The sequence below is a fragment of the Azolla caroliniana genome, unplaced genomic scaffold, assembly GCF_043228905.1.
Source record: "Azolla caroliniana isolate FFs.n. ecotype wild unplaced genomic scaffold, voAzoCaro1.0.p SCAF_16, whole genome shotgun sequence".
Lineage (NCBI taxonomy): Eukaryota > Viridiplantae > Streptophyta > Polypodiopsida > Salviniales > Salviniaceae > Azolla > Azolla caroliniana.
The window spans coordinates 18,080,950-18,153,038 of NW_028230451.1; the positions used below are offsets into that span (position 1 = coordinate 18,080,950).

At 44.7% G+C, this 72,089-nt stretch overlaps 1 protein-coding gene and 5 non-coding genes across 6 annotated transcripts; 5 read left to right on the forward strand and 1 right to left on the reverse strand.

The window, feature by feature from the left end:
* Positions 1–7,682: 7,682 nt before the first annotated feature.
* Positions 7,683–8,108, reverse strand: LOC147854131 (uncharacterized). Its single transcript, XM_087331978.1, has 2 exons — positions 7,959–8,108; positions 7,683–7,877 (listed from the first exon to the last, which is right to left on the reverse strand). Exons 1-2 carry the CDS (start codon positions 8,072–8,074, stop codon positions 7,730–7,732), a joined length of 264 nt encoding a protein of 87 aa, XP_087188104.1. The 5' UTR covers positions 8,075–8,108; the 3' UTR covers positions 7,683–7,729.
* An 18,555-nt stretch (positions 8,109–26,663) lies between these two features.
* On the forward strand, positions 26,664–26,736 carry TRNAK-UUU (transfer RNA lysine (anticodon UUU)). The gene has a single exon. It is a non-coding gene; the product is annotated as a tRNA-Lys (tRNA).
* A 10,190-nt stretch (positions 26,737–36,926) lies between these two features.
* TRNAK-UUU (transfer RNA lysine (anticodon UUU)) lies at positions 36,927–36,998 on the forward strand. Its single transcript has one exon. It is a non-coding gene; the product is annotated as a tRNA-Lys (tRNA).
* Positions 36,999–37,227: 229 nt separating this feature from the next.
* On the forward strand, positions 37,228–37,299 carry TRNAK-UUU (transfer RNA lysine (anticodon UUU)). Its single transcript has one exon. It is a non-coding gene; the product is annotated as a tRNA-Lys (tRNA).
* Positions 37,300–37,528: 229 nt separating this feature from the next.
* On the forward strand, positions 37,529–37,601 carry TRNAK-UUU (transfer RNA lysine (anticodon UUU)). Its single transcript has one exon. It is a non-coding gene; the product is annotated as a tRNA-Lys (tRNA).
* A 24,822-nt stretch (positions 37,602–62,423) lies between these two features.
* Positions 62,424–62,496, forward strand: TRNAK-UUU (transfer RNA lysine (anticodon UUU)). Its single transcript has one exon. It is a non-coding gene; the product is annotated as a tRNA-Lys (tRNA).
* The last annotated feature ends 9,593 nt before the right edge of the window (positions 62,497–72,089 follow it).

Here is a 72,089-nt window from a genome sequence, read left to right on the forward strand (position 1 = left end):
CTGATTCGGATCGGTATCTGGAAACAACCAGCCGGATTGGGGAGACGGATTAGAGAGCCGGATTCAAGCGGGAATCGGAAGCCTAGTAGTAGCCTAGACTACTAGGTAATCATTGTCTCGTAGTTAGTGTCAGTCGCACGTAGGAATATTGAAGTACCTGTTAGTACTTCGGTCAGTCCTTTATGGACTTGTATAAATAGTGTTGTTAAGCATGTTGTATGTATAGAGTTATAAAGTATTTTCATTTTTTGAATCTACGCTTACGTTTTGCTCTCTCTGTCTCTCCCACGTATACTCTTTGTATACTAAGCTTCTCCATTAAACCTTCATCTTATTCTTTGTTGCTATCCGGCTGAGCCGGTTCTATCTAATGCTTCCGCACGTTTACATTCACATGGTATTAGAGCGCGAAGGTTGAGAACCTCTACAACCGACACTTGCTTCCGTAGACAAACCCTAGAACCCGGTAACAACAGAAAGAGAGAAGATATGGACAGAGGGATGGTGAGTTCACTTCCAACAGAGAAGCTCGACCGGAGCAACTACACGTCCTGGTCATACAAGATGCACCAGTACCCGTTGGGGTATGGATATTGGAACTTCGTGGAAGGAACGAACGAGGTAGCGCTGGAGCCGGCACACAATGATGACCTGGTATGGGAGCAAGGAGCGAGCCGAGTATTGTACTGCCTCGCTTCCTATGTGCACTATCAGATGCTTGGCTACCTCAAGGATGCAAAGATGCCGAAGGAGGCTTGGGGAAATCTGAGGAAGATTTTCGGCGCGAGTACCATAGCCTATAAGTTGCAGCTCCGGCAAGAGCTGAACAACATTTGGTAAAGAGACATGTCGGTTATGGATTACACCACCAAGATAAAGGAGATTTGCGATGCACTCAAGTCCATCAACGTGATGGTGGACGAAGACGAGATGATACAAATCTGCTTCAGTGGTCTAGCGTAAAGGTACGGGCCAATCCGGACAATGATCGCACCCGGGAGAAACCGTCGTCTTTCTTCGACTTGCAATCGATGCCGATGGTCGAAGAAAACCACGTGAGTGGGTCAAGGACCACTCAATCGGACGGCCGGATGCTGTACACGGAGACAGATCGACCCCATGGACGTGGTGGACGAGGTGGGTTGGCACGCAATGGAGGCGGCCGGCAAGAGCAGGACCGGAGGCACAGAGGTGGTGCCGACAACAGTTCTGGACCTCCACAAGCAGGGAGAATCAAAGCGGCGCCGGGAACCGGGAAGGAAAGGCCGACACGGAATGCTAGTACTATGGCAAAAAGGGCCATAGGGAAAGTGAGTGCTGGAAGAAGCGCGCCTATTCGGACAAATCCGGATCCGGCAAAACCGATCGGGAGAACCGGCAAAGATCGCACTACGTGGAAGGATCAGAAGGATCCAGAACCGAGAAAACTAGTAAAGGGCCAACCTTCGTGATGAAGCACAAGGCTAACTCAATGAAGAAGACTACTTCCAAATTGGAGGAAGTATGGTACGTTGATTCCGGAGCGTTCAACCACATGACGAGCCATGAAGGGTGGTTCTCTTTTTTGGAAAAGCTAGAACAACCAGGGATTGTTGAAACTAGAGACGACACCCCTCATCCGATTGTGCATGTCGGAGAAGTCCCTTATCGTTGACCAGGGGATGTAGGTGTGGTTTACGCATCTAGGGTGCTTCATCGAGGAAGAAGGCCGGATAATTGCGCAAGGGCGCAGAGAAGGGAGGATTTTCATCCTCAACACCAATGATGTTGGCACCGCCATGTTTGCCAAATGGCAGAAGATTGTGTCAGACATCGACCTGTGGCACAAGCGGATCGGCTATGTCAACTACCGGAGGCTTCAGGACCTGCAATTGAAACAAGTTGTCTTTGGTTTGCCGAAATTTAGTGGCCGGAAGGCTGAATTTTGTGAAGCCTGCAAACTCGGGAAGCAACACCGGCTTCCATTACCCACCAAATGAAACCCGAGCCGTAACAAGCTTGATCTAATACATTCAGATGTATGGGGACTAGCATAGAACGTTAGTCTTGGCAGGAGTCGATACTTCGTCTCCTTCATCGACGACTACAACTGACACACGTGGATCTACCTCATCGAATGGAAGAGCGAAGTCTTCAAATGTTTCTGGAACTTGCAAAGCTTAGTTGAATGGGAAATGGAGAGGAAGCTCAAGAGCTTGTGGTTGGATGGCGGAGAAGAATACTTTTCCGGCCAATTCAACAGTTATCTGCATCAGAACAGAATTCGGAGAGAATTCAGCTCCAGATACACGCCTAAGCAAAACGGTGTGGCCAAAAGGAAGAACCGGTCGAATCTCGACATGGCAAGGGCAATGTTGGAGGAGAAGAGCATGCACCAATTCTACTTGGCTGGGGCGGTCTGGACGGCCGTCTACATCCAAAACCGGATCGGAGACAAGGTGTCATCACATGAGCTATATTTCGGGCGGAAGCGGAATTTGAGACACCTTTGGATATTCGGTACCATAGCATATGTGCATGTACCAGATGAGAAGCGGAAGAAGCTAGATCCGAAGTCGGAGAAATGCATCCTAGTCAGCTACTCGCATGAGCAGTGTTGGCATAAAAGGCCGACTCCTTCCAAATTGTATCCGTCCTAGTGTGAACTCGTTAATAAGTTAGGGCTTAGTATATAAGTGAATACCTAACATTGTAATGAGTGATGATGAGCAGACTATTGTATCTCTGAGAAAGAACGAAGTAATAAGAAGCTTTCCATTAAAGCTCCATCAGTGTAAGTCTCCATGCCTATTCTATTTTTTGTATGTGTTGTTTGCTGTCCAGTACCGACTACAGATCCATACACGTTTCCGCACCTAGCACTCATAACCACAACTGGTATCAGAGTCGAATCTTTGCTGTTCGGCGGCAACAGAAAACAGAAGAAGCTGAAAGAAAAGACTAGGTTAGAAATCTCACAAACAGAATATGGCTTCAACATCCGGAATAGGAGTTGAAAACAAAAAATTCGACAGCAAAAACTTTGCCTTGTGGAAGGAGATGATACAGGATGTGTTGATCATTCGAAGACAGGTCGAAGCCATTCGGCACAACAAAATTGTAGTTGGAACAAGGACTGTATCAACGAACGAAATCACACGCTCCACGATCCGAATGCATCTGGTCGAAAACGTCTATTTTAGCATGGCAAAAGAAACGACAACGTTCTCCTTGTGGGAGAAGCTACAAGCCGTCTATGAGAAGAAGTGAAGTTAAAATCGTTGTTGGCCACAACCGGTTGTACGTGTGCGGAATAATAGTCGATCTAATGGAAAGGAAAAACAGAATACAAAAATTGAGAATGACACAGATTTTAATGTGGAAACCCGAACTAGGAAAAAACCACGTGGAGTCCACACACTCCGAACAGAACACTATGAGAGAAAGGAATACAATCAGAGATCTCAGAGGCAACGACCTCGAGATCCTGCTTCACCAACAGGCGGCTATGGAGCTCACACGCTTCCACTCACGCTCGTTCACTCTCACAGTTACAGAGGCAACAACCTCGTCAACAGTAACTTTACAACAACGCACATATATAACATGATTGCCCTAAGTACTTATATACCTTTCGACTATTTACAAGTTTAGCCTTCCGTGTTGGCTATCTCCACGATTTCCGGATTTGTTCATCAACACGGTTCTTCTCACTTCCCATCCGGAGGGACCTATTTCCTAACAAACTCCCCCTTCACTCCGGCATGGGATGTCTTACTAGTCTAATCCGCTTCCGACATGCATCCAGCTTGTCGAGTATCAGTACTTTGGTCAGCATATCTGACCCGTTCTCGACCGTGTGGATCTTCGTCAGTGCGAACTCTCGATCTTCTACTTGCTCCCGGATCCAGTGATACCTACGTTGTCGTGCCTTTCGGCTCCGGATCGTTTGCGTGAGTCGGGTGGGAACCGCCGAGGTTTTGGACTAGGAGAAAGAAAAATACAAATAAGACTAGGAAAGAACAGGTATAAAGAGTTATAAGATAAGAATCTCGTGAATCCCACGAGTTTAGTATATTTAGTCAATATTTAGGTAGTAAGAGAGAATTATATTTAGCAAATTCGTGAATCCCACGAATATTTTAGATTGATTGATCATTATAGAAAAATAATCAACAAAAACTACAATGTGCTCCCCATCCTTATATAGTGATGGGAGAGACTAAGCATAGCTACATGCTTTTTTCTAATATGTTCATGCACACTAAATGTGCATGTGATGCTTTTCTAATCCTTGCTTTTATTTGCTAAATATAGTGCTCATGCACGCTAGATGTGCATGAGTCACTTTTTAGTTGCTTGCGTTTTTCTATAAAATATTCACGCACTCTAAATATACATGATTTACCTTTTAATAAAGGTAGGCGCAAATAAAGCACTTATAGTTATTAACACTAAAGATAAGGTATCATAATGGTAAAGTTGAGGTTTGGCTACGTGGAGGTACAAGGTTCGAATCTTGCCCTATGCACGTGATAAATATCTTGATTATTTTTATTTTATTTATTTATATGTAATTAAATCGGTTATATTATTTTTACTTTTTCACGTAGTGTACGAAATACACTACGACAACGTTGGATGTGCTTCATCCTGGAATGGTACGTTGCGTTCTTAGCAAGGTGGATGGCACTTTGACTGTCGCAATAGAGTCGGTATTCATCTTGCTGGATACCGAGCTCTCCGATGAAGTCCTTCATCCATAATATTTCCTTCCCATCCAGAGGGACCTGTTTCCTAACAAGAAGTCCTCATCTTCGAAACTTATCTTGATCAATCAATTGTTCAACATGAAGATGGCAATCTCCCACATCAACACCTTCAGTCGAGTGTTGTCAGAGCTCTTGTCATAAGGGATCAACTTCGAAGAAGAAGTGAAAGCCCTTGCCCTCCTATCCCCGGGGGCTCCACTATATATAAAGAGGTTATATCACATGCGTTCACGACACCTTTTATAAACCCCTTATACGTATGTTTTTTACTATTTTAGATACCCTTCTATAAAAACACAATTAATAAAAATAACCCTTAGTGCCAATATATATTTTGACAACAACTCATTTTAAATGCCCTTACATAGAAGACACATGTATGTTTTATACATGTGTGTATGTATGTATTATATTGTATTGCATATGTTGTATATATTTTATGCATGTATGTATGTGTTATGTGTGTGTTTATATGTATGTATTGCATTGCATGTATGTATTGTATACCATGTTTATTTATGCATGTATTATATTGTATGTGTGGTATATCTTAGTTGTATGACATGTGTGTATGTATCTATGTGTTATGTGTGTATGTGTGTAGGGGCTCGTGTCTATTTGCACCTAAATCATAGATATTCTTTTACTAATAAAGACTCAAGAGTTCATTATTTGGTTTGATGCTATTCTATCTTTAAACTTCATGAAATTTCATCATGAATACCCCATCACTACAAGAAGTTCCTTCAAATGCTCAGTAACTTCTCACATCACAATATTATTTAACGAGGAAGAGATTAATATATGATTGATTCAATATGTGAAGCTTATCAAACATATATGTGCTACATGGGTCAAGCCACATTTGACATACATATCAATCACACTATTGGCAATACAACATCTCTTTCTAATACACCTTTTTCTTAGATTATATAGTTTGCAACAAACAAACACATGCAAAACCAACTTGCTATAATAATGAAATACCTACGATTCAAATAATGTTTCAAACAAACAATGATTCATTAGATGAGAGGAAAGTAATATATTACAACTCATGCAATGATTTATTTATCAATCTCCTTCCTTTACAACAAGTAGAAATGAGGACCTTGCATTCTCCTAATGATGTAGCACCAAGAAAGATGAATACAATGTTAGGTGATAATAAAAATCCACAGACACACGGTCAATGAAGATTAAAGTGGGTGGGATTCAATGAATAAACACCCCCTTGGCTTCAGAAATGTTCCTAATAAATGTCAACCTCCAAATCCAAAAAGTCATGAAAGGAATGAAGACCATCCATACTTATAGAACAAAAGGCAATCATAGGAAGAAATGCATGCTTTGACCTCCCTTGATAGCTAGCCTCAAAACAAACTCATGGTATGAGAGCCTTGATGGTGCATTCTTTGCATAACTGAACACCAAAATAAAAACTAGTTAGATGTGAAGCCTAGTCTCAAGTATTGAAAGCTCCATATCCTTAAATACAAATATATCATATAGAAAAGCAATTAAGCACAATGAGTCTTTGATGAAGATATCCAATTAACTCAACATCTCCATCACCACGCATAGTACATGAATATTTGTTGTTGAGCTCTCTTATAAATAGCCCATTATTTTTCTTCCATTTAAGATAATGAAAAGAAAACAAATATTTGAAGAAAAAACTTCAAACAAATGGGACAAAACTCTCATATTAGTTAAAAACAAGTTTTAAGAGAAAAAATTTGGAATAAGCAAAATATCATCTCCCTCTATACTTTCCTTTCCAACCATTTCATTCTTATTTTTGCATACTTCTCTAATAGAAAGAAAGACGTAGATCATAAGCAAAACCCTTAGTCATAATAGTAAATTTTGTCGGCTTTTTGTTTCACTTTGACAATAACCATCATCTAAGGTCTTCTAGTAATGTTTGTTTCTACCTTTGCAAAGGTCGAGGTGGATAGCCATCATCTAAGGTTGAAAAACATTGGGATTAGGTTTTCTTGAAGTAAACAAATTTTTCATCATTTTGTTTCAATTTCAAGAATAGAAAGGAAACACAATGAATACATTTTCCTAAACTATTATACATTCCTTGACCAATATGCACAACCAAGCTTGGTTTCTACTAAGCTCCTAAGAAAGAATGGTGTTCAATCTTTTCTCATGACTTTATTTGCATGAAAAAGGACAAAATGTGCCACAATGAGTAAAGAACAAGGCTCAACATCCACCAAGGTCACAAGAAGAATACATACCGGGACAATGCAACGACGAGCAAGTCTTATTGTTGCAACAATACCCTTCACAACTTGCCTCACAATGTAGTATTACTCGAATCGAACTTGGTATGGTCCTTCCTAGAGAAAGCACCGACATCATGAGCTCCCCATGAGGCTTCTCAAGACCAAAAGAACTCTTCTTGATTGTGAAATGACAATAGAAAATACACAAATTAACATGGAAAAAAAGAACATGCGATGGAATGCTACCAATGCATGTGTGCAGGCATTCATAAATGCATACAAATAGACACATACAAACACAACCATGCATATGAAAATACACATGCACACATATCAATATGGTAAAAAATTGATATGGTACTAAACCAATAACCCTCGAAAAGTGGTTTGGATCCTAATGGCCACAAATTCTCACCTTCTTGTAGCTCATCCTACACATCCTTGCTTGCGAAAGGAGGCCACTTCGAAGAGGTCGATCACGCTCATGGGTCCTCTCTTGCTCTCTTTGCTTTCTTTTCTTCTCTCTCTCTCTCAAACCAAAGCAACTCACTTACTATTGACAACTCCAAAATGTAAACATACATACATCCATGTCATGAAGAAAAACCCCTTACAAATAAATTCCCAATAGCTACTTTTTCTAAGCAACTAGAATCAATAAAGTGAAAAAGGCCGATAAAAAATGCAAACAAAAAGACACTACTTCTACTCGGATAGTTGAATTAATTAATTTTAATCAAACAATGAGAATCCCATATCATCATCGATTTCTTCTTCTTTCTCTTTTACTTCTTCTTTCTCTTCTACAATAGGAGCACCACCATTACCCCCTCCCCCACCCGCAACCGATGTTATTGCTCCACTAGACACAAAGTCGCGCCTCCTCCACCACCAATGATTACCTGGAAGACCAATCCAAGAGAGAGAGAGAGAGAGAGAGAGCTTCATAAGCAAGTGCTAAAGATTGAAGGAAGAATCAGCGGATCCCTCAAGGCAACCTCCATCCTCAGAAGCAAGGTGTTGCTTAGCACTCCAAGAGGCGCCACTGCTTCTGCCCATGAAGGTGAAGAAGGCCATAGATACAAGTAAACCTTGTCTCTCTCTATCTCGTTCCTCCTGTGAGAAAAAGGAAGAGATTCAGTAGTTAACAAAGATGAATCTCTCTCTCTCTCTCTCCCCCCTTTCTTCTTTTTCCTCCCATTTTTGCTAACAACACATATCTATCTAATCTCCCCCCCTTTTCTTCCCCCATTTTTTCAAACAATTAGTGTTTTAAAAATAGTGTGTGTATGTTGTATATATGTGCATGTGTTGTGTGTATGTATGTAGGTACATATTGTATAATTTTATTGTATATACAATATTGTATTGTATATATTGTATGTATGGCATGTGAGTGTATTACACATTATATTGTATGTATTGTGTGTATGGCATGTGAGTATGTAGGGTATGTGTTATGTGCTTATTTGTATGTTCTATGTATGTGCATATGTATTGCATGCATATATTGTATGTTCTATGTATTGCATATGTATTGTATGTTCTATGTATGTGCATTGTATTGCATGTGTGTATGTATGTATATGTTTTATACTTGTGCTTAAGTATGTATTGTATGTATTATATGTATAGCATGTATGTGTATGTTCTATATATCTACATCTGTATTGTATTGCATGCATATATATGTGTTGTGTGTATGTATTGATGCGTATATGCATGTTTATGTATGTATATGTTGCGTGTCTGTATTGATACGTATATGTATGTATGTACATGTTGTATTGCATTGTATCATTTTGTTTTTGCATTATTGTATATATGCATTGTATGTATGTCATGTGTGCATGTGTATGTATGACATACATATTGTATTGTGTTGTATGTATGGCATGTGACTATGTATATATATGTATGTGTTGTGTGTATGTATCAATGTATATATGCATGTATGTACATGTTGTATTGCATTTTATTGTGTTGTATCATTTTGTATTAATTGCATTATTGTATATGTGCATTGTATGTATGGCATGTGTGCATGTGTATGTATGTACATATTGTATTGTGTTGCATGTGTTGTATGTATGGCATGTGTGCATGTGTATGTATGCACATATTGTATTGTGTTGCATGTGTTGTATGTATGGCATGTGTGCATGTGTATGTATGTACATATTGTACTATGTTGCATGTGTTGTATGTATGGCATGTGACTATGTATAATGTATCTATGTGCTATGTGTGTGTATGTTCTATATAGGTGCATATGTATGTATTGTATGTATGGCATGTGTCCATGCACGTATGTGTTATATGTGTGTATCACATCTGTGTACGTATGTATGTGCTATATGTGTGTGTGTCTTCTATATTTCTACGTATGTATGTATGTATTATGTACATTGTATATATATCATGTGGCTATGTATGTATGTGTTATGTGTGTGTGTGCGTATTTTCTATTGATGTACATATCTATGTATTGTATTGCATGCATATATCCAATGTATGTGTAAGCATACATATATCTAATATGTGTTTATATGAAAGTATTGTAACTTGTATGACCTTGTATGATCTATATATATAGTGATATGTGGAATATGTATGTATGTACCTGTATGCATATATGCATGTGTCAATGCACATGATTTAATGTGTCTGGATGTGTGTTTATAATATGTGCATAATATGTATGTATATATCTAATGTATGTATGTGTATGCATATATGTACTATTATAGTGTGTATGACCATGTGTGTGTCTATGTTCGTGTATGTGGTGATATGTATGTACATATGTAATGCATGTATGTTTGTAAAATTTGTATATGTAACATTGTAGGCATATGTACGTACATATGTGTAGCAATCTATGAATGAAGATATGTATGTACATGTATGAATGTATGTATGTGTATATATGTAATGTATTATTTTTGGGATATTTTCATGTCTAGAATGTGTATGGATCGTATATGGATTTATGTTTTCAATATTACGTAATATGCAATCATATATCTGATGTGTGTGTATGTAAGTATGTATATATGTGTCAATCTATGAATGAATATATGTATGGACATGTATGAATGTACATATGTGTATATATGTAATGTATTTATGTATGTATATTTTTGGGATATTTTCATGTCTAGTATGTGTATAGATAGTATATGGATTTATGTTTTCAATATGTACGTAATATGCAGTCATATATCCGATGTGTGTGTATGTATGTACGTATATATGTGTAGCAATCTATGAATGAATATAATAATGTACGTATGTGTATATATGTAATGTATTTATGTATGTATATTTTTGGGATATTTTCATGTCTAGTATGTGTATGGATCATATATGGATTTATATTTTCAATATGTACGTAATATGCAATCATATATCCGATGTGTGTGTGTGTGTGTGTGTATGTATGTATATATGTAAGTATTGTAGGTTGTATGGTTCCATATAACCTATATATATATATTGCGATATGTGGAATATGTATGTACATATGTAATATATATATATATATATATATATGTATATGTATATGTATATGTATATATGTAATGCAGTCAATGTATGTATGTGTATGTCAATTTGTATATTGTGTAATAATATGAATGGATTATATGATATGTAATATGTCATTTTTATGCATGTATGCATTTACATATTTGTATTTATGTATGTGTATGTACATATCTACATATGATAATATATATTCATGTTTAGTCAGTATGCATGTATAAATGGGTGTAATGTATGTATATACATATTTATGGATGTAATGTTTAAATGTAGGTACATATATGCATGTATATGTATGTATGTATGCATGCCACTCCAAATTTGACTATTGTTGGCACAATATATTCTTTATTATCTCATTGAAATATCTAATATTTCATGGGCTTATGTAATTTTTTTCTATAGCATAATTGATAATACCCTTATGTAAATATATTTTTTATGCATTTGTTAATACCCTTATATATATACATTCTGTATCTCAATGGTTAATTTAAACCCCTTTTGATGAACTCACGTGCTATCATACAAGTTTTCATAGTGAAGCCCCCGGGCTCCTATCGAGCTTGCCCATCACTCGACCGAGTCTTTCGATCGACAGAGTCGAATGAAAGAACAAGCCGACAGAACCGGTTGTGCTACAGCCGCTCGAAAACAAGGGGTGACCGACAACGGTCAAAGTCAAGAACGGGCCGAACAAGTGAGTACTGCACACACTGCAGGAAAGCTGGCTACAATGTTTCCAACAGCTGGTCAATAAAAAGAAAAGAGAGTGGTCGGCGATCTGAGCGGAATCGGGGATGTTCCGACTCGGACCACTCTCCAGTCGGCAACCAGATCAATGTTGCCGACACCCGATCCGGAGAAATCCTCTCCCTAGAGGATTCGATGATCGGAGAAGTCCTCTACAGTGCACAAGTTGCACACACGTGGCTACTAGACTCTGGTGCCACATTTCACGTGACCCCCAATGTTGAATGGTTCTCGAACTATTCTGCTGACGCTAGCGGCACAATCCGACTGGGAAATGGGCAGGAGTGCAAGATAGCCAGAACTGGGGAGGTTCCCATAAGATTGCCAAATGACAACACAATAACCCTACACCGAGTTCGGCACGTACCTGATCTAAAGAGGAGTCTGGTCTCCATCGGCATGTTAGCCAAAGACAGGTATCGAACGACTCTACACGAGTCGACGTGGGTGATCAGCCGGGGAAACCTCAAAATCGGTAGTGGGCATAAGTATAATAATCTATACCCATTGATGGCGATCAAACTTGAAGGGGTCGTGAACGTAGCCGAGAAAACTGACCCGAACTTATGACATGGCCGACTTGGCCACATGTCTCAAGCCGGACTTGATCGGCTGATGTCGGTCGGCTACATTCCGAAACTCCAGGCAAAGATGGACTTCTGCGAGCACTGTTGATATGGGAAACAGACCCGATGTTCACACTCTCTCCATTACGAGATGGTACGACAACCCCTAGAGCTCGTGCACAAAGACATATGTGGGCCCATGCCAAAGTGATCACTAGGAGGCTCCCGGTACTTCATCACATTCGTAGATGAATGTACACGAAAAGTTTGGGCATACTCTATCAAGTCCAAAGATGAAGCGCTCGAGGTCTTCATTCGATGGATATCTGAAGTGGAGAACCGGTCGGGACACAGAGTGAAGACACTCCGATCCGACAACGAAGGTGAGTACACCTCCAGAGCCTTCAAACAGTACCTGTCTGAAAAAGGGATCCAACATCAAAAGACCATTCCTTACACACCTATGCAGAATGGGGTGGCTGAACGGATCAATCGAACGATCTAGGAGAGGGTGACGACAATGCTCCAGCAAGCCGGATTGAAGCTGGAATTCTGGGCCGAGGCATTGCAGATGGCAGTGTACCTGATAAATCTAGCGCCGTCAAGAGCAATTAGGCTCGAAGTACCACAGGCACTATGGTTAGACAAATAGCCGACCTACAATAGGCTTCTTATATTCGGATGCGAAGCCTAAGCATTCATCCCCAGGGAGAAAAGGACGAAGTTGGCACCCCATATAACAAAGTGCATATTTCTCGGTTATGGAACCGATGGGGACTTCGGCTACTGGCTATAGGACCCTGAGAACCGGAAATTGATCTGGAGCAATGACGTAGTCTTCAATGAAGACTCTATCTTCTCTCAGCGGAACCAACAGAAAACAATTGGTAAGAAGGTATCCTTCAAAGATGACAACATTGTCATAGAAGGACCGACCCAACGGGTTGAATCGGAGACTTGACAAACAGTCGAACTCCAACAAGGTGCCAACTTCCCTGCCGACACCGAATCGGCAACAAGTCCTATCGTCGAACTCAAAGACAAAGTCTTCAAAGACACAACCGAATCGACAAGAGTCGACAAAGGCATAGTCACTAAGAGGCAAGTCAGAACCGAGTCGACAACAACCATAGGGGAGAACAACTAGACACGTCACAAGTCTCCTGAAACAACTGGTTCAACAAATACCGATCGTCAATCAGAACCGATCAAAGGATCCGAACCAGATATTATGACATCCAGGAGATCTGGACGAGCTCGAAGGCCAATAGAGTTTTATCAACCGGGCCTCCACTATGTCAACTACATGGATGCAGGCGAACCAAGCACGTATGACGAAGCTATGGCCGCATTGGATGCCGAAACATGGTTGTAGGCCATGAAATCCGAAACAAGTACGTATCTGACTCAGAGAAACCCAAGTACAAAGCTCGGCTTGTCGCGAAAGGATTCAAACAGGAATACGGGGTCGACTACGACGAGATATTCTCACTAGTAGTCAAGATGATGACCCTCCAACTCCTACTAGGAGTCGTGGCGACAGAAGATCTAGAGAACGAGCAGATGGACGTAAAGACGACATTCCTACACGGAGATCTGGAAGAAGACATATACATGTCTCAATCGGCAGGCTTCACGGTGACGGGGGAGGACAGTCACCTTGTATGTCGACTAAAGAAAAGTCTATATGGCCTAAAACAAGTGCCGAGAATGTGGTACCAGAAGTTTGACTCCTACATACGGCAGCTTGGATACAACAAATTAGACTAGTCAAGGATCTATTTGATCCTATGCGTTGACGACATGTTGATTGTAGGGAGCTATCAAGCAGAGATCGGTAAGCTGAAGCGGAGCCTTCATGCAAAGTTCGCGATGAAGGAACTTGGACAAGCCCGACACATATTGGGCATGAGGATAGAGTGAAATCGGATGACCAAAACTCTCTGACTCTCCCAGTCCGAATACATCAGCAAGGTGTTAAAGCACTTCAACATGGAGAACACGAAGCCAAAACTGACACCGCTTCCGACGTCGATTAGAATATTGGATAGAGACTCTCCGGCAACGGACAAGGAGAGAGAGCTTAATGGAAAGATACCCTACGCATTGGCAGTAGTAAGTATCATGTACGCAATGGTGGCGACAAGAGCTGACCTAGCCTATGCCGTAGGGGTGGTCAGTCGGTTCATGTCAAACCTAGGAAAGAAGCACTGGGAGGCCGTCAAGCACATGCTTAGGTATCTAAAAGGAACCACGGATGCATAGCTGACTTTCAGATTGGCAATCTCAGCCGAAATCGAAGGCTACACCGACTTCGATAATAAAAAGGCAATTATAAAAAACTACATCCTGTGGCTTTCCATTCACGCAAGTTTGATGCTGCGGAAATCAACTATGAAATTCATGATAATGAGCTATTAGCAATAGTGGACTCTTTTACGCAATGGAGGCATTTTCTAGAGGGGTCTTTTGATCAAGTCACCGTATTCAGTGATCGCAAAAACGTCAAGCTCGGTGGGCCCAATTCCTCACTCGTTTCAACTTCAAAATTACATATCATCCGGGGAAGCAACAAGGGAAGGCAGATGTATTATCACGACATTTGTATCTAGCATCGTGTCCCAGCGAGCCGACTTTCGATAACCAAAAGCAAGTAATCGATACCATACGTGAGGACTTGAAGACAAATGTTCGGTATGCCCTTGGATTCCCATGTTATCGATACCATACGTGAGGACTTGAAGACAGATGTTTTCGCTCAAGCCATTCTAGCGCAAATTGATCCCTCTTGAGCATCTTGTTCATAGTCGCAACAACTAGGTACGGACTATCGACAATTCGAATGTCATGATAGATTACTATTCTTTAAGAAACTCTTGTATGTTCCTAATGGTACTTGTTGTCTTCAAATAGTCCAAAACTATCATGACACATATACAACTGGGCATTTTGTATTACTAAAACACTAGATTTAGGACAACGATCCTTCTGGTGGCCCCATATGCGACAATTTGTTGAAGATTTTGTTCGGACTTGTGATACATGTTGCAGAGCAAAAATGCCAAGGCATCATCCATATGGTTTATTAGAACCATTACCAATTCCAAGCAAGCCATGGCAAGCCATGGCAACCCATTGCCCTAGATTTCATCATAGATCTTCCGGTCTCTAAGGGATTCGATGCGATCTTAAAAGTAGTAGATCGATATACGAAGATGGCCCATTTCTTGCCATGTACTAAGGAAATCTCCAGTGAAGAAACCGCTGAAATTTTCATGCGTGAAGTATGTAGGCATCATGGCCTTCCCGATAGTATCATCAGCGACCGTGGACCCCAGTCCGTCTCGAAGTTTTGGAATCACTTCTTTAAAATGCTTAAGGTCTTGTAACCTCTCCTCCGGCTACCACCCGCAAACAAATGGCCAAGCAGAACGGACAAATCAAACGTTGGAGCAGTATCTTCGATGCTTTTTAAGCTATAAACAATATGACTGGGCGGATATTCTCCACTTCGCCGAATTTGCGTATAATAACTCTGTCCACTCATCGACAAAGGTGACACCATTTTATGCTTGCACGGGCTGTCACCCCTGGTGGTGTGTATTTGAAACCCCAGAGTTACCTACAAATCCTTATGCATAGGATCGTTTGGAGCGGCTACATAAGATACAAGCGGATTTATCTACTCATCTACAACAAGCTCAAGAAATACACAAGGTTTACGCAGATCGTCATCAACTTCCATCAAGTTTTGACATTGGAGATCGGGTGTGGCTACTACGACGACACATCAAGACTACTCACCTATGCGAGAAGTTGGATTACCGGCGATTAGGTCCTTTCCATATTATCAGAAAAATTAATGACGTCGTTTTTCGTCTCGATCTACCTCCACAACTTCGGATACATCCGGTGTTTCATAGTTCGCTCCTCGAACCCTATCAAGTCATCACCATCCTAGGTTGTATTAAACAACCTCCACCCCCGATCGAGCTGGAAGATGGACCTGAGTACGAGGTTGCCGCCATCCTCGATTCCAAGATTGTTCACAACAAGCTCTACTATTTAGTCGATTGGGTAGCATATAGTCCCAACGAGCGTACTTGGGAACCAATAGAGAATGTGACCAATGCTCCTGCTCTTCTTGAAGACTTCCATCGTCAATATCTAGACAAACTGGGTCCTCAATCCAAAACGACTCGTGACACTCGTCGTTTTAAAAGGAGGAGAGTGTCATGATATGGCAAGACTCGAATCCATGACCTTATGTTACATGGGTCGAGCTCTTGACCATTAGACTATATGTTGTAATACAAAGGATATTATTTTCATTTAGGTTTTACTCTAGAAAATTGATGTTTATTCTAGATTTCTCTAGAACATTCTCGAAACTTCAGGACTACTCTTAAGAACACTATAAAAGGAGGCACAAAGCATTATTTCGAACAAATTGGTTCAACACCAGTCTTAAGCCTCCTAGCTACTATTGTATATTCCCTTAACATAATATATATCTTTTGTTATCCTCATTCTCTCTCTCTCTCTCTCTCTCTCTCTCTCTCTCTCTCTCTCTCTCTCTCTCTCTCCTTCTCTCGAGAGTTCTACACCTCCCTTAGTACTAATCCTCATCTTTTAGTACTAGTTCCTTCTATGTTTTAGTATTGTTCCTAACAATACTTCTTTGTCTTAGTACTGCTCCTGACAGCAACCATGTGAAAAGCCATGAAATATTGGAAACAACATGTAAATCTGAGGTTCACAACAATAGTGTTTTTGAACACTTGATGCAACATTTCTTCAAATCCCAAAACCTTGATTTCACCCCACTAAGCCCAACTACTGATAATGTCCAAACAGATCCCACTTTACTGGAAAAGCTAGTGCAAGACGCGGCTGACGTGCAAGCCGCTGCTGAGGTGATGGAAAGATTGTCGGAGGAGGGCACACTTGCGCAATGGGTCAAAGAGGCAAGGCTAAATGGGCAACCGGCTAAAAAAAGGCTAAAGAAGGGATCACAATCGGGGACAAGACCAGTTACTCGGTCAAGGGGCTCTTGAATTGGAGCAAAATACTTATTAGTAGGATATGATTGTTAGTGATCTTCCTAGGGTTTTGTGAAGTTTTACTATGATCTATTTGGACAAGTAAAACCTCAGATTGGTTGTTGCTTGATCCACATTATGTAATGGAACTCTATGATGTTTCTCCAAGATAATTATGTTCATGTTGTTCTATGATGGAAAATATTTCATGTTCATTATGTTGTTTTGTGAGACTATTAGTTACTTTGTGAGTGTGAATATGTTGGTGTTTTCTGATGTTGCAGAGTCTAAAGGGTTTGAATATATTGCTCCTAAGGCCGATGGCAATCTGGAAACTGTTGATGTTGTTGCGTGTTTAGAGGGCCACATCTTGAAAGTAAATGTAGCAACTAACACAAATGATCTGGTCACGCAAGTTGATCAAGCATGTTGCATAGATGATCTGATTTTGTAGGTAGATGCAACATGCGATACCAGTGGGTTGATATCGACCATATTAGTATCTACATGCACCGAGCCAATGACTAAGTCGACAACACAAGAGCACCAGAATGTGAAGCCAGGCCCAACACAGTCGACCAAGGGTTTGAAGAGGAAAAGGACACCAATTGTGCCGTCAGAACCTAAGTTGATTGACCTTGATCGTGTGCTACTAGTAATTGGTGTAATAGATGCTCAGTTACAAGAATGGAAACCTAAACCATTAGAAGTCGAAAGAAGAGCCTTGATCTTGGAGCATGATAAAGTCCTGATGAGTGTGCAATATATGACACCAAGGAGGGACGGAGATCAATTTCTAGAGTGGGATGTGCAATATTTTGATTTGTTTATTTGGAGTGAAAAATCACGTACAGATGTGTGGAAGTGTGTAGCAAGATTCTTCCCGAAGTGGCGACAACATTTCAAGGGTCAATGGACACGAGAGAATTGTGAGCAGAATGATGTTGCAAGATTCAAAAGACTTTCTGATTTTTGGGACACTTGGCCAGATTATAATGCCGACAATACATTGATTCTAGATACAGAACATTTCCGACATTACTTCAACATTCGCAGATGCTGTCTCATTCTACCCGATGAAATGCTTGAACACTATTTGGTGAAAACATTGAGCTGCCAACTAGCTACATGGTTGTGGACTCTATACCATGCTCGGTATGCATATCATATATGTAGAGAAGTTCCACTGACCAGCAAGAGCTTAGTTGTTTATAGACGATTTCAAGACATTGGCAATGGGATGTTATAAATATGTAATTTGCTACCACTTAATCAATGAAGAATTAAATTGCTTGTTTTGAGTAACTTATCTACTGTGTAATTTTAAGAGTGTGTTCAGGATTGTTGATTTCATGATAGTGCTTTTTCTTAAAATTATGCAAACTATTTTAACTTATACATGGTTCACTTGAGTAAATCTGTATCTCAGAAAGAAGAACCCTAAACGATATTATTAAATTATATATCAAATAGAAGACTTGGCCAGAAGAAGCACATAAAGTAGACTGTATATGAAAAAAAAAAACTCCCAAACATGTCCATTAAACTGTTTATTTGCAATACATGTGCTTTGTTTGTTTTACAAGAAAATTGGTAATTGCTACTTGTAGCTACAAATTCCATGGCATACTGTTGTAAATACTTTCATACACATTAGCACTAACTGTGTATAAACCTGAGCAACTATTGAATTGCGACATTGGGACATTGATGCACCTGACCAAATGAGAGTACATGTACGCCACTGGTTTGTCTTCTAATAGCCTATACACATAATCGTAATCATCTAGTCTTGCATAAAAAATACATTCGACGTAGAATGTCCTAGTAGATACAACATTTCCCCAAGCATCTAATATATTATGCGTTGCCCACTGTTTACTAACTGTGCACTTCACTATATAGAAATCAACACCCTCTGAATTGCCTTCTTCTACATTTACAACAAAATTATCCCCAACATTTAAGACATCACTCAGAGTATCTCCACGTCCTTGATATGTGAAGTCATCATTCTTTTCTATTTCTCCATCAATTGATTCCTTATCGTTTAATGTATGATACTCCCAATTCTGAATATATGCTTTGTTTAAATAATACCTCCAATTTCCCTACACACAATGGAAGCGAAAACAAGTTAATTCTTTAACCGCAATACAATGACCATCCAACCATGGAGGGATCGCAATTCGGGAATTCCATGGCACTCCCAGGTCTTCTCCCTATTTACTTCATCTATCTTCACTTCCCAAAATTCACGTTTGATATCTCGGACCTGCGAGGAATAAACACCGGTTGCACTCGTTGACATATTAGCTCTTAAAAATTCAACTACATGTGCTGCACAATTCATCTGCACACCATCCACCTTTAGTTGTTCATGGGTAAGTGCCCGCTTTATAACAACACCTGCACCATCATGTTCACCTTTACCATGGCCAGACTCAAAAAAATTCCATCTCATCTCCAAACCTGTTATAGTAGGATACCTCCCGACAAAATAAAATGGACGTCTAGCCTTGAATTGTGACGCAGCTCCATCAGACCAGACCCAATGTTGAGTAAGTTGCAAACGTTTAGCTAATAACCATTGCCAATGTAAGTTAAAACAATGTTGGATGAACAAGGTATCATGCAATTACTTGCGCAAAATATGTTATGTGCACAAAAATGGTTACTTGCGCTGAACACTAATGCTAACAATCGGCAACGGTTCGGTTTGAACCGAACCGAACTGCGGTTTAACGGCTTAACGGTTCGGTTCGGTTCAGTTCAGGTTCAAGTTTTTTTAAACGGTTCGGTTCGGTTTCAATAGTAAAAAACCGCGGTTTAAACGGTTTAACGGTTTCTATTTTTTAATTTAAAAAAAATAAAATAAAAAACTATAAAAAAATTCTAAAAAATTAAATTTTTTTTTAAAAAACTATCTTTCCATTTTTACACCTTATTCTCACATTTTAGGAACATCTTAAAAAATTTAAAAATTCTAAATAATGAAATATTATAAATTTAAAAAAATTTAAAATTTAAAATTAAAAAGTTGACCTATGTTGAAAAGCGAAACCAAACCACGAAATCACGGTTTTTATGGTTTAATGGTTTAATGGTTTGAAAAATGTTTAACGATTCGGTTTAATGGTTTCACGGTTTGGTTCAAGTTTCAAAAAAATTAAATGGTTCGGTTCCAAACTGGTTTGGTTTGGACCCTCTCAAACCAAACCGAACCGTTGCCGATTGTTAACTAATGCATAGATTGAATTTCATTCTGCTGCTTGAATGTATAATTCTCTGTGAAATCTACTACTGAGACTACTATATCATTTAGAAAATCAGATATGCAAGTCTTAAACTGATGGGCTTGCCATGAATAAATGAAGTTGTGTTTAATGAACTTTCCTAGAGATACTACAAATAGAGATGCCAAATCCCTTGGTTTAAGCGACTTCCTAACTAGATCCTTTCTTTTACACACCTTTCCTTCAAAATTGGTGTCAACTGACTCAAATAACTTGACAAAGATTAATATTTCACTACTCAATTCATTTGGACACCACCTATAAAACTACTACGGCCACAAGCTTGACATAAACCCATGACACATTTATGATTGTGGAAGATGGCCTCAGTTTCTCTCGGACACAATACTGAATCTAAAAGACAACTCATGGAAGAGATAACATGCTAAGTTGATTTACAGTGCTCATGCGGGCTCGATTGACAAATTGGGCACTCACAAGTGCAAACTGCATTTGTTAGGGAGGCGTTATGGTGGCGTAGTAGATTAACAGAGTCCTTGAGAAAACCCATTTGTACATGGTAAATGCAACAACATGTGTATCGATCCTTCAAGCGTCTCACAAAGTGTGGCTTAAGAGACTCGAATGTTCGTAGTTGAACTTTGATATTTGGATGCATTCGCCTGAACCTAATAAATAAATTGACTTGCGTAATAAAATGGACATACTGATTACTTCTATGGCTAAGTGGTAGCTAATTAGCTACTACCATAGTTTAGTATAGTAGCTAATTAGCTAAGTGGTAGCTAATTAGCTAAGTGGTAGCTAATTAGCTACTACCATAGTTTAGTACAATAGCTAATAAGCTAGGTGGTAGCTAATTAGCTACTACCATAGTTTAATACAGTAGCTAATGAGCTAAATGGTAGCTAATTAGCTACTACCATAGTTTAGTATAATAGTTATTCTAGTAGGGGATTAGCAATTCTGGTAGCTAATTAGCTATAGTCATAAGCAGCTAATTAGCTACTCTAGTAGCTAGTTAGCTATTGTTATAGGCAGCTAATTAGCTATTGTGGTAGCTAAATAACTATGAATGGTAGCTAATTAGCCATTTGGGTAGCTAAATAGCTATGTTCGATATTATTAGGGAGCTAATTAGCTATTATTGGTAGCTAGTTAGCTATGGTCATATTCTGAGGTAGGTAATTAGCTATTCGGGTATGGTCATATTCAGAGGTAGTTAATAAGCTAACTAACTAAGCTCATAAGTCAAAACAAATGTTGAGATAAATGTAAATACCTGAGGTACATCAAGAAGATGAATGGGATGCTCCTCGTATTGACTCCTTCCAACACGTTGCTTGCATAAATCCTTCTTATTGGGTGAAACCCTACTCTCATTAGTCCAAAATATTATGATTATATCCTTGATTTCTGATGTTATGGGTGTCATTGGCTTACATCTTGTTGTTAGCTTTAGCAGACTAGTTCCTTCACCCGAGGAAACTATCCGGTTCAATGTATTGTACACATTTTTTCTACTAAAACCAATTACCTTAGATATCACACTGATGTTAATATCGTCAACATCATTAGACTAGATCTTTTTAAGACAAGATCATCTTCTGACCTGATCATAGATACGAAACTATTACAAAGATTATTTACTAGTATAGATGTTATGCTTGCATTAAGACCATCACAATCAACTAACTCCTTTATCAATGGATCATTTAATATTCCACAAAGTACTACCTTCTTGTCTTCATTGCTGATGTGCTTGGTTTGAACATTGAAATAGTCTACAACCTTTCTCTCTATGATAGTAGTCTCATTAATTCCATTCTCAATAATATTTAGACCTATATTGCAACCAATACTATCTTTACCTTTAGTGAGTGTGGCTTTCGTATCCTTCAACAATTGACGATTTTTTTTTTTTCTTCTGCCCAATACTTTCGTATCGCTTCTTGTGTCCTGATAGCGTCATCCCTATCCTGATGATCATTGAGGGGTATTTCTAAACACCCTCCTTCCCCTTCCATTTGGCTTGACGGGTTTAAACCCTAATTTTCCCAAAAAAAAGACGTATTAAAGATTGCTATGGGCAACAACAATACACAAAAATATTCCGCAATGCACAATATTATACACAACAATACACAAGATAATCAATAGAAAGAATAGTTATTCAAATCCAAGACCGAATAGTGGACAAGAATGATGGCAATGGAGGAGTGAATTTCGTCGGATCGAACAGTGGCAGATGATCCTTGGAATGCATAGTGATGACAACTGAGAGTAGAATGGCAGTAGTGGAGAAGGAGTGAACTCCTTCGGATCGAAAAGTGGTAGTAATACATGACCGAACAGTAGCGGCAGCTAAGTGTAGAAGGATGGCAATGGATGAGTGAACTCCGTCAAATCGAAAAGTGGCAGCAATCCAGGACCGAACAGTAGCGGAAACTAAGTGTAGAATGATGGCAATGGAGGAGTGAACTCCGTCAGATCGAACAGTGGTAGATGATGCTTGGAACGCATAGTGACGACAACTGAGAGTACAATGGCGGTAGTGGAGAAGGAGTGAACTCCCTCAGATCAAAAAGTGGTAGCAATACACGACCGAACAGTAGCGGCAACTAAGTGTAGAATGATGACAATGGATGAGTGAACTCCGTCAAATTGAAAAGTGGCAGCAATCCAGGACTGAATAGTAGCGGCAACTGAGTGTAGAATGATGGCAATGGAGGAGTGAACTCCGTCAGATTGAATAGTGGTAGATGATGCTTGGAACACACAGTGACGACAACTGAGAGTAGAATGGCGGCAGTGGAGAAGGAGTTAACTCCGTCGGATCGAAAAGTGGCAGCAATATACGACCTTCACAGTAGCGGCAACTGAGTGTAGAGTGGCAGCAATGGAGGAGTGAACTTGGCAGATGATGCTTGGACTGAACAGTGGCGACAACTGAGTGTAGAATGACGGCAATGGAGGAGTGAACTCCGTCGGATCGAACAGTGGCAGATGATACTTGGACCACATAGTGCCGATAACTGAGTGTAGAATGGTGGCAATGGAGGAGTGCACTCAATAGGGTTTAACAACAATGGTAGTAATCTAAGCTAGAATACTCAACCAAAGATGGCCCACATGATGTGGCACAGGATCATGTATAATGAACCTAGGAAATCGGTATATAATTTATGGTGCACATATTGTTGTTGGGGTGGGGGGGTGAAACCTAGCATGGCTTCACCCCCCTCCCAAGGGGGTTAAGTTAGAGAGAGAGCAAGAGAGAAAGACAAATAGGAAATGACACCAAATGAGAGGGGAAAAAACTATATTCATTACATGCCCCATAAGGGGTTTATATAATACAAAATGTAACGGTAAATAATAACCATTACAAAAGAGACGACCGTTACACTCTTGTCACATGTACATAATTGTGCATGTGCTCACACATACTCATCCTCACACATTCATATACATATTACACATACCGAACAACCCCTTCAACGTGTTTTACCCTTATGCCGCCCCGTACAACTCCTACGGGTAACACATATCAATTTATGTTGCACATTTATGGCAATCATTTATATAATTAAAACTCTCTACTATTTTCAATGGTAGCTTTTTGCATAGCTAATTTATCAATGGTAGCTTTTTGCATAGCTAATTAGCTATGTCAAGGACATAGTCAGGAAACCGCAGATATCATTATGCGTGAAGTGTTTCGCCAGACGATATAATTACCGATCGTGGTCAATTTATCTCTCATTTTTGGAAGCACCTATGGGCAGACCTCAAAATCTATTGCAAACTCTCTTCGTCTTATCATCCACAAACTGATGGACAAACAGAGCACACAAGTCAAACGGTCGAGCAGTATCTTCGATGCTTTATTAGTTATCAACAAGATGATTGGAGTAATATTTTACATCTTGCTATGTTTGCATTGAATAACACGGTACACTCTTCTACCAAGGTTACACATTTCTTTTGACTACACCGGCAACCATCCTCGATGGTGTATCTTGGATCTTCCCATGGTCACACGAAACCCTAGTGCTGAGCATCAACTTCATCGACTACACTGAATCCAGTTAGCATTATCTTCACATCTTCAGACAACTCAAGCACAACATAAGACCAATGCAGATAGTCATTGTCTTAAGTCTCCTTTTAAGGTTGGTGACCAAGTATGGTTGCTTCTTCGTCACATCAAGACTACCCGACTATGTGAGAAGCTCGATCATCAGTGCTTAGGTCCTTTTCTCATCACTTCGCGGATTAATGATGCAACCTTTCATCTTAATTTTCTAGCACATATGTGTGGCTTCGCCCAGCCTTTCATAGCTCTCTTTTGGAACCTTGTCGCACCTATTCCATTCCTAATCGTGTCGTGCCACCTCCACCCTCTGTCCAACTTGATGACGGCCTAGAATACAAGGTAGATGCTATTCTCGATTCTAAGATTGTGCGGAATAAGCTCTATTATCTAGTTTATTGGGTAGGCTATCCTTTGAGTGATCACACAACATAAGACCACTGCAGATAGTCATCATCTTAAGTCTCCTTTTAAGGTTGGTGACCAAGTATGGTTGCTTCATCGTCACATTAAGACTACCTGACTATGTGAGAAGCTCGATTATCAACGCTTAGGTTATTTTATCATCACCACACGGATTAATGATGCAACCTTTTGACTTAGTTTTCTAGCACATATGCGGCTTCACCTAGTCTTTCATAGCTCTCTTTTGGAACCTTGTTGCACCTATTCCATTTCTAATCGTGTCATGCCACCTCCGCCCTCTATCCAACTTGTTGATGGTCTAGAATACGAGGTAGCTGCTATTCTCGATTCTAAGATTGTGTGGAATAAGCTCTATTATCTGGTTTATTTGGTAGGCTATCCCCCCAAGAGTGATCACACGTGGGCTCGTTGATGGCCTAGAATACGAGGTAGCTACGATTCTCGATTCTAAGATTGTGCAAAATAAACTCTATTATTTGGTAGGCTATCCTCCCAAGAGTGATCGCACTTGGGAGCCTGTCAATAATGTTTCTAATGTTGTCCGCTATCCAAACAAACTAGGCCTTACATTATTAAGGCCGCCTTCTGCTCGTCGTTCTCTAAGGGGAGATAATGTCATGAATACATTAACATCATGGTTTCACCTGGGCTTGAACCCAAGACCTTGTAATACATTATCGAGAACCCAACCATTAAGATAGCCTATGATCATATGAGATAATAAAATCTACTTCTTGTAATACGTTGGTTCTTGTAAATACTCTAGAACAGTCTAGAACATCTTAGAATATTCTAGGTCTAGAACATTATGGAATATTATAGAAATCTCTAGGCTATTCCATAGGAACCTATAAATATAGACATACAATTCTTCTCAAACCAATTCGAATCAACACCAATCTTAAGCCCTCATCACCTGTCTTGTATCCATTCTCATTCTATCTTAATACATTCATTCTTCTTTTATAATTTCATTCCTCTCGTCTTGTGATCTATTTACATCTTTCTTCCGCCACTCTATCTTTTCTCTTGGTTCTAATGTTATGAAGAGAATTTGGCCCCGCTGGCAAAGATGACGACTATGCGGATCGTGATTGCACTTGCAGTAACAAAACGGTGGCACCTCCACCAAATGGACATCAAGAACGTCTTTCTTCAAGGCAAATTAGAGGAGGTGTACATGGTACAACCACCCGGCTTCGAATCCAACATTCATCCGAAAGCCATCTACCGACTCAAGAAGCCTCTCTACAGCCTTAAGCAAGCACCACGTGGTTGGCATTCGAAGATAAGACAATAACTTCATCGAAACGGTTTCCGAATGTCGAAATCCGACAACGTCCTCTACATAAGAAGCAATTCGGGAAGTTCGATTGTCATAATTCTATATGTGGATGATTTGGTCATTGGAGGTGAAAATCTAGTTGACATAAAAAAGATCAAGTCCCTCCCCTTCGACAAATTCGAGATGACGAACATTAAGGAGCTCCATTACTTCCTTGGCATCGAGGTAATTCGGACTCCAACCGGCATTATGATCTCCCAACGACATTACATCCTTAACTTGTTATACTAGTTCGGGATGACTGAGTGTAAATCGGTTGCAACCCCTCTCGATCGAAATATCAAACTTGATCTCGACTCCGGCATAGAAAAGTGCGAGCCGAATCAGTATCGACAATTGATCCGGAGCTTTATCTATCTCATGATCCTCCATCGGATACGTGAGCAACACAATGGGTTGCACTATTCTCTACGAATCGGCCACACCAATTCGACTTGAAGGGTACACAGATGCCGATTGGTCCGGCTACAGAGCCAATCGACGATCAACCTCTAGATTTGTCTCCTCACTCAATGGAGGAGCAATATCCTGGAGTACTAAGAAGAAGCCTACCGTCGCACTTTCAAGTAGCTGTTATGCTATTAGGATAATTTTCATATTGTAGCGGTTCATGCTAACAACGAGATTTACGTGGAGCTGTCTTAGCTCAGTCGGTAGAGCGCGTGGCTTTTAACCACGTGGTGGTGGGTTCGATTCCCATAGGTGGCGATGGTCTTTGTATTATTATCATATATGTTCAAAATAGGATGCGATATTCATATAGGGGTTTTATAAACCAGAAGATTGAGCATTGGCTAGAGCAAAAGTACAGAAAGCTATCGCACTCTTAGCAGATATTGTTGTTGTGTGTTATATGTAGTATTGTGCGTAAATGAGTGCATAAGTGTGAGGGTACCTAGATAGGTATATGGAATGTCATTGTGTTAAAAGTATTGATGCAAGTGTGTGCAAAAGTGAGAATGAGTATATTGATAGATGTAAACACATGCACACAAAAGGTCGTTGTGTTAAAAGTATTGTTACAAGTGTGGACAAAAGTGAGAATGAGTATATTGATATGTGTAAACACATGCAAATTTGTGTGCATGTGTGCAAAACTGGAAGAGTGTTGTAAAGTGGCTGTAAGTTGTTAGAAGGGTATGTAACTACCTTATATGTTTCCTAGTATTTCCTTCAATTGTAACCTTGATTTACCTATTTAACCGCACCCATGGAGGCTGGGCATGAATGATAATAGAAGAAGTTCCTCTCTCACTTGCTTTGTGTCTCTCTTTCCTTCTCTCTCTCTGTCTCTCTCGCTCACACCCAACCCCTTGGGAGGGGGGTGAAACTATTCTTGGCTTTACCCCCCACCCATCAACATTATGTTGTTAGCTTAGTTCCAATAATCTTAGGGTGTTGACCTATCAACCAAACTAATATGGAGCCATGTTAGCTCATTCGATAGAGCGCAAGGTTTCTAACCACGTGGTCATGGATCTCATTCCTACAGGCGGAGAATGCTCCTATATTATTATGACATAGATTTGAGTTACGATATGATATTAATATAGGGGGTTGATGTGTTAGCTAGAGCATAAGTGTACACAAAGGTGCCGCACTGAGAGTGGATGTCTTGTTGTGTTATTAGCTTAGTTTCAATACTTTAAACATGTTGAACTAACCACAAGATTTATGTGGAGGGCACTCTTGTTGTGGTATTAGCTTAGTTTCATTATGGAGGGCACTCTACCGGAAGCATGTGGGCTTTCATGCAACAGAGGAAACGAACCTAACCCCAAAATCCCGGCAACAATGATGGTGGAGGAAAGAGCTCGGTTCCCAGTCCTACAACACTTCGTCCTCTCTAAATGCGCGATCCCTACTCAGGCCCTTTTCCTCTCCTTTTATAGCATAAGGAGAGAGCCGTTTACAGACCATTAAATCCCTATTATTCTCTTCGATTCCCTACTTAATGAACTAGTGCTACCTAGGATAATTACATCGCCGGCCTGTACTTAACTATGTATATAAATATATCAAAACATGTGCCCGTGTGTAAGGGGCAGTTCACGCATATCATCCATTGATTTCTCCTAGGGACGGTTTGGACCCACGATTATCTTTCGTTCTCTAGTTCGTCACCTGCTCGGAACCGGTTGTCATCGCCATTCATGCCTCTGGGTCCGGCTTGTCCTCATGCCGCTTCTTGAATGCCTTGATCCTCTTCCCAGCCACTGGCACAATTATTCTTGTTCCATCGAGTTCCACAAGGTGGTAGGTACCGTTGTCATTGGCGCTTGTCACCGCATAAGGCCCGAACCACCTCCTTGCAAACTTCCGCATTGCCTTGTGCTGGTTGTCGAGGCTGCTGTCGTAGACCGGAACCTAGTCGCCTTCCTCGATTTTCCTTGGTCTTAGTCGGTGAGTCTAGTCGAATCGCCCCTTGTTCTTTGTCCTTGCCATGCGCAGCTTCGCCATCGCTCGTTCTACATCCTTCGGTCATCTCTCGAGCTGTTGGATTCGCGCCGCTAACAACTCCTCCTGGCTCATCTCATCTCTCTAGTCCACTGCGGTCCATGAGGAGATCGCTCGCTCCATCGGCATGATCGGCTTCTACCCGTACATCAGCTCCGTGTTATAGGTTTTATGGTTAGGGTTAATGGTAATGATGATTATCGATGACGAAGATAGACATGGTGTAATAATGAAGATGATGGAGAGTATGATGGTGAGAGAGATTGAGATGAAGATGTTGAGAATCATTGCGGGGTGGGGGGTGGTGCCTAGAATGGCTCCACCCCCCTCCCAAGGGGATTCAACGTTAAGGGGGAGAGAGAGAGAGAAAGAGAGATAACAAGAGAGAGAGAGAGAGAGAGAGAGAGAGAGAGAGAGAGAGAGAGAGAGAGAGAGAGAGAGAGAGAGAGAGAGAGAGAGAGAGAGAGATTCCCCATAAGGGGTTAAATAGTACAAGAGGGGGTAGATACAAAGGGGTGTAAGCCCCCTAGAGCATTCATACTGGACACTCACTCACACCTCCTCGTATCCATCCACATGCACACATGTGTGCATGTGTTCACATACGTATCGACTCACAATTACATTTATGCCCCCTACACACACACAACAATCATCATGATAACATTTGACCCTCGCTCATCACATTGACTCTCCGTACATCTTGTACGGGGTAACACTCCGCCGGCATGAACCCGGTTACTGAATTGTGCGTAGTTCGGTCTGCCCACAATGTGTAGGGTAGGAGCCACGGCCAATTCCGGACTTGGCCTCCGCAGGACCATACCAACGCCTTTACGATTGCCCCGTGTCCGTGTTCCACCTTCTTGTTTGCCTCTGGGTTGTACGCCGTAGTGAGGGAGAGCTTGACCCCTAGGCGGTCGAACAACTCTTCGGCTTCCTGCGCGTCTAGCTCCCCTTGATCTTCCATGATCTTTCCTACACACCCGTACCGGCACACCACCTCCTCAATCAGGAACCGGCACACCGCCGCAGTTGTCTTATTCTGTAGTGCGCGGCCCTCCACGTGGTTCATCAAGTCTTCTCGCGTCAACACCAGGTATTGCATCTGCCCTACCCCCATCGGCATCGTCACTAGATCCACCATCCACTTGAAGTGGACGGTCGACGGGTAAGTTGGGTGCAACTCGTCCCGATGTCAGACTATGGAATGGATCTAACAGCTTTCGCAAGTCATTACGAACCGATGCACGTCCCGGTATAGTCCCGGCCACCAGTACTTCTCCTTCAGCTTCTCGAATGTGGCCCATGTCCCCCCGTCCCTTGCCCAAGGACTCTCGTGGTACGCCGTTAGCAATGCTTCTTGCTCCTCCTTCCTTGCCACCACCCGGAGTGGGACTCCGTTTCGCTTCTTCGGGTGCTTCCATATGCTTCCATCTCACAGGAAGAATCGGTATGCTTTCTTTTGGATCCGGTTCACCTCTTCCCTCGTCCATGCCGCTCCTGGCATCATTGTCTTCAGGAACCCACCGATCTGGAGCCACTCCCTGTCGTACTTGCTCTCGTTGAACTCGTTAAGCACCGGAGTGCTCCCTGCCTTTGCCGCTATGTGAGCCGACTCGAAGAAGTCCTCACCAACTTCTTCATTCTCCGAAACCATGCCATCTTCATCGTCGAACCGTGCTCTTGAAAGCATATCGGCCATGGTGTTGTCCTTACTGGAGATGTGTCGTATCTCTAGATTTAGAGACTTGATGTACATGATCCACCTGAGCATTTCAAGGTCTGGAGTCGCGCATCTGGAAACCATACTGAGAATTGGTAGGTAGTTCATCTCAATTATTACTTCCGTTCCAATTAGATAGTCCTTGTTGTCCTTGACTGCCGAAACGATACCCCACAGTTCGTGCTTGACCTGGGCATATCCTCGCTATCGCTCGCTCAATACCTTCGCCCCGAATCAGATCGGGAACCGCACGCCACTCTCGTCCTCCTGATTGATCACCCATCCGATCTCGGTCGGGCTTGTGTCTATGGTTATGTAGATGGGGACCTTCTTGTCGTAGACCGCCTTCCGGAGAGCCGGTGCCGCGGTAAGCGCCTCTTTTAATCTCCAGATTGATTCCGTATGTTTGTTACTCCATTCAAAATTTCTCCCTTTCTTAAGCAACCCGTAGAGCGGTTCTGCGACGTGTGCGTAGTGCAGGATCCAAATGTGATAGAACACGCATGCCCGCAAGAACCTCCGCACCTCCGTAACTGACTTGCATTCTTCCTTCATCGCAGAGATGGCCTCTACCTATGCTGGAGACGGTTTCTGGCCGTAAGGCCCGCGTAAGTGACTGACCACAAAGATCTCTAGCTGCCTGAAAGCCGACTTCTCTCCGGAGAGGGTGAGCCACGCACCCTCTAGTCTTTGCAGTACCTTCTCGCAGTCGTCAATGTGGTACGCCACGAATCTTCGACATCCGTCCGGCCCAACCGTTCATCCTTATCCTCCACGGGCACCCCTTTATCGGTATATTGTCCAGACATGGCATGGTGATGTCTGGGATGCAGTCCCTCAGCACCTTGTTCATCGCATTCACCATGTGCGCCATTGAGTTTGTCCCTCCCTGCGGCAGGATACACATCCGCACTAAGCCGAGAGGTGTCTGCATCGTTGTGACATCCCTGCTCTCCTCGGCTAGTTGGAACTGGTTGTACCTTGAGTATAGATCCCCGACCGAATAGATCAACCTCCCGACAAAGGCCTCTGCAAACTCGTCGATCGTTGGTCCGACTCCTGCGTTCCGAATGGTCACTTTATTGATCGACTGCAGGTCCTTAATGAAGCGCAACGTGCCGTTCTTCTTAGGCATAGTAAACCACCGATTCGAGTATGGGGTACTTGACGGTTTGAGGATGCCCATCTCCACCTTCTGCTTCAGTAGCTCCATCAGCTTTGGGATGTGAGCTCTTGTACCTCGTATGCACGCAGGTCGTCCGATCCGACTTGACCCTTTCCCCAAAGTCAGTAATGACTTCATACATTTCCACCGAGTTAACCGGAATCATCCAGTCTTCACTGAGGCCTTCTTTGATCACCTTCCCAATTTCCTCGATGGTGTCATCGAAAGGGACCGCCTCCACGGCGCCGCTAATTTCCTCATCGAGGGTGAGGACTCCACGTATCCTGACTCATTCCTCCGCCTGCTTCTTCTCCCGGCCAATGATGTCAGCTATCGTACAACCTCCGCTATCGGAGAACCAAAACTTTTGACCTATGGTAAATGTGTGGGGATCCTCTGGGGTGTCCGGACTATCACGGCCCCACGCCTTGATAGCCCTCTCTAAAAATCCCCTCTACTCTCGCCGCCGAGGGTCTTGCGATTGCGCTCATGGTTTGGTCGCACGGTCAGGAATTGGATGGAGTGTCGTCCATCTTGGCTCTTCACGTGTGCATACGCCGAACCGTTATCCAACACTTTCGTCTCCATACGTGCTGCCATAAGGTACGGTTCTCTGAGTATCACCGAATGCGAGGATGTCTCCTACACGAAGAAGTGCTAGTCGATCTCGACATCACCTATTTTCACCTGCACATTCGGGCATGCCCCATGTAACTCCTCCATGGTGCGCATCACCGCTCGTATTTTCCACCCGTGCTTGGTGTTGATCGGCCACTTGCCTTTCTTGTAGAAGTCCATAGACATCAGGTTGATCTCCGAACCGTGGTCTACTAATACTAACACCGGCTCCTGGACGTCCCCGATCCTAACTGGGGTCTCCATAGTGGCTCTTGCCCGGTGGAGCTTTGAATAGTGGCTTTCCGTCAACTCATCTTCTAGGGCCATGTCTTCTAGGTGCGTCGTTCGCACCTCCACCGGCCTCTCTGGCTCCGGCTCTGTCGAAAGCCTTTTCCGCTTCACCAAGTCGACGATACCGACGTCATTCTACTTCGGCCCGAATCGGGTCTCGTACCGTTGCGAAGATCTGGCCCCTCCGGCCTTTCCGCATGCTTGTCTTCTACCAGAACTTCGTAGTTCTGGCACACGGCTTCCACAAAGCCGATCTTTTCTTCAATCGGATTGCTCCACCTGGTGACCTCCTGGACACGTCTTTCCACACGGTCTGCTTCCTCTCTTCTCAACAGTACGCCGACGAGGCCTTCTAGTACCACCGGCCAAAACCCGGAGCCTTTCCTCTTCCGGCCTTCGTCACTCCCGACCCAGATTCTTGCCGACACTGAGTAGTGGATGGTGTCTCCGCGTGGCGTGTCGCTACTTCTTCCATCAGTCTCTTCACCTCCCCATCCGATATTCAGCTCTAGGTCTCTCCGGGTCTTGCTAGCGTGCACCTCCCGTTCCATAGGTATACCACATTATCCCTTATTGCTTCCGCGAAGTCCACGCAGTCCTTCCGGACGTGACCGACCGCGTCACACCACAAGCGCCGATGCCCACCTGGAGGCCTTCGGTCACGAGGCTGCTCACCGCCGTCCCTCCTCGCTTGTGCAATGTGGAGGTCTCGTACCATCTGCGTCAGCTCTTCCAGAGCCACTCTATTGGATGTGCCCTTGACCACGTTGGATGAACCTGTCTCAAGCCAACCCCGGTTTTCCTCCTTGCGTGCCGGTGGGGGTCCCTTGAGGTTTCTTGCCGCAACCCCTGCTGCCCCCAACAAGCCCTTATCGACCCACTCACGCCGTTTGTCGACCCACTCACGCCGCAAACCCCCTTTACCACGGCCTAGTCGGCCGTCAGCCCATCGTCCGTCTCCAACAGGAGACCCACTTGCTCCCGATCCCACACGTCCACAGCTTTGACGAAAAAAAGGACACGACTCGTGTCCAGTACGGTCTTGTCCAGCGCCGAAAGTCGTGCGAAGCGTTCCTCGAACTCCCGGAGGACGGCTGGCGCATTCCTCCCCTTTCTTGGGGTCTCTACCCAATCCATAAAGTCCCGCTTCGATAATCGAAGCGTGTCATCAAACCCGTGTCGCTCGAAGAGTTGCGCTTCAAATTCTCCCTAGGTCCTGCATCCAGTCTGCACCTTGAGCACCTCTGCGTGGATGCCCGGTGTCGCTACCCGAGGGAACCCAGACAAATGCCTTTCTTCCGGGATGTCCCTCATCACCATCTACGCCCGGTAGGCCACCAAATAACTCGTGGCGTCCTTCCCATCGAACCGGCCTATTGTGCTGACGATTGCTTTGATGGCCTTGTCGAGGGCGCCCGTGCCCTCGGGAGCACTTACAATCTGATCGACTGCTGCCGCCATGGCTTCGGCGAGCTCTGATCCCCTCATTTTTTATTCCTCTGCCGCCTTAATTCACCTGAAATACGTGGTGGATCCTCTACCGGAAGCATGTGGGCTTTCATGCAGTAGAGGCAGCCAACCTAACCCCAAAATCCCTGCAACAACGATGGTGGAGGAAAGAGCTCGGTTCCCAGTCCGACAACACTTCGTCCTCTCTAAATGCGCGATCCCTACTTAGGCCCTTTTCCTCTCCTTTTATAGCATAAGGAGAGAGCCGTTTACAGAACGTTAAATCCCTGTTATTCTCTTCGATTCCCTACTTAATGAACTAGTGCTACCTAGGATAATTACATCGCGGGCCTGTACTTAACTATGTATATAAATATATCAAAACATGTGCCTGTGTGTAAGGGCCGGCTCACGCATATCATCCACTGATTTCTCTTAGGACGGTTTTCTCCACGACATCGGTAGATCGCGTGGCTTTTACCCACGTGGTTGTTGGTTCAATTCCCATAGACAACGATGGTTTTCTATTATTATCACCTAGGTTGGAATTACGATGCGATATTGATATAGGGGGTTGATATTCCAAAAACTGGAGCATTGTCTAGAACAATAATGTAGACAAATTCGTCACACGGTAGCCGATGTTGTTGTTGTGCTATTAGCTTAGTTTCTATACTTTGAGGGTATTAACCTTACAAGAACATTCACATGAAGTCCTATTTCTATACTTTGAGGGTGTTAACCTTACAACAACATTCACATGAAGTCCTATTTCTATACTTTGAGGGTGTTAACCTTACAACAACATTCGCATGAAGTCCTATTTCTATACTTTGAGGGTGTTAACCTTACAACAACATTCACATGAAGTCCTCTTAGGAGACCCTGTTAGGGTACGGTGAGTGAGTTTAGGTAACAATGAGATTCTATACTTTGAGGGTGTTAACCTTACAACAACATTCATATGAAGTCCTCTTAGGTGACTCTCTTAGAGTAGGGTCAGTGAGTTTAGGTAAGAATGAGATTCTATACTTTGAGGGTGTTAACCTTACAACAACATTCACATGAAGTCATGTTTCTATACTTTGAGGGTGTTAACCTTACAAAAACATTCACATGAAGTTCTCTTAGGAGACTCTGTTAGAGTAGGGTGAGTGCGTTTAGGTAACAATGAGATTCTTGTGGAACTGATGTTGTTGTTGTGCTATTAGCTTAGCTTCTATACTTTGAGGGTGTTAACTTTACAACAACATTCACATGAAGTTCTCTTAGTAGACTCTGTTAGAGTAGGGTGACTAAGTTTAGGTAACAATGAAATTCTTGTGGAACCGATGTTGTTGTTGTGTTATTAGCTTAGTTTCTATACTTTGAGGGTGTTAACCTTAAAACAACATTCACATGAAGTCCTCTTAGTAGAATCTGTTAGAGTATGGTCAGTGAGTTTAGGTAACAATGAGATTCTTGTGGAACCGTCTTAGCTCAGTCAGTAGGGTGCTTGGCTTTTAACCACCTAGGCCTGGGTATGATTCTCACATATGGGGATGGTTATTGTATTATTATCATATATGTTTCAACTAGGATCCGATATTGATATAAGCGGTTGATATTTTAGAACGTGGAGCATTGGTTAGAGCAAAACTGAAAGTTGTCGCATCGATAGTAGATGCTTTTGGTGTGTGTTTTCCTTAGTTTCACTGCTTTCGGGGTGTCAACCTAAAAACGAAGAACCCTAGCAATTGTTATGCTATTACGATAATTTTCGTATTGTGGCGGTTTCATGCTAACAATGAGATTACCATGGAGCCATCTTAGCGCAATTGGTAGAGCGGCTGTGTTATGGCCATTACCATATCTCGTGGTAAGTTTTACCATACTACTCTATCCACATGTATAGAATACTATGGTAAAACTTACCATAGGATATGGTCATGCCCGTAACAACGTGGCGTTTAACCACGTGGTCGTGGGTTCGATTCCCATAGATGGTGATGGTTGTTGTATTATTATCATATATGTTTGAATTAGGATGTGATATTCATATAGGCAGTACATATTTTAAAATGTGGAGCATTGGCTAGAGCAAAAGTATAAACAAAGTTGTTGCACCGATAATAGATGCTTTTGGTGTGTTTTTTGCTTAGTTTCATTATTGTCGGTGTATCAACCTTAAAATGGAGAACCCATAGTTGTTATGCCATTCATATATTTTTTGTATTGTGGCGGTTTCATGCTAACAATGAGATTTGTGTGGAGCCATCTTCGGTTAGTTGGTAGCGCGCGTTGCTTTTAACCACGTGGTCATGGGTTCGATTCCCATAGACGACGATGGTTCTTGTATTATTAGGATGTGATATTCATATAGGCAGTACATATTTTAAAATGTGGAGCATTGGCTAGAGCAAAAGTATAAACAAAGTTGTCGCACCGATAATAGATGCTTTTGGTGTGTTTTTTGCTTAGTTTCATTATTGTCGGTGTATCAACCTTAAAATGGAGAACCCATAGTTGTTATGCCATTCATATATTTTTTGTATTGTGGCGGTTTCATGCTAACAATGAGATTTGTGTGGAGCCATCTTCGGTTAGTTGGTAGCGCGCGTCACTTTTAACCACGTGGTCATGGGTTCGATTCCCATAGACGACGATGGTTCTTGTATTATTAGGATGTGATATTCATATAGGCAGTACATATTTTAAAATGTGGAGCATTGGCTAGAGCAAAAGTATAAACAAAGTTGTCGCACCGATAATAGATGCTTTTGGTGTGTTTTTTGCTTAGTTTCATTATTGTCGGTGTATCAACCTTAAAATGGAGAACCCATAGTTGTTATGCCATTCATATATTTTTTGTATTGTGGCGGTTTCATGCTAACAATGAGATTTGTGTGGAGCCATCTTCGGTTAGTTGGTAGCGCGTGTCGCTTTTAACCACGTGGTCATGGGTTCGATTCCCATAGACGACGATGGTTCTTGTATTATTATCACCTTTGTTTGAATTACGATGGGTATAGATATAGGGGTTTCATAACCCAGAAGATTGAGCATTGGCTAGATGCTTTTGGTGTGTTTTTTGCTTAGTTTGATTATTGTCGGTGTGTCAACCTTAAAATGGAGAACCCATAGTAGTTGTTATGCCATACATATATTTTTTGTATTGTGGCGGTTTCATGCTAACAATGAGATTTGCATGGAGCCATCTTCGCTCAGTCGGTAGAGCGCGTGGCTTTTAACCATGTGGTCTGGGTTCGATTCCCATAGACGACGATGGTTCTTGTATTATTATCACCTTTGTTTGAATTACGATGGATATAGATATAGGGGTCTCATAACCCAGAAGATTGAGCATTGGCTAGATGCTTTTGGTGTGTTTTTTGCTTAGTTTGATTATTGTCGGTGTGTCAACCTTAAAATGGAGAACCCATAGTAGTTGTTATGCCATACATATATTTTTTGTATTGTGGCGGTTTCATGCTAACAATGAGATTTGCATGGAGCCATCTTCGCTCAGTCGGTAGAGCGCGTGGCTTTTAACCATGTGGTCTGGGTTCGATTCCCATAGACGACGATGGTTCTTGTATTATTATCACCTTTGTTTGAATTACGATGGATATAGATATAGGGGTCTCATAACCCAGAAGATTGAGCATTGGCTAGATGCTTTTGGTGTGTTTTCTGCTTAGTTTGATTATTGTCCGTGTATCAACCTTAAAATGGAGAACCCATAGTAGTTGTTATGCCATACATATATTTTTTGTATTGTGGCGGTTTCATGCTAACAATGAGATATGCGTGGAGCTGTCTTAGCTCAGTCGGTAGAGCGCGTGGCTTTTAACCATGTGGTCGTGGGTTCGATTCCCATAGACGGTGATGGTTCTTGTATTATTATCACCTTTGTTTGAATTACGATGGATATAGATATCAGGGTTTCATAACCCAGAAGATTGAGCATTGGCTGGAGCAAAAGTACACAAATCCATCGCACCAATGGCAAATGTTGTTGTTGTGTGGTATATGTAGGATCATATGTAAATAAGTCCATAAGTGTGAGGGTATGTGGATGGTTAAATGTAGGGTCGTTGTGTTAAAAGTATTGTTGCACGTGTGCACAAATGTGAGAATGAGTATATTGATATGTGTAAATACATGCACATTGTTAGATATAATCAATGATCATCCCCAAGTTGTAAATATATCTCCATATATGCTCTTAGAGTGCACATTTTGTGATAGCGCCCCAAATGAGGAGCGGCTAGTGTGCAACTCGACCATATGGGTAGATAAGGTGTTAATCTAGGAAACCGTAGATGCGTAGGACACAATGTATTTAGGAAAGAGAGAAATAGGTAATAGGATTGGCTAATCAAGTCAACTAGAATATTTTGTGGGCAAGTTACGATGTACTTAGTCTTGAAGTATGCGTCATTGACTTCAAGATAAGTACTATCTAGCACTAGCTTGTACCTAGGGGGGACCCACAGGAGGAGACCCTGAGCCCATGACGACCTTTGACCCTGCACACCCTACCACATCAATCCCTCCAAATGCTGATCTACTTCGAGCCTGGTGTTGTATGCCTGGCCGGACTAGCCTCAACACAGGTGTTTATCCGACACTTCTCCAAAGGGGTGGTAAGGATTGGATGCTAGGTTACACGCGTAAGATGATTACACTAAGCACAGACGGTAAAACAATACAAAGACAAAGATAAACACGCAATAAGTATAATTGTATTACTTTCGTAAAGCATTTACAAATCATTGGATCCTTTTATAGGCATCCGGCAAGGTTACAATCGGTGCGCTTAGGCCACCGGCATCCGAATCGGTCCGGATCCGGATCGATACAACTGTACCGGATCCGTCCCTCCGAATAATAAATATACTATTATTTACTTCCTATTATCCGATCCGACTCCGCCTTCCCACTTGTCCTTGCTCTTCTGACCGGCCAACACATGGCACGCCCGTGGGAAAGTGCCTTGCACTTCGAACCCACTCCCGGCCTCAGTCTTCCTCCAAAATATCGAGCAAACTCCGCTCGAAGGTGTCAAGTGGTGCCTCTTCTTCCAATTCCTGTTCCTTGCCTGCCTGGTCTCCGACCTCCGGTTGGGTTGGCTGTTCCATAAAAATTTGCTGCTCCGGCTCTGCTTGATTCTGTGGTGCCGGTGCTTCCTCACCGCTCCGTCCGGGTTCTTCCTGTTCTTCCTCCGTTCCAGGCTCTGTTCTGTTACCAGTGTTGCTTTCTCCGGTCTCGACTGGTCGGTTCGGTGCGCCTTCTTCCTCTGCTCCGATGTTTTCCGGTCTCAGCTCTTCTTCTTCCCTGGCATCGGTCTGCACCTGATCTTCTTGATTTTCTTGGACCGGAAGTTCTTCTTCGGGTATTCCTTGTCGGGGTTGTTCGGTGTCGGTTGGTTCAGCTTCAGCCGGTCGCTCTCCCTCACTTATAGTGATTGGCGTCGTTCTTCCCTCGGCTTCCTGTCGTAACCGGTCCTGCTCGTATTTCTCCAACTCCAACTGAGTTGCGAGCTGCCCGTCATCCAACCTCTCTACCAACCCTCGGATTTCTTTGAGATGTTCTCCCGCTAAAGCGTAGAAATCCTCCGACAACTCTTCCCGAATGGCGACTATACTTTCTTCATCCATCTTGTAGAACTTGTCACCGGTCTTCCTTCGATTCTCGGCATCAGCTCGGAGTGTCTGCAGCTCGGCTGCCTGTTGTGACCACTCCTTCCATAGCTTTTCCGTACTTTCGTTGATGCTTGCCTGAGCTCGGGTACTCCAACATGACATGATGAGCTTGATCCGGTCAACCCCCGCTTTAGCATGCGCATAAGCTTCTTGCTTTTCCTTCCTTGCCCGTTTTATAATGTCGGCCATTATTTGAGCCTGGGCTTCGTAATCCACTCTCTGCTTTTCATAGGCACTTTGCAGTTTGTTGAGCGTGAAGGTCGATCTTTCCTTTTCTTCATTCCGGATCTTGGTAAGATCCAGCTTTTCCTGCCTTAACGCCTCTAATTCCTTCCTTCTCTCCGTCGTTTGGGTTATTTCCGCCGACAATGCTTCCTTTTTGGCACTGACCTCGTCCATTGTCTTAGCCAGGTCCAATCGGGTCTCTTTGAGCTGTTCTTTCAGCTTCTTTATTTGCCGGTCGTAGTCTGCTGCCCGTTTCTTGTTGTCCGACTCGGCCTGCTTGTGATCTCGGTAGAGTCGGTCGAAGTCCTCCACCTTCTGCTTCAGGCGTCGGCTCACCTGAGCTCTTAACCGGTCATCTCGGTCCTTCTGTTGTCGGAGTTCTTCCTGCAGTCGCCCTATCTCCTGCTCGGCCTATCGACGCAGTCGGTCCTTCTCCTTTTGCAGCTTTTTTTTTTCTTCTTGCCGTCGGTCATTAGTGGCTCGGCCTTTCCGGAGGCCTTCTTCTATTCTTCGTCTGTCGTCCTCCACCGCTTTCCGCTACTCCCTTTCTTTTTCCCTTAATGCCTCCTGAGCTTTTAACTCCTCTCGCAAGGTTTCTATTATTTTTTCGGTCTCAGGGCCAGTTTGCAAGGCTATCGGTTCTGGTTCTGGTTCTGGTTGCTTCCTTGTTGTCCCAACCGGCTCGGTGACAACTTGTGCTTGTTGAATTCTTTCCCTCGCCTGCAACAGCTCCCCTTGCAACTCCTGGATCTGTGTTCGGAGCGTGACCAACTCCTGGGTTGTTGTATGCGTCAGGTGTTGCCTACGCTGTCGCGAAGATTCGCGCGTGCGTGTGCTACTCGAGCGACCACCGGGGTCTTGGACTGGGGAGGATGATCGCGGAATTATCGACGCTAGATGACGATCAATGTAAGATTAAATGAAAATGGTTTACTTGAGAAGAAGAAAAATTGTACACTTGAGAAGTAGAAAAATATGAAGAAGATAAAGACAAATATAATTTATATTGATGATAATGGTGTTGGTGATATCACATATTGAGCCCCCCTTACACAAGCCCAACTAGAGGCTTTTATAGGTCTTTCCATGCTCGTGACATGCACATAACCATGGGCTAAAACCATGGTTTTGTGCACACGGTTTTGCTTATGTCATGCACAAACCATGGGTTTAAAACCATGGTTTTGTGCACATGGTTTTCTATGGTTGTTTCGTCTATAATTTGTATATGAAAAGGAAATACATACAATCTACACTATATGATAGTTGTCCTAGTGGTAAGGCAATTATCTTGTATGTTAGAGGTGCAAGGTTCAATCCTTGCTTGCACCCCTCTGTATGAACTCAAGTGCCATTAGGCTAGGTTTATTTGCTAAGTGCATGTGCAATGTTGCACATCCTTGGTTTATTCGTCTCACTCGGTTTCACACCGTAGCCGAAAATTGTCACGACATCCACCCCCACCAAACCCGCACATCCTCCGGTATGTGCCGAGAAAGGTGAAGAGGTGAGATCTTTGGCAACGGTGATCAACCGAGTTCCTCTACACGCTCGTCGACTTTGTCTTCCACTTCGAGTATGCGCAATCTTTCCAACCCGAGAAAGGTGAAGAGGTGAGATCTTTGGCAACGGTGATCAACCGAGTTCCTCTACACGCTCGTCGACTTTGTCTTCCACTTCGAGTATGCGCAATCTTTCCAACCGAACCACCGTAGCCACCCGGTCCACCATATCCGGCGCTCACACCTTCTTCCCCGATCGGTTGTAGTAGATCTACCGAACGATGTCGTCGATACGACCGCTCTTCCTTCGTCCACCGCGCGTGTCCTTCGATTGGACTCCTGGCCACTCCTCACGCTCACCGTCTTCAACTGGGTATTGTAGATCGTTCGTGTTGATCTCCGATTAGGCCGGGTTTGCCCTTGTCCGGATTGGTCTCCACCGATCGCTTCTTGGCTTGGTTGGCCTTCGTCTTCATTCACATTTCCCCGAGTCGGGCTCGACCGATTGATTCTGGCTGGGTTGGCCCCCTTTTGGATCGGAATCCTCCGATCGATTTTCGCCGAATTAGGTTTCGGTCGGGTCGGCCCCGGTCGATCGGCTCCCATGTGGATCTTCTTTCGTTCGGGTCGGAATCCCGACCGGATCGTCTTCCGGTTCAACCGGTTCTCGACTCTTCCTTCCTTCCCGCATGCAACCTCTCCATCGAACTCAACCGCAGGTTCATCCTTGGCCTCCACGTCGGCCATATCCTTCCCTCCGTGTATGCTCGCCGCGAGCCATATTGTCTCCTCTTCGCCACCTCCTTTATCTTCAGTCTTATGTCGACACACGGTCTCGACTGCCGAAGTCTTCGGAACCAGTGTGAAGGAATCCCTTCGTTCATTTACATTTACCTTGTCTTCTTCATCGCCCTTCCGGTCGTCCTCTTTTTTGTCCACACATTCTGTCTCTCCGGTCTCACGTTGGCGCACGTGCACAACCGCCGAAGTCTCTAGAATAGGTGTGGGGATATCCTTTCTTGCTCGATCTTCTTCCTCTTTGTGTTGTGCCTTTGTCTTCCCTTCACCACCTTCCGTCTCTCCGGTCTCACGTTGGCACACGGGTGCAACCGCCGAAGTCTCTGGAACAATCGTGGAGAAAGTCTTGACATGGCTATCCGTTGTCGACTCGTCCATAGCCACCTCCGACTCGATGTCGTTTGTCATGGCTACCTCCTCAATCTCTTCAGACTCAAACACTTTTTCTCCCTCGATCATGCAAGCTTTTCTCATGCTTGCGCCGTCATCACCCGATGTTTCGTACACAATGCGTGTTCCAAAACATTTATCCTCCCTCGAAGTGGCGTTCGCCGTCCTCGAGTCATCGGCCTCCTCCTTCGCCGTCGTTTCTTTGTAAGACAAGAAGGTGACTTGTTTCACACCTTCTCTCTCGGTACCGTCATACTGAACCAGAGCCTTTGTATCGGCCACTTCATTAACCCGCATTTGTTGGGAGGTCTCTTTTCCCTCGATCACCATTCGCCTCGGTTTTGTCTCCCTTCTAAGCTTCATTTCTTTTGTTGGTGGTGCGTTGTTGCATCTCGTCCCTCTTCGATCGTCCCTCATGGGCCGTCTTGTTGTCGTCGATATTCTCGCTTGCCCCTTATCGTGTAGTCGGCATACACTTTCCACTTTGCTCCAATCCTCGATGAGGCCATTTGCACCATCATCTTCTTCAAGTTTGAGGCCGATCGCCATCCTTTCCATTCGATCGATTGACTTCACGAACATAAGGACCTTATCGACCCCCACCAATCTTTGTTCCCGCTCCGACAATTGAGAAAAATGATGCTCGAAGTCTACGAATGCTTGTGTTGCGCCTTGGTGGGTCTTCGCTGATGCCACCCATTGGTCGAAGTTGTGTCGATCTTGTCCCTTTAGTCTCTCATAGTCATATTCCTCCAATAGAGCCTCCTCGAAAGTCGACCACGAATCATGAGCTTCTAGAAGCTCTTCTACATCTTTGAAGATCTGTTGAGACACCACCCGACAAAAGTACTCTAGCCTCATAGCTTTGTCCACACCTCTTGAATCCATCTCCGCATTGTAGACTTTTAGGAAACTTTGGACATCGGCGCCGTTGAAATAGCTCATTCGTTCGACTACTTTGTCGACGGCTTGTTGGGCTTCATTTCTTCTTTTCTCTTCTCTCAGAAACTCCATCATCCTTCTTGCCATTGCCTCCATGAGATATTCGCCATCCATCTTCGTCCTCCCCTGCTGCTCTTCACGTCGGGTTCACCAGATGATGTCGCGAAGATTCGCGCGTGCGTGTGCTACTCGAGCGACCACCGGGGTCTTGGACTGGGGAGGATGATCGCGGAATTATCGACGCTAGATGACGATCAATGTAAGATTAAATGAAAATGGTTTACTTGAGAAGAAGAAAAATTGTACACTTGAGAAGTAGAAAAATATGAAGAAGATAAAGACAAATATAATTTATATTGATGATAATGGTGTTGGTGATATCACATATTGAGCCCCCCTTACACAAGCCCAACTAGAGGCTTTTATAGGTCTTTCCATGCTCGTGACATGCACATAACCATGGGCTAAAACCATGGTTTTGTGCACACGGTTTTGCTTATGTCATGCACAAACCATGGGTTTAAAACCATGGTTTTGTGCACATGGTTTTCTATGGTTGTTTCGTCTATAATTTGTATATGAAAAGGAAATACATACAATCTACACTATATGATAGTTGTCCTAGTGGTAAGGCAATTATCTTGTATGTTAGAGGTGCAAGGTTCAATCCTTGCTTGCACCCCTCTGTATGAACTCAAGTGCCATTAGGCTAGGTTTATTTGCTAAGTGCATGTGCAATGTTGCACATCCTTGGTTTATTCGTCTCACTCGGTTTCACACCGTAGCCGAAAATTGTCACGACAACGCGTTTCTTCTTCCTCTAACTGGTCCGCTGCTCCCGACACCTGCTCCGAAAGCCATCTCAGCCATTGTGGCTTTGTGCTTCCTGTGTCGGAGTAGCATTGCTCACTTCTACTTCTTAACTCAGGCTGTTTTTCCGGCCTTTTCTCTGGCTCCGGCGCTTGTTCATTCCTCTTCTCCGGAATGACCGATTCTCTGAAGTCCGGCAAAACGGGTTCCGGTACTGCTTCCCTCGGTGCGGGTTCCAGTACTGCTTCCGCCCCGGCTACTGGAGGTGGTCCTTGCGCCCTCTGCTGAGTTCTGTCAACTGGTGGAGCCGGTCCTCTTGCCCGTCTCTCCCGACCTTGTCTTGCTGGGAGTCTTACCAATGGTTCGGATGAGTCTTCTTCCGTCTCAGCTTCCTCCTCCGGTGCGGTGCGGCTACCAGACGGACCTTTTGTATAAAGTCCTCTGGTTCCGGTTCCGGCCGTCGCAGCATTATATTGATTGGTTTGAGTGCTACCGGTTCTTCCTCGACCGGTTCCTTGTTGGTCTTCCTCGCCGGTTTTCCTTTGCCTTTTCCTGCCGGTTTTGCCTTTGTTGCCGGTTCATGTTGCTGTCGGGATGGTCCTTCCTCCTGCTGTTCTGCTTCTTCCTAGGTCCATCCGGGGGTGTGTTTCTCCAGGATCTGTCGGCACTTTGTGACCTTTTTCGGCGTCGTCTCCTGCCGACCTCTTTTCTTTTGTTTGATGGGGAGCACCGGTGGGACTAACACCGTTAGCCATTGTGCTATCCCGACACATGGCTTTTTTCCTTCCACAAGGTTCTTGATGGCCTCCTTCAATCCTTCGGTTATGAAATGGAGCCAGTCCACTTGTAATCCTTCGTACGTTGCCATTATGAACGCTGCCCGGTACTTGGCTATGGCCGGGGGACGAGAATTCACGAATCCGTACTCCATCATGGCGCGGGCCACTTCTCCGAACAACAGGTTCTCTCCGCCTTGTGTTCGGTACGCCTTGCTGCTGATGGAATACTCACCGAAATATTCGAACAGGATTTGACTTGAAGGGTTTTCGATCGTTTGAAGTCCTCCTGCTTTTATCCCCGTGAGCGCCTGCACCGCTCCTTCCGTGACTTCTGATAAATCAATCGATGCTGCCGCCTGCTCCGGTTCTGCGTGTGGTGGAGCGTCGGCGATCCGCAACAATCCTTCTAACCCGTTCTCTATCATCCATTGGCGTGCCTCTTCCGACAGTGCCATTGGTTCGGATTCTTCTTCTGCTGTCTGTTGTTCGGGATCGGGATGTGTGTGCTCTGTGCGTCGGATCGCTCTTCTGTGCTTCTGCGCCTGTGTGTAGGAAAATTCATAAAAAGTAAGTCCTTCGCAGGCCTGTGTCTTATATAGTGGCTTTTGCCTCGAGCCGCCCTTTTTCGGTTCCCGCGCATGTCTATCTCCCGCCATAATTAGCGTGTCCTTTCTTGGTTGCCGTGTGTGCATATCTCCTGTCATCATTAGCAATTCTTCTCTTGATTGCCGTGCGTGCATAATACCTCGTACGTCGGTGCCCACGTTCTATGCTTTAAATAGCAAGTACGCGCACGTCCTCCTTTACTTCATGACGCCTCTTCATTGAATGGTGGCGCTCCCACCTCTTGTGATCTCCCCATCATCATTACTTTGATTTTTTTTTAAAATTTATATTTTCTTTTCGGTCGGTTTACGCTGATACCGGAATCTCCTTCTGTCGGTTTTCCGGGATAGTCTTTGTCGGTATCGATGTTGGTTCTTCCTCGGTCCGGATTTCTGCAGCAGCGTCTCTCAGTGTCAGTTCCTCATCGTGCCGGATTTCCGAGTCTTGCTTGAACGGGTTGGTTGGCATATGTCCCTTATACGGCTTTAGCCGAAACCCATTTGCCCACTTACCGATGACTTCTCCAGACAACGTGCCGAGCTGATACGACCCATTGTACTCCTTGGTGATCCAGAACGGTCCGGTCCACCGAAACCGCAACTTTCCCGGCATGTTCCCCATCCGTGTCTGGAACAGTAGCACCGGTTTTCCGACTTCGAACTCCTTTTCGTTGCCACGCCGGTGTCGGTCCACGAAAGCTTTTCTCCTCCTTTGCTCCAGTTCGAGTTGTAGTAAGCTGGCTATTCGGTTTTCTTCTAATTCCAACAACGTCGCTAGCCGGATTCGTTCGGACTCCTTCTCACTTAAGCGCTCCTTTACCTAGATCCGTAAGCTGGGGATCTGGAACTCTACCGGCATGACCGCTTCTAAGCCGAATGCTAGTCGGAACGGGGTTGTCCGGATGCTGGTTTTGTACGTTGTTTGGTACGCCCATAGCGCGCTCTGCAATTTCGTATCCCAGTCAGTCCGGTTCTCGTTGACGATTTTTCGTAGGATGTTCTACAGAGTTTAGGGTGGTGGGCCACCACAGTCCGCTCTGCCATATTTTCCGAGCGGTTGCGTCGCCGGCATAATGCCCGCCGGCAATTCCACAGTGGGCTTCCTTGAGGATTAGATCCTTCTCATCGCTCCGCACTGCTCGTCTCCAGATGCCATCTGCCCCCTTGTGATAGAGGGTGTCTCCAACAAAGTAGAAATGTCTGCTTCTTACTGCTACCCTTTTCCTTTCATCGCGGTCCATGTTCTCCGGGGGTACTCCGGTGCTCAGGAACTGATGCATCTCGGTTAGCCACTTGTCTTCATGGGCTACCGTTGCATCCGTTGCCGGTTCTGTCGTGATCCGGAACAACTCGACGTCGGGGAACTCATCCTGTACACCGTCCCCTGCTTCTCCGGATTCGAGTCTGCTTAGGTGGTCCGCTACCGCATGCTGCGCCCCGGGTCGGTGGAAAATGTCGAATTCAAATTCCTGTAACAACAGTGTCCATTGTGCAATTTTTCCCGTCAGGGATGCCTTCGAGACCAGGTAGAGTAGTTCCGAATGGTCGACATGGAAGGAAAACTTCCTTCCGAGCAGATAGTGCCTGTACTTTGTGACACTATACACCATTCCTAATGCCTCTCGTTCTGTCGTAGAGTAGTTCCGTTTGGCTTTTGAGAGTTTCCGGCTTGCGTAGTACACCGGCCGGTACCATTTCGGCTCCGTGAGTTGCATCAGAACGCTGCCGATTGCTACGTCCGACGCGTCGACGAAGATGTGAAAGATTTTACTCCAATCCGGCGGTTGCACCACCGGAGCTTGCGACAACATAACCTTCAGCGCTTGGTAGGCTTTCTCCTCCGTCTCCGCCCATAGGAAGGGTACCCTGTGTACGGCGGCATGCAATGGTGTAGCGAAGTCTGCGAGGTGCCATATCATCCGGCTATGCCACCTTATTTGGCCCAGGAACCGGCTTAAAGCCTTTGCGTTATTTGGTGCCGGTGCCTCGAGAATCGCCTTTACTTTATCCGGATCTACCGCGATTCCTTCCTTACTCACCACGTGCCCTAGTAAGTTGCCGCTTGCCACTCCAAAGACACACTTGGCTGGGTTCAGACTCAACCGGTACTCGCGGCACTTCTCTAAGCACAGCCGGAGGTGATCGAGATGCTCTCCGTGCCGGCTGTAGACCGCGAAATCGTCAAGGAAGACCTGCATAAAACCGGGGATATATTCCCCGAAAATTTGCATTATTATCCTTTGAAAGGTCGCTGGGGCCGTCTTTAGTCCGAACATCATCACGACCGCGACGAACACTCCCCATTCCGTAACGAACGCTGTCTTCTCCTGGTCGTCCGGGTTCATTCGTATTTGGTTGTAACCGCTAAATCCATCCAGGAAGCTGTAAACTTCGTGGCCGGCTACCGCATCTAGCACCCCATCCGTAAATGGTAGTGGAAACGCATCGGTCACCGTTGCAGCATTTAGTTTCCGGTAGTCCACGCATACCCGGAATTTGCCGTTCTTTTTCGGGACCACCACTATCGGACTCAGCCAGGTTGCCTGCTTGACCGATCGGATAAATCCGACCCGGAGGAGCTTATCAATCTCCTCCTTCACCTTCGCCGCATAATTCGGATTCATCCGGTACCTGCGTTGAGCGATCGGTTTCGCGTCCGTACTTAGGTGAATTTGGTGCTAATAGAGATGGGGGTCCAGCCCTCGCATGTCTTCGTACGACCATGCGAACACATCCTTGAAGTCTGTTAATAATGCTACCATTGCCTTCTTTTCTTCCTTCGGCAATTCCTTTGCGACATTTACCGGTCGGGGCTTGTCTGTTGTGCCGAGGTCCACCTCCTCTAGTTGGGATGCTTTTACCCTCTGGGATATCGTCATCTCCCTCTCTACGGATTCCTGCGCTTGTCAGAGTTCCTGGATCGCCGCTTGGTCCGGTTCGTCCGGCGTCGTGATGTACAGTTCTACTGCTACCGTGATATCCACCTCAAATAGTGGGACGATTCGTGGGTGTTCCTCGAGGTACCAATCGACTTCCTCGTCCGGTAGTCCCTCCAACATGTTGATGCTTTCCGCATACAATGGAGTTGCTTCCTTACTGGCGATCACTCGTGGTTGCGTCGCTACTGGTACCTTTGTTTTCCCTCGCCAGAATGTGATCATGTTCTTTTGCCAGTTCTGCTTGATATGCACCGTTCGCAGCCATGGTCGTCCTAGCAGTAGGGGGTACGCACCTTGTACATTCAGCTGCAGCACCACGGCCGATATCCGGAATACGTGGCCTCCGATCGTTACTTCCAAATCCCGGATAAGCTCGGTCGGTCGGACTGAGCTGGTATCTGCCATGCGTAACCAAAAGGGGCATGGTTCCCATTCCCGGATGCCCAGGTTGTCGCATGTCTGTCGGCTGATGACATTTACCCCGGAGCCTCCGTCAATAATTGTTCCGGCAATTTCCTTTCCTTTCACGATTGCCGTGATCACCGGGCTACTTGTATCGACCACAGCTGGTCCTTCCTCCGGGTTGGAGAAGAATGCCGGTGCTGGCGTCGGCTTCGGTTTGCTCACGGATGCCTGTAAGTCTGCCGTAAACCGTGGCACCAACTGTAGTAGCCGTGCTAACAGCAACACGATTTGACAGTCCTGGAGCGCTTGCCACGTCGGGTTTTCTCCTGGCCGTATGATTTCTTCGTCTTTTGGCATATTTTGGTCTCTTACTTCTGCCGCATTCTGTTCATTGGCCTCCTTGATCCATTGCGCCGCTTGTTTTCTGATTGCCTCCTGGGCTTCCCACTCGGCGGTCTTCCCCTTTGACCGGGTTGTGACCTGCTGCACTTCCGTTATTTCGACTGTAACCATGTTGACTGCCGATTGCTTGTCATTGGTTTTGCTTGGGCATTGGTTACTATAATGGCCCTCCTTACGGCAGTAATAACAGTACACCTTGTGACTGTTGCTCGTTTCTCCTTTGTCCCCGGTTTGGGGGGTGGGTATACTTCGGCGGTCGTCTTCGGTTTTTCGGTTATCCGGTACCGATACCGGGTTGTCATTCCTTGCTGCCTCCCGACGTTCCTCTCTTCGGAAAAATCCACGCTTCTAATTCCGTCGGAAATTTCGGTTCCCTTGTCGCCTCTCTTCTCTGCGTCGTTCGTATTCCGGGGATTCGTCTCGGTCGTACCGGTCCCGGGGGTAGCTATCTCTGCGTTTCTCCTCTCGGTCATAGTTATCGCGTCTTCTATCAGCGTATCTATTACCACGTTCGCGTTGGTAGCGGTTGTCTCTCCGGAATCGATCCTCATCCGGGTCCTGATTGCGCGGTTCTATGTGTCGAACTGGTGCCGCCTGCCGATTTAACAGGTTATATTTGCATCGGTCCGTTGTATGGGCTCAAGAGTTGCAGATCATACATTGTGTCCGCAGGTTGCAGTCTACCGTTGAGTGGCCCGAATTTAGGCATGTTGTGCATTGTAAGGCCTGTCGGAACCTCAGGTCTTCCTCCTTCAGGAGTGCCCGGTGTAACCTCCCCATCGACAAGAAGGAGCTAGTCTTGTCCATTTCTAAGACCCGATCAATAACTTGGTCCATTGTGCTGGTGCGGAAATCAAGGACTCCGCACATCGTTCGAAGTGGCTCTTTTAGCGCGGCCAAAAAGACTGCTTTGGCTTCGTCTTCGGGTGGTGCTCTCGTCAGTTGGTTGTGCAGGGTCTGAAACCGAATGATGAATTATGGCACAGTCTCGTTCTCTTCCTGCCGGGTGGTGTAGAACTGCCCGACCAATTCCCTTTGCTCAACTTGTCTGTGAAAAAGCCTGAGGAATTTGGCCTTCAAGGCATCGAATGTGGAAAAGCTGCCCGATAATTGCTTTGCGTGCCATCGGGCCGCCGGTCCTTCTAAGGTCATGCCGAATTCGGCGACTTTGGATCGTTCGGCTTCGGGCTCCGTCAGTCTTTGGGAAACATGGTTGGCTTCCCATGTTTGGAGGAATGCGTACACGTGTGCCTCCGCATCGGGCTCATCCCGGTACTTTGGGTATGGGTACGACATCGTGTCGTCCAACTGACTCTCCTGCTCTCTCCGCTCTCTGTCCGCTGTTGGCGTCGGTGTGAGAACCTTCGGTTCCTCCGCGGTTGGTGCCGGTATCCGCTCCTTCAGTTCCTCCGCGGGTGTTGTCGGTGTCCGGTCCTTCGGTTCCTTCGCGGCTGTTGTCAGTATCCGCTCCTTCGGTTCCTCCGCGGTTGTTGTCGGTGTCCGGTCCTTCGGTTCCTTCGCGGGTGTTGTCGGTATCCGGTCAGCCTCCCTCGGCGATTGCCGGTCACCAAACTCCAAGGTTATTTCTTCCTCTGGCTCCGGCGTTACTAAGTCTTCCGACTCCTCTTCCCCCGGGTCGTTTGGTGTGTCGTGGCTGCTTTTATACCGGGACGCAACGCTTCCGTCGTTTTCCGACTCCGCCTCGAGTGTTGCGAATGCTTCCGAGTCCCCGTCGCCACCGGCGAGCGTCTGTAGTATCATTTCCGCCTCTTGCAGGCTTGTTATGCTACTGCCTTCGTCGGGGACTTGCAGAACCCGGAACTGCAGTGCTTCTTCTACGACTCTCCGAAGAGTTCTGGAGAATGACCGATCCCGCCGGATCTCGTCGACGGCTTGCTGCAGGGCTTCCCATCGTCACTCTCGTTCGGTGTATCGTCTCCCTCGTTCGGTGATGTGGTCGTCGTTTGGTCTAGACATCCATCCCCCAGTTGTCCTCTGCACTTTGCAGGAATCGTGGTCACCAAAATAGTGTTGTATGCCTGGCCGGACTAGCCTCAACACAAGTGTCTATCCGACACTTCTCCAAAGGGGTGGTAAGGATTGGATGCTAGGTTACACGCGTAAGATTATTACACTAAGCACAGACGGTAAAACAATACAAAGACAAAGATAAACACACAATAAGTATAATTGTATTACTTCCGTAAAGCATTTACAAATCATCGGATCCTTTTATAGGCATCCGGCAAGGTTACAATCGGTGCGCTTAGGAAACCGGCATCCAAATCGGTCCGGATCCGGATCGGTACAACTGTACCGTTTCCGTCCCTCCGAATAATAAATATACTATTATTTACTTCCTATTATCCGATCCGACTCTGCCTTCCCACTTGTCATTGCTCTTCTGACCGGCCAACACCTGGAAGAGAAGGAATGCTGATGCACTATGTACCATAGTCACTAGTGTATGTGACTCTGTACTAACATTAGTGCAACATACAACCAAGGCACATGAAGCTTGGAGCATATGGGCCAGCCAATATGAGACCAGAAACTATACAAGGATACAAAACCTTGAAAATCAGCTTGCTGCAGAGAAGCTCGCCGATGGAGAGAAAGTAGAATCCTTTGTAAAAAGGATTAAGGATCTTCAAGATCAGCTAACGGCTATTGGAGTAGTCGTCTCTCAAGAGGATATGGCTCGCCGGTGCATTCGAGTACTTCCTTTCAAGTATGATGGCATTGTGACAGCATTGAACACTCAGGTTCGACCCACTCCTTTAAAATTTGATGAACTAAGTGTGATGCTGCTTGAAGAGGAGCTTTGGTTGAAGACAAGAGAAGGAAGGGAAGATTCGGCATTTGTCTCTAGGACTAAGGGTAAAGGGGCATCCAATTCAAATAATGCGAATAGGATACCAAAGAAGAAGTTCAATGGATCGTGTTTCTATTGTGACAAGAAGGGTCACACAATCAAGGATTGTCGGAAGAAGATGGCGGACGAGAAGAATGGTTATAGTAAGACCTCTTGGAGAGAGCCCGAGTCCGCCAACAACGTCGTAGATGAGCATGAGTTATGGGTTGCAACTGAAGAAGTGTGTTATGCAGTTGACACCCAAGTTGTCGATGACTCTTGGATTCTCGATAGTGGAGCATCCCGACATATGACCAGTAATCGTGACTGGTATAGCTCTTGGACACCTCTACAAGAGCCCATCAATGTTGTGGTCGGGAACAATGCTCGATGTCCAACCAAAGGAACGGGAACCGTCTCCCTCAAAGCAACGACCGGCGGGACAAAGCATCTCTCTCAAGTGTTGTACATGCCAGATCTCAAGAAGAATCTATTGTCCATTTTTGCACTGACCGACAAGGGTCTTGATGTTCGATTCAAGAAGTCAGGTGCAGAAATAACAGATTCTGCTGGCAAGGTTGTAGGAATAGGGGTAAGGCGCAACAATCTCTATGAGCTGAGCGCACTTACCATTTCTATTGACCATAGCACAAGTACTAACGCAAAGCAATGGCATGAGAGATTTGGGCATCTCAATGTTGCTGTGTTGAAGGAGATGAAGAAGTCGAATATGGTAGTTGGGTTGCCAACCCTATCTGACTTAAGTCATGTTTGTGATGCTTGTATGATGGGCAAGCATCAAAGATCAGCTATTCCAAAAGAGAGTCAAAATCGGACAAAGACTCCTCTACAACTAATACACATCGACCTCTCTAGAAAAATGGTGACTCCTGTAATGGGTGGATCTCTCTATTATATGCTGTTAGTTGACGACTTCAGTAGAAAGATGTGGGTTTACTTCCTTCAGGAGAAGGCTGAAGCTTTTAAAATCTTCAAAAGATGGCATACGTTTGTTGAGCAAGAGTCCAGAAAGTTAGTGACGGAGTTACGCTCTGATCGAGGTGGAGAGTTCTTATCAATAGAATTTTGTGAGTATTGCAAAGAGCATGGAATTAGGCACCAACTTACAACTGCCTACACCCCATAACAAAATGGTGTTGTCGAACGTCGAAACCAAACAGTTGTCGAGATGGCTAGGTGTATGTTGAAGGCACAAGCGCTACCTGACCCATTCTGGGCTGAAGCAGAGAATACAACAATTTACATCGTCAATCGGAGCTACACGAAGGCACTTCAAGGGAAAACACCCCACGAAGCATATTCAAGCAAGAAACCTTCAGTGCTACACTTCAGAACCTTTGGGTGTACGTGCTACGCACATGTTCCAGATGTGAGCAGAAAGAAGTTGGATGCTAAAAGCAAGAAGTGTATCTTTCTCGGATACAGTGAAGAGTCAAAGGCCTATCGACTCTATGATCCAAAGGCAAGAAAGATATTGACAAGCCGCGATATGGTGTTTAATGAAGAACAACCACAGCTAGCTGAGAACAACGATTCTCAAGTTATCTCATCAACTGAAGAGGTATTTTACCCAATCCCGACCCATTGTCCAGAAAAGGAAGCTGAATCATCTGATGGTAATGGCTCACTAGTTCAGCCTATGCCAGTCCCACATGTAAAGAAAATACCTAAGTGGGCTCAAAAACTCTTCAATGACCGTACTCCTAAAGTTGAGTTTCCTGAAACTTCAACTGATGGATTACGAAGATCAAGAAGAATACAGGAGCAAGGGAGAACCTCTGACCACATTGTAAACATGGCTCTGATGGTGGACATCATCGGCTCAGTGAGTGAGCCGACCTCAGTGGAGGAAGCCATGACCAACCCAAAGTGGAAAGAGGCGATGATATCAGAATATGATAGCATCATGAAAAATGACACATGGGAGTTGGTAGAGAGGTCAACAAAGAAGAAGGTGATAGGCACGAAGTGGGTGTGGAAAGTAAAGTATAAAGTTGATGATTCTTTGGAGAAATTCAAGGCTAGGCTAGTGTCATGATATGGCAAGACTCGAACCCATGACCTTAGGTTATATGGGTCGAGCTCTTGACCATTATATTATCTATTGTAAAATATTATTTTCATTTACATTTTATTATAGGAAATTAATGTATATTCCAGATTTCTCTGGAACATTCTAGAAGCTTCCGGATTACTCCTGAGAACACTATCAAAGAGGGCACTAGGCATTATGTTGAACCAAATTGGTTGAACAACGCTAGTCTTTAGCCTCATATCCCTTTTGTACTTACTCTTCTTATAATATATAATCTGTTATCATCATCTCTCTCTCTCTCTCGTCCTCGCTATCTCTCTCTCTCCTCTTCTCTCTTCCTCTCTCGGGGGTCTTACGTAGTCCCGTCCTCTTAGTACTAATAGTACTTCCCTTTTCTAGTACTAATTGTCTCTCTATTTAGTACTATTCCTGACAGTTTGAACCAATTTCCCCTTTTGTCTCTCTCCCTTCATAGTAATCTCTTATTCCTCTCTTTTCATCCCATGGCCACAGTTAGCGCTCAGGAATATCAATATGTTTTCTTAGAGTTTCAATGCTTGAAAGAGAAGTTCCTTGCTTTGGAACCAGAAAATCAACGGTTGTTGGGGGATCTTCAACAAATCTCCTTTGAAAAGTAGCAAACGCAACAACAACATGGGGAACTTGCATTACGCGTGCAACAACTCGAAGCAACCATCGTAGCGATGCAACAACAAGGCCCCGGAACACAAGGGATTCATAAGGAACACAAGGGATTCATAAGGAACCCAAGATTGACCTTCACACGAAGTTTGATGGAACACGATCGCAGTTTAGAGGGTTCCTGAATCAGGTATGATTAGTTATTCAAATGCATCCTTCCCGATATCCTACCAATGCATCACGAGTGGGTTTAGTAGGGACGTTGTTAAGTGGCTCAGCGTTGGCATGGTTCGCTCCACTGTTGGAAAAGGAGTTTCCATTACTCAACAACTTTGAAGAGTTTATAGGTGAGTTTAAAGCATGCTTTGGGGATACTGACAACATAAGGACCGCAATCAACAAAATCCGGCGATTACGCCAAGGAGATCGTCCAGCCTCTGCATACACTGCAGATTTCCGCCTACTCGCCGCTGACATCCCTTGGGATGATCAAGCGTTGATGGAGCAATTCCGTTATGGTTTACGCAACGATGCCAAGGATTTACTCTTGACTTTCCCTAAAGAGACAAAGTCCTTAACAGAAGCAATCAATCGCGCGGTGAGATGTGACAACCGCCTTTTTGAGAGACGTTCGGAACGACAGCTATAGATGCCGAGGGCAAGATCAGAGCCCACCTACGCCTCAATGGCAGCAAAACCTTTACCAAGGGAGTACTATAATGCGCCTCCAGTGAATACTCTGACTCCGATGGAGATTGACACTACACGTTGTCGAGGGCCATTATCGGAAGAAGAAAAGCAGCGACGCCGAACAAATCGATTATGTCTCTACTGCGGTGGACCAGGACACATTGAAATAAATTGTCCCCATAGGCCAAGAAGACAGGTAAACCAAATAGTTGCTAGTTCTAATTGTACTAAACCCGAGCCTATTACAGTAGGGATATTTGATAGTACTAATAGTACTAATAGCCTAGATCTAGCGAACAAATTTGATGTCCTTACTCAGTTAGAAGAAGAGTTAAACGACTAAGTCCAGCCAAAATAGGAGCCGTTTGGTTGGACAGCCCTAGATCTTTGCAGCCCATTAGTGGTTCCATTCCCTCTAAGCAAGTTAGCAATGTGCTCATAGCCCAAGTAACAGTTAGTACTAAAAGTACCCCTCCAGTACACGTCTTAGCACTCCTAGACTCCGGAGCTAATTCTTGCTTTATGGATAGGATTTATGCCCAAGCTCGTCAAATATCTCTTAGAAAACTCCTGTGTCCATCCTTTGTAGTCGTCATTGATGGTCATCCCATTGCTTCCGGAAAAATCATAGAAGAGTCAGAACCCGTTAATATTGTCCTAGATAACTTAGCACGTGTAGTATCATTTAACATTATTAGTATCCCAGAACATCCCATCGTTTTGGGATTACCATGGTTCGAGTTACATAACCCAGACATAGATTGGAGAACAAGAGAAATCCGGTGTCGACAAACCCGAGGATCTACTCAGAAGATTGCCACAATTTCACTACATCAATTGCGGGAAGAAGGACGCAAGGAAGAAATGTTTCTCTTCACAATATCACTAAAACCCTCCGACACCATTAAAGAGGAGTCCACCGTTCAGCTTCCAAAGAAGTATCATCATTATGCCAATGTATTCGATAAAGTACGAGCTAATACGCTTCCTCACCATCGACCATATGATTGCCCAATCGATTTACAACCAGGGAAAGAGCCACCATGGGGACCAATCTACAATTTGTCACCAACCGAGCTAGAAGTCCTTCGAGCCTATATAGAGGAGAATTTGGAGAATGAATTCATTTGACATTCGAAATCTCCAGCCGGCGCACCCATTTTCTTCGTCAAAAAAAAGGATGGCTCACTTCGTCTGGTGGTAGATTACCGTGGTTTGAATAAAGTTACAATCCGCAATAGGTATGCACTTCCCCTTATCTCAAGTCTTTTAGAACGAATCAATGGTGCCAGGTTCATCACAAAGATCGACTTATGGGGTGCCTATACCCTCGTACGGATTTGACCAGGAGATGAATGGAAGACCGCGTTCCGCACTAGATATGGGCACTTCGAGTATACAATCATGCCATTCGGCCTCACTAATGCGCCAGCAGTCGTCCAACACATGGCAAATGATATATTCCAAGATCTCTAGGATGTGTGTCTGATCATCTACTTGGATGATCTACTGGTTTATTCAAAGACCGAAAAAGAGCATGATTCTCATGTACTATTAGTACTAAAACGATTTCGAGAACATGGTCTTTACGCAAAGCTAGAAAAATGTAGTTTCGGGTGCAAGCAGGTGGAATTTCTCGGCTACGTCATTTCATCAGAAGGCATCTCCATGGACCTAGCTAAGGTCAAGATGGTGGTAGAATGGCAGACTCCGTGCTCGGTGCGGGATGTGCAATGCTTTTTAGGCTTTTCCAATTTTTACTGGAAGTTTATACGAGATTACTCAAAACTCATTCTGCCTCTCACACAGCTTACTAGGAAGGGATAATCGTTCGTTTGGTCTGAAGAAGCAGATATGGATTTCGAGAGTCTTAAAAATGCATTTACATCGGCTCCAATTCTAGATCATGTCGATCCGGAAAAACCATTCATTATCGAAGCTGACGCATTGGATTTCGCATTGGGGAGCATTCTGTCACAACGGGGTAATGATGAGAAGCTACATCCTGTGGCTTTTCACTCACGCAAGTTTGACGCCACCAAAATCAACTACGAAATTCATGATAAGGAGCTATTGGCAATAGTGGACTCGTTTATACAACAGAGGCATTTTTTAGAGGGATCCTCTCATCAAATCACCGTATTCAGTGACCATAAAAACCTTGCCTACTTTCAGGATGCTCGTGTGTTAAATCGACGTCAAGCTCGGTGGGCCAACTTCCTCACGCGTTTCGACTTCAAAATTACATATCGTCCGGGGAAGCACCAAGGGAAGGCAGATTCATTATCAAGGCGTTCGTATCTAACACCACGTCTCGGTGAGCCAACTTTCGATAACCAAAAACAAGTAATCTTGGGAGCACGACTACAAGCAACACAGGTTTTTGGTATGCCCATGGATTCCCACGTTATCAATATCATACGTGCGGACCTGAAGACAGATGCTTTCACCCAAGCTATACTAGCACAAATTGATCCCTCTCGAGCGTCGTGTTCACAGTTGCAACCACCAGGTACGGACTATCGGCAATTCAAATATCATGATGGATTACTCTTCTTTAAAGAACTTTTGTATGTTCCTAATGGTTCTTTCTGCCTTCGAGTAGTACAAAACAATCATGACACTTCGAGTAGTTTAAATAACATTGGAGATCGGGTGTGGTTGCTACGATGACACATCAAGACTACTCGCCCATGTGAGAAGTTGGATTATCGGCGATTAGGCCCTTTGCGTATTATCGGAAAGATTAATGATGTCGCTTTTCGTCTCGATCTACCTCCTCAACTTCGGATACATCTGGTGTTTCATAGTTCTCTCCTTGAACCCTATCACGAGATCACCATCCCAAGACGTATTATACAACCTCCACCCCTGATCGAGCTTGAAGATGGACCAGAGTATGTGTTTGCCGCCATCCTTGATTCCAAGATTGTTCGCAACAAGCTCTACTATCTAGTCGATTGGCTAGGCTATAGTCCCAGCGAACGTACTTGGGAACCAATTGAGAATGTGACCAATGCTCGTGCACTTCTTGAAGACTTCCATTGTCAATATCCAGACAAACCGGGTCCTCCATCCAAAAACAACTCGTGACACTCGTCGTTTTAAAGGGAGGATAGTGTCATGATATGGCAAGACTCGAACCCATGACCTTAGGTTATATGGGTCGAGCTCTTGACCATTATATCATGTATTGTAATACGTAGAAGATTATTGTGATTTACATTTTATTATAGGAAATTAATGTATATTCCAAATTTCTTTGGAACATTCTAGAAGCTTCAGGATTACTCCTGAGAACACTATAAAAGAGGGCACTAGGCATTATGTTGAACCAAATTGGTTCAACGCTAGTCTTTAGCCTCATAGCCCTTTTGTACTTACTCTTCTTATAATATAGAATCTGTTATCATCATCTCTCTCTCTCTCGTCCTCGCTATCTCTCTCTCTCTCCTCTTCTCTCTTCCTCTGTTGGGAGTCTTACGCAGTCCCGTCCTCTTAGTACTAATAGTACTTCCCTTCTCTAGTACTGATTTTCTCTCTCTTTAGTACTATTCTTGACAGCTAGTAGCCCAAGGATACTCCCAAATTGAAGGGTTCAATGTACAAGAAACATTTGCCCCGACAGCTCGCATGACAACAATTCGAATGGTCATAGCGTTGGCCGCTTCAAGAGGATGGCTGATTTACCAAATGGATGTCAAATCGGCATTTCTGAATGGGCATCTCAAGGAGGAGGTATACGTGATGCAACCACCGGGGTTTGAGATGCCGAATTCAGAAAATAAAGTATGCAAGCTGAGGAAGGCATTGTATGGTTTAAAGCAAGCACCAAGAGCTTGGAACAAGAGGATAGACAACTTCTTACAATCAATCGACTTTAAGCAATGTGCTTCGGATGCAAGTATGTATGTCAAAATGAAGGACGGGAAACAAGTCCTCATCATCATTTACATGGATGACCTAGTTCTTACTAGTGACCATGAAGAGTGCATTGGCCAATCATAAGAGTGTTTGAAAATTGAGTTTGAAATAACAAACTTGGGGATTCTACACTACTTCCTTGGAATTGAGGTTTGGCAAACTTTAGTTGGCATCTTCATGTCACAAAGAAAGTATGCAACAGAGATCTTGAAGACCTTTGGGATGATAGACAACAAGTCGAAGTCAACTCCAATGGAGTCAAATTGCAAACTATCCCAAGAAGACCCATCACCAATGGTTGACATAAGGAAGTACAGACAACTAGTAGGAAGTCTAATTTTCCTACACAACACTAGGCCGGATATTTGTTTTACAGTCAGCGTGGTGAGTCGATTCAGCAACAAGCCGAAGGAGACTCATTGGAAAGTTGTGCTTCGTGTATTAAAGTACATTGTGGGTACTTTAAATTACGGAATCTTCTACAAGCCAACAATTGATTAACTTAGTGGGTATTGCGACTCCGATTGGGCTGGAGATAGTGATTCCAGAAAATCAGTTTCTGGATATTGTTTTTCAATAGGTTCTGGAGCTGTTTCATGGAGTAGTAAAAAACAACCAACAGTGGCACTATCTTCAACGGAGGCAGAATAAAAAGCAACATGCATAGCGGCATGTGAGGTAGTTTGGCTAAGAAGAATCCTTACGGATGTGGCATTTCCAATAAGGATGGCAACGGTATTGAGGTGTGACAATCAGAGTTGCATGGCCATTGCCAAGAACCTTGTATTTCATGCACGTACTAAACACATAGAGATTCGATATCACTATGTGCGGGAGCTAATAAACGATGAGATTGTGGAGCTTGAGTATTGTCCGACATCAGAAAATGTTGTGGATATCTTCACAAAGGCGCTTGGAGCAGAACAGTTACGACACCTTTGACGACTAGTAGTTGGCCCAATTCCAAGTGAACTCAATGGGTTGATCATTGAGGGGGCCTGCTAGATATAATCAATGATCAGCCCCAAGTTGTAAATCTATCCCCATATGTGCTCTTAGTGTGCACATTTTGTGATAGCGCCCCAAATGAGGAGCGGCTAGTGTGCAACTCGACCATATGGGCAGATAAGGTGTTAATCTAGGAAACCGTAGATGCGTAGGGCACAATGTATTTAGGAAAGAGAGAAATAGGTAATAGGATTGGCTAATCAAGTCAACTAGAATATTTTGTGGGCAAGTTATGATGTACTTAGTCTTGAAGTATGCGTCATTGACTTCAAGATAAGTACTATCTAGCACTAGCTTGTACCTAGGGAGTTAGTCATATTAAATGACAAGTCAGTTGACAGAAAAGGAATATCTCCACTACTATCAACTGACTTGCACATTTAATGTTATAGTTAGACCAAACATAGAAAGCAATGCACTTTCCTTTCATAGTGGTTGGCTTGATTATCAGTCCCCACTAATTTTGTAGTGAGCTGGTTCATATCCTATCTAAGCTCTAAGGTGTGAGTGCATGGGAAAACTACCATTGTGAGCTACTCTCATATGTAATAGAAGTTTTGTTTTCATATATCCCATCTTTGTAGTTGTAACTCTATATACCTATTTAATCGATTCTCAATATTTCTAACACACATTTCTTTGCATGTGTGCAAAACCAGAAGAGTGTTGTAAAGTGCGTGAAAGTTGTTAGAAGGGTATATAACTACCCTATATATCTCGTATTTTCTTGAATTGTAACCCTCATGTACCTAAATAACTGCATCCATGGGGCATGAATGATAATAGAAGAAGTTCCTCTCTCACTTGCTTTTTTGTCTCTCTTTCCTTCTCTATCTCTTTTTCTCGCTCACACCCAACCCCTTGGGAGGGGGGTGAAACTATTCTTGGCTTTACCCCCCACCCATCAAGATTGTGTTATTAGCTTAGTTTCAATAATCTTCGGGTGTCAACCTATTCAACCAACTTTATCTGGAGCCATGTTAGCTCATTTGATAGAGTGCAAGGCTTGTAACCACGTAGTCATGGAACTCATTCCTTCATGCGGATGATGCTCCTATATGATTATGATATATATTTATGTTACGATGTGATATTTATATAGGGGGTTGATATTCGAGAAAGTGATGTGTTAGCTAGAGTATAAGTGTACACAAAGGTGTCACATTTATAATGGATGTTGTTGTTGTTGTGTTATTAGTTTAGTTTCAATACTCTAAACATGTTGACCTAACCAATAGATTTACGTTGAAGGGAGTCTTGTTGTGGTATTGGCTTAGTTTCAATACGGTGTGCAAATTGAGATAACAAACAAATTTTCGTGAAGGTGTCTTAGCTCAGTCGATAGAGCGTGTGGCTTTTAACCACGTGGTTGTGGGCTCGATTCCCATAGGTCTGGTGATGGTTGTTCTATTATTATCACCTAGGTTTCAATTACGATGTGATATTGATATAGGGGGTTGATATTCCAAAAAGTGGAGCATCGTCTACACTGATAGTGTAAAGTAATTCGTCACAATAATAGCCGATGTTGTTATTGTGCTATCAGCTTAGTTCTATACTTTGAGGGTGTTGACCTTACAACAACATTCAAATGAAGTCCTCTTACAGAACCGTGTTACATGTGAGAGAGTTTAGGTAGCAATGAGATTCTTGTGGAATTGTCTTAGCTCAATCAATACAATCCTTGGCTTTTAACCACGTAGGCATGAGTCTGAGAAGGGTGCTTGGCTTTTAACCACCTCTGCATGTATCTGATTCTCAAGGATGGGGATGATTGATGTATTATTATCATATATGTTTGAACTAGGATGCAATATTGATATAGGCGGTTGATATTTTAGAACGTGGAGCATTGGCTAGAGCAAAACTGTAAACAAATTTGTCGCACCGATAGTACATACTTTTGGTGTGTGTTTTGCTTAGTTTCACTACTTTCGGGGTGTCAACCTAATACGAAAAACCCTAGCAATTGTTATGCTATTAAGATAATTTCTTGTGGCAGTTTCATGCTAGCAATGAGGATTCAATGAAGCCATCTTAGCTCAGTCGGTAGAGCGCGTGGCTTTTAACCACGTGGTCGTGGGTTCGATTCCCACAGACGGCGATGGTTGTTGTATTATTATTGTTGGCCTAACAGGAGTATGGACCGGAGGGTTAATATGTATAAGAACGAGTCGGGGAATAATATTAGCATAATTATTAGGAAATATTATAGTCCAACAAACGGATCCGGATTCGGACCAATTGATAGCCAATAAGGCACCGTTTTATATTTTCCAAGCGGATGCTTATAAAAGGATCCAGGAATCAATGTAATTAACAGTGATAAGTAATACAAGTTGAGCAATCTAAATTAATTCTATTGTGTGTCTTGTCTACTTGCTGTTCTGTGCTTGCGTTCGTAATTTTACGCGTGTTTTCATTAATCGGTTGTGTATGAATTATTCGGAGAGTATCCAGAATTACCTGGATTGGAATAAGATCTGTGTCGGATAACATCATTCCCTTAACCACCCGTTTGGTGAAGTGTTCGGAATGGACACCCTTGTGTTTGTGGCTATGTCCAGCCTAGAGTAAACACAGTTTTGGCGACCACAATTACTGCAAAGTGCAGCGAACAACGGGGAATGGATGACTAGACCGATGAACGACCCAGTTGCCAAACGAGTGAAAAGACTGGCCGAGAGATTGTGGAGGCGTGAGGCCTACGAGCAGGCGGTTGAGGAGATCCGATAGGATTGGACTTTTCGCAAAGAGATTCGGTGAGGAGACAATCCGGCTGAAAAATCAACAACATTTAGTCGAAGGCAGCAGTCTGAGCAGTTTGCATGACACAAAATCGATACTGCAACCCTAGCCACAGGCGCCGGGGGCTCGGAATCATTTTCAGCATTCGAGTTTGAGTCGGACAATGAACACATCGTCCAGTCCAACTACCGTTCCACTCATGATAGCTTGGACGAACTATAGGAAGACGGAACTACGCACACACCGACATCGGAGTTGGAAACGACGATACCGGCACCATCGGCACAATAGGATAATCTTGAATAATAAGTGGAAAAGATAATAATCTTATATTGACGCCACCACTAAACCGACAATAGAAGAAGAAGGATGATCGCATACCGACACCACCACTAAAACGGTCAGTAGACGACGACAACATGTCGTACACGTACTCCAAGTACAAAAATGAACCACATGTGAAAGTACATGTGTACGCCTTTTTGCAAACATGGGAAGACAACCATGTTTCACAGCGACTAACGGAAGTCGAAACAGAGCGATCAAAGATCGCAGACTTCGGTATGACTCTGGAAGGATCAACGGCAAGATAGAACACAAAGCATCTTCTGGGTAGGTTCGCCACATTTGAAGCCTTGTGGGATAAATTTCTGCGACAGTTTCACTGACAGGTGGAGCAAAGGGAGCTCGTCGGCCAATTTTATATGGCATATCAGGAACCCAATGAGACAGTCCCACAATTCATCATCTGATTTCAGACACTACATAGTCAACTTACAAGGGCACCTCTGGTAGATGAGGCAAAATCAGTCTTTCTCACTGCCCTCCAGAAGCCTCTCCGGACATTGCTTTCCATGTTGGACTTCCGGACCAGCACCATTGATTAAGTTATCGATCGGGTGTTAGAAATGGATAGGGCCCAAAATAATAACAACATGGCGATGGGAGTTCTACAACGAGCACTGCCTAGAGAAGAATACCTACAGTTCCGACATGCAGTCCAGTGCACGACATGCCTCAACCCCAAACACTCCACAATGAAATGCAGAATTCGGACCCAGTGCATGTTGTGTCACTCTTAGTCACACACCATGGACCGATGTGAGTACAATTTGTTAAATCGACAAGCGGCACCGGTCCGACGCATTGAGCCCCGGGGTGAGCAACAACCAGACGAGGAAAGGTTCCGGAGAGATGATCACTACCGACCGGAACGCAGTTACCAGTATGATGATAGACAGAGAGAGGATAGAAGGTACCCGGAATGACGAGCATACCTAGACCAAGATAGATAGTACCCGGAACGGTAGGGGTACTGCAACAACTGATGCAATCTAAACAACCGAGGGGATATTTTTGGCGAGATAAGCATCGCGAACTAGCCCTAGAATACCAATGGGAGTTGGATACAAACACGGTCGTGCCACAACTAGACCAACGTAGGCCGGATGAATTCCGGTATCCAGTTGGGTAGTACAGAAAAAGGGGAATCGAGCAATATCTGAAAAGTGTACTACTACTATTTTCGGAGGGAAGGCCATTATAGTAGCCAGTGCCTGGTCAAGTCTAATGAGAAACAGCCGACAGTGAACATGGTGACCGCAAAAGTCATAGATGTACAGCAAGTCACCACCCGATCGAAAGGGAAGGCTACAGAGTGGGAAGCCCAGGAGGAAATCCGGAAGCAGGCTACAGAGGACCTTGCAACAACGCCAGATTATGCTGTCACTAGGCCAACTTTTGCAATTGGTTCCCAGATTTACAGAAGGGTTAAAATCGGTTTTGTCAACACAAAATCCGGAGCCAACACTGGCATTTTTCGCAAACCCAGAGGAAGGACCGGTAGTGGTTGATACGAGTAGTCCAACAGTCACAGTAATCATGAAAGGAAGCGAAGTACCCGTAACAATTATGGATGAAGGTTTCGGTGTAAATGTAATCAGTCGATCGACATATGATACACTAGGCATCAGAGAATGGGAACCGTGCCCATTCCGGCTACGAATGGCAGTTAGTAGTTTGGTCTGGGCAATCGAACTCATCTAGAACCTCGACATTACAATCAGAGGGCATGTCTTCCGAATTCCCACCATGGTACAACAACACAACACGTTGGGGGTATATCCCCTATTATTGGGAAGACCGTGGTAACTAAGAATGACGCATATTAAACGAAATTGGCAGAAGAATGTGATCACCTTCTGGCGAGGTAAAATCAAAGTCCGTGTGCTGACACAGGAACGGGCCAGTATGAGTAAGCATCTGACGCCGCTATACATGAAAAATATCAATATGTTGGGTGTATTGGTGGATGATGAAATCGACTCGTACTTAGACAAACATCCCAGGATCGTACCACTATTCTAGATAGATGTAGTTGAAGTCTTCATGTTGTACATTGCACACCGAGAGGACGAATTCGACGAACCAGATTGAGAGGCGATACGGGAGCTTCGCTAGGCATAAGAGTCGTTGGAGCGAGAGATGGTTGTATCCCAATGAGTAAAAGCGACCTCGGGAGTAGTAAGGCGCCACGACTAGTACATGTGGCAAAGGAAATGCAACCGGAAGAGAAAATGGCAATGATCGAGCTACTTAAGGAATTCTGGGATGTTTATTGCATTGTCTTACGAAGATATGCAAGGCTTGGACCCCCAAGTATATCAACATCAAATCCATCTTAGTAACGATGCTAAACCTGTAGCGCAACGATGTTACTGAATGAACCCAAATTATGCAATCAAAGTAAAAGAAGAAATTGATAAATTGCTAAGAGTCGGTTTTATCTGACCGGTAAAGCAAGCAACGTGATTGAGGCCAATAGTTGTAGTACTGAAGAAGAACGGGAAAATTCGGGTCTGTGTCGATTACTGGAAACTTAAGGCAAGCACGATGATAGATGCCTTTTCGCTAGCATATACAAATCCGGTAGCCAGACACGAAGTTTATAGTTTCTTGGACAGTTTCAGCAGGTATAATCAAATCCAGATGCATACGAAGGAACAAGAAAAGACAGAGTTCGAGACAAAATACGGAGTGTTTGTTGCAGTGGTCATGATGTTTGGGCTCAATACAGCACCGACAACATTTCAAAGAATCATAATGGCGTTCATGCGTGTATTCCTTGATGATTTTGGCATCTATAGCTAGAGAGAAGACCACTTGGACAATCTCCATATGTGTTCGGAAAATTGTCGAGGATTCCGAGTAAGCTTAAACTCGGCGAAGTGTGTCTTCAAAATCACAAGTGGCACACTTCTCAGGCACATTGTCAATAAGGAGGGAATTGTTGTGGAACCGGTGTCGCATTGTTACGCGCGTGCGTATAGAACGAGGAGAGACCACGGGGGTCTTGGACCGAGGAATAACCGATCAGGAGTAGGAGTGAGAAAGACAATGGCCATACTTCCACACACACACACAGATACACAGAAACTGCAACCGAATGAAACAACGGAGACGAGATGAATGCGTATATGTCACAATAACTGCAACCGAATGGAACAACAGAGACGAGACGAATGCGTATATGTATATATATATAGTCTGATGAATAAGGGGTTACAACGGGCAGGCCGGTGAGCGACAAATCTCCTACGCCTACGCACACGCACACAGAAGAGTGAGATGGAGACTCTACCGGAAGCACTCGGACGTTCTGCGGAGCGGAGTTAGCCTCTCGAAACCTTGCATAGAGCAAATACAGAGAAAGATCGAGGAGAAGAGCTCAGTCCTAGTTCGACAACACTTCGTCCTCGACAAAAGAGTTGCCCTTTACCATTCCTCTCCCTCTCTTTTATAGCCCAAGGAGGGAGGCCGTTACAACTTGTTACATCATCTTTATTATTTGTCCTTCGGACAGAGATATTCCTCGATTTCCTACCTATCAAATCCGAGGGACCCAAGATATTCACATCATCTGACTTGTACCTAAATATGTACATTACAACAAAACTTGTGCCCACGTCTAAGGGCCGGTTTGTGCACATCTTTCTCCGATTCTGCCTAGGGACGGTTTTCTCCACGACATTCGCCTCCACCAAGCCGTGCATCCACTGGTATGCGCCAAAATAGACTCTTGCCGGAGAAGACCAGCCTGCGCTTACCCTTCGTCCTCCGGATCGCCATTCGCCCCGAACCGGTCGTCCTCGGTATCCAAGTCGTCCGGGTCCGGTTCATCCTCGTGCCGCATTTTGAACACTTTGATCCTTTTGCCGGCCACCGGTACTGCCATCCTTGTCCCGTCAAGCTCCGTGAGATGGTAGGTCCTGTTGTCGTTGGTGCTTGTCACCGCGTAAGGCCCAAACCACCTCCTTGCGAACTTCCGCATTGCCTTGTGCTAGTTGTTGAGGTTGCTGTCATATACCAGAACCCAGTCGCCCTCTTCGATTTTCTTCGGCCTCAGTTGGTGAGTACGATCAAATTGTTCCTTGTTCTTTACCCTCGTGGCCCGCAACTTTTCTGCGGCTTGTTCCACATCCGTCGGTCTTCGCTCGAGCTATCGGATCCATGCTGCTAATAGCTCCTCCCGGCTCATCTCGTCTCTGCAGTCCACCGTGGCCGATGACGAGATCGTTCGCTCCATTGGCATGACCAGCTTCTGTCTGTACATCAACTCCGCCGGCATGAACCCGGTTACCGAACTGTGTGTTGTTCGGTTGGCCCACAACGCATAGGGTAAGAGCCGCGACCAGTTTCCGACTTGGCCTCCACATGCCTACACTGATGCTTTGATGATCGGCCCGTATCCGCATTCCACCTTCCTGTTCGCCTCCGGATTGTACGCTGTGGTGAGCAAGAATTTAACCCCTAGCCGGTCAAATAGCTCTTCAGCCTCTTGTGCGTCCAGTTCTCCGCGGTCGGCTACAATCTTTCCTACGCACCCGAACCAGCATACCACTTCTTCGATCAAGAATGGGCACACAACCACGGTCGTTTTGTTCGGAAATGCTTGGCCTTCCACATGGTTCGTCAGGTCCTCTCGAGCCAGCACCATATATCGCATCTGCCCTACCCCCATCGGCATCGTCACCAGATCCACCATCCACTTGAAGTGGACGGTCGGAAGGTAGGTCGGGTGAACCTCGTCCTGATGTCGGACTATGGAGTGCATCTGACAGCTCTCGCAAGCCGTCACGAACCGATGCACATCCCGGTCTAGTCCCGACCACCAGTACTTCCCCTTTAGTTTCTCGAATGTGGCCCACGTCCTGCGGTGTTCGGCCTAGGGACTCTCGTTGTACGCCATCAGCAGTTCCACCTGTTCCTCTTTCTTCGCCACAACCTGGAGCGGGAGACCATTTTGCTTCTTCAGGTGCTTCCATATGCACCCATCTCGTAGGAAGAATTGGTACGCTGTCTTCTGGATCCGGTTGGTCTCTTCCTTCGTCCACACCACGTCCGGTGTCATTGTCTTCAGGAACCCGCCGATCTGGAGCCACTCCCCGTCCTACTTGCTCTCATCAAACTCGTTAAGCGCCGGAGTGCTCCCCTTCCTTACTATTACGTAAGCCACCTTGAAGAAGTCCACCCGACTTCTTCGTCCTCCGAAACCATGCCGTCCTCATCATCGAATCTCGCCCACGAAAGCATGTCGGCCATGGCTTGTCTTTTTCGGAAATGTGTCGTATTTCCGGATTCAGGGACTTAATGTATGCTATCCACTTGAGCATTGCCAGGTCCGGCATCGTGCATCCGGAAACCATACCGAGAATCGGCAGGTAGTCCGCTCGATTATCACCTCCGTCCTGATTAGATAGTCTTTGTCGGCCTTGACCGCCGAAACGATACCCTAGAGTTCGCATTTAACCTGGGCGTACCCTCGTTGTCGTTCACTGAGGACTTTCGCGCCAAACCGGATGAGGAACCTCGTGCCATTCTCATCCTCCTAGTTGATCACCCATCCAATTCTGGTCGGACTCGTGTCTACGATCACGCAAATCGGAACGTCTTTACCGTAGACTGCTTTCCGGAGTGCCGGCGTCGTAGCATGTGCTTCTTTCATTTTCCAGACCGACTCCGTATGCTCCTCTCTCCACTCGAATTTATGCCCTTTCTTCAGCAATCCATAGAGCCGCTCCGAGACGTGGGCGTAATGCGGGATCCAGATATGGTAGAACGCGCATGCTCCCAAGAATCTCCGAACTTCTGTGACCGAATTGTAGTCGCGCTTCATTGCGGAGATGGCCTCTACTTTGGCCGCCGACGGTTTCTGACCGAATGACCCACATAGGTGTCCGAAGACCATGATCTTTGATTGTGCAAAGGCCGATTTTTCCCTAGAGAAGGTGAGCCTCGCGCCCTCTAGTCTCTGCAGCACCTTCTCGCAATCATCGACGTGGTCCGCCATGAACTTTCGGCATCCGTCCGGTCCGATTGTCTCGTCCTTATCCTCAACCGGGCATCCTTTGATCGGGATGTCGTCTAAGAATGGCATGGTGATGTCCGTGGGCTACCGAGTTCGTCCCTCCTAGTGGAAGGGTACACATCCGTACTACGCCGAGGGGAGTCCGCATCGTCGTAATGTCCCTGCTCTCTACGACTAGTTGGAACTGATCGTATCTTGAGTACAAATCACCAACTGAGTAAATTGACCTTCCGGCGAAGGCCTCCGTGAACTCGTCTATGGTTGGTCCGATTCTTGCGTTCCGAATGGTCACCTTGTTGACCGGTTGTAGGTCTTGAATGAAGCGCAACGTGTCGTTCTTCTTGGGCACAATAAACCACCGATTAGAATATGGGGCACTCGACGGTTCGAGGATGCCCATGTCCACCTTCTGTTTCAGCAACTCCATTAGCTTTGGGATGTGAGCTCTGGGTACTGGAATTGGTTTGAAATTCCATGGTACATGTGGTACCGTGAAGATCACCATTGGTTTCACAATCGTCGGGTTTACGCACCCGATCTCCTCCAGCGAGAATGCGAAGGCCTTTCCGTGCGTCCCAAGCATTCTCCTCCACCGGTCCTCCTCCACCGGTAGTAGAAAGCCACCCCCACCGACCTTGAGCTCTCGTAGCGTTATGTCGGTGAAGCGGTGTCCTATGCCAGCCAGATCTCGTAAACTTGGGTGTGATGCGACCCCTTTCATCCGTAACTCGCTACCCTCCGGCAAGGGTGCCGCGACTGGCCTCACCTTCCGGTCCATAGTCTTGTACTTTGTATCCACTCAGGCCATTCGATCCGACTTGAGTCTTCTACCGAAGTCAGCGATGACTTCGTACATCTCCACTGAACTAACCGAAATTGCCCAGTCTTCACTAAGGCCTCCTTCGACAACCTCGCGTAATTCCCCTAAGGTTTCATCGAAGGAGACCGCCTCCACGGCACCGCCAACCTCTTCACTTGGGCCGAGGACTCCGTACGGCTTGAGTCTCTCTTCCACCCGCTTCTTCTCCCGGCCACTGATCCCGGCTATAGTAAAACCTCCGTTATTGGAGAACCAAAATTTCCTATCTATGGTACATGCGTGGGGTTCTTCCGGGGTATCCGGACTATCTAGGCCCCACGCCATGATAACCCTCTCTCAAAATCCCCTCAGCTCTCGCCGCTGAGGGTCTCACGGTTTCGTTGCCGGCTCGTAGTACCCTCGACTTCTCTTGTTATGTTGACTTTGTCTCTCCATTTGGAGCACATCCATTCTTTCCACCCGAACCATTGTCGACATCCGATCCACCATAGTCTTCGTTCGCTTTTTGCATGGCCCGCTTGGTCCTTGTCATCCGCGGTAGTATCTTTTCTTGCCCTCTTTCTTTTCTTCATTAATCTCGACTTCTTTTCGGATTTTTGGTTTAGTCGGATTAGCTTACTTCCGATTCAGTCTCGTCGGATCGTCTTTCGTTTAGTTCGGCTTCCTTTCCGATTTGTATTCGGTCGATCCGGACTCGGTTGATCGGTTTTTACCGATTCAGTGCTCTTTCGGGTCGGTTTCTTTTCTTTTCTTTTCGTCCGGATTTGCTTTCTTTTCTTCGTTTTCACCTGCCTTGTCCGGTTCGACTTTCGGTACTTCTTTCCGTTGTTCGCCACGTAGGTCCTCCGATATGTGCTCGTTGTTCGGTCCTCGTGTGGTTGTAATGCATGCTTCTTTTCTCGCCGTAGCGCGTGCTTCTTTATTCGCCATAACACGCGTTTCTTTATTCACCGTAGAGCGTGCTCTGTATTATGCGCTTCTCCCGTCGTAGACCCGACCTCCGCATTGTCGCACTTTCTTTTAGATTGGAATTTCGGATGGATCATTTTCCATCCGAACCGACTTCCGACTTTACCTTCCTCGCCGCCATCTCCCGTCTCTCCGGTCTCACGTTGTTTCTCGGACACAACCGCCGAAGTCTCTAGATATTGTTGGCATGAATCCTCGGTATTACCTTCTTTCGTAGTTTCACCCTTAGCATTCTTCTCGGCTATCTCTTCATCGTATTCGTCGGCTTCGACATTCGTTTTCTCTCCACCACCTTCCGTCTCTTCGGTCTCACGTTGCCTTTCGATCGCAACCGCCGGAGTCTCTGGAATCAGTGGTGGGGAAGTCTCGATATGGCAATCCGCCATTGATTCGTCCATAGCCACCTCCGATTCGATTTCGTCTTTTGTGGCTACCTCCTTAATCACATCCGCTTCACACTCTTTATCTGCATCAATTATGCAAACATCTATTATGCTTACCCCTTTTTGACCCGATGTCTCGGGCACTTGTATCCCGAAATTTCCTTCTACACTTGAATTATCGGCCTTATCCTTCGCCATCGTTCTTTCACAAGACGAGTGGGTGTCTTGTTCCACTCTTTCTCCCGTGGTACCATCATGTTGTATTTCAGCCTTCATATTGACTTCATCGTTTTTCCTCAATCGACCATCCTTCATCGGCCATGTCGTTGACAAGATTCTCATCTTCCTCTCATCATGTCTCCGGCATACCCTTTCGACTTTGGCCCAATCCTCGGTAAGACCGTTCGCAC

Bases quoted from the DNA above. Each gene is read 5' to 3' on its own strand.
- LOC147854131 (XM_087331978.1), bottom strand. From the start codon at position 8,074: ATGGCCTTCTTCACCTTCATGGGCAGAAGCAGTGGCGCCTCTTGGAGT. The intron at 7,878-7,958 runs TTAGCACTTGCT...GTGGTGGAGGAG, and splicing joins GCTGATTCTTCCTTCAATCT to GCGCGACTTTGTGTCTAGTG.